General features: G+C 40.1%; 3 protein-coding genes across 3 annotated transcripts; all 3 read left to right on the top strand.

Moving 5' to 3' along the window:
- Positions 1-2,198: 2,198 nt before the first annotated feature.
- Positions 2,199-11,587, top strand: LOC121370237. Its single transcript, XM_041495360.1, has 4 exons — positions 2,199-2,205; positions 4,125-4,292; positions 10,829-11,022; positions 11,285-11,587. The coding sequence occupies exons 1-4, from the start codon at positions 2,199-2,201 to the stop codon at positions 11,585-11,587; spliced, it is 672 nt and encodes a 223-aa protein (XP_041351294.1).
- Positions 11,588-22,913: 11,326 nt separating this feature from the next.
- On the top strand, positions 22,914-59,294 carry LOC121370236 (papilin-like). Its single transcript, XM_041495359.1, has 6 exons — positions 22,914-23,045; positions 33,313-33,490; positions 44,770-44,795; positions 45,994-46,075; positions 58,381-58,548; positions 59,186-59,294. Exons 1-6 carry the CDS (start codon positions 22,914-22,916, stop codon positions 59,281-59,283), a joined length of 684 nt encoding a protein of 227 aa, XP_041351293.1. The 3' UTR covers positions 59,284-59,294.
- A 325-nt stretch (positions 59,295-59,619) lies between these two features.
- On the top strand, positions 59,620-71,103 carry LOC121370390 (WAP four-disulfide core domain protein 3-like). The gene is made up of 3 exons (XM_041495580.1): positions 59,620-59,724; positions 63,546-63,623; positions 70,633-71,103. Exons 2-3 carry the CDS (start codon positions 63,594-63,596, stop codon positions 70,930-70,932), a joined length of 330 nt encoding a protein of 109 aa, XP_041351514.1. The 5' UTR covers positions 59,620-59,724; positions 63,546-63,593; the 3' UTR covers positions 70,933-71,103.
- The last annotated feature ends 986 nt before the right edge of the window (positions 71,104-72,089 follow it).

The raw sequence follows: 72,089 nt of genomic DNA, 5'->3' as shown, positions 1-72,089 counted from the left end.
CCTGAACCCCCTAGACAGGGGGTCTGAAGATTGCCAAAATAGCAATAAATAGGCTTAAATTGACCATATTACCAAAATAGCCAAAAAGAAAAAGAAAAGAAAAGAAAGATCATATCTAACCATCTAGATATCACATTCAGTGCCTAAATATGAAGAAAACCCCATTAACTTTGTGAATGTAGGGTAGGTTAACCTCTAAAAAAGTGTCTGAAAATGGCCAAAATAGCAATCAACAGGCTTCCATATTACCAAAACCTCCAATTTTGTTTCATAGATCATACCTAAGCACCTAGATGTCACAATCACTGCCTAAATATGAAGAAAAAAGATTTACTTTGTAAATATGTGGTATGTTAACCCCTAAATGGGGGGGGGGGGGGGGGGGGGGGGGGGGGGGGGGGGGTGTGTCTGAAAATGGACAAAATAGCGATAACTGGGTTTAAATTTGTCATTTTACCTAAAACCTCCCTAATTGTTTTCAGATCATACCTAACCATCTAAATGTCACATGCACTATCTAAATATGAAGAAAAAACATTTGTTTTGTGAATTTGGGATAGGTTACCCCCTGAATAAAATTGTAAAATATTGGTAAAATACTGAAAAATGTCAAATTCCTAGGTAGTGCAAATGAAAAACACTCATATTAATAACCATTTGACAAACATGTTTTATTAAAGCAATTAAGCTGACAACAAATACCTGAAACCTCCTCCCTGACACACCCACCCCATCTGTAAATCATCCCATACTGACATTTGGATCATTATTGTTTATTTGGAACATACTGCTTATTCGTTATCCATCTGTGAAACCAAGTGTCCAGATCATGGATTGTTTTCCATGTGTCACCAACTACCTACATTGTATCCAAAACCACACTGAAATCTTTCATTGAGGCAACATTGTTGCATGAATACTTATTCATGTATGTTTTAAGATTTTTACCATACTCTGCCGAACTCAGTTTCTTTCCATCACGCCACAACCGGAATATCTCAGATTTATTTGGGAAGAGCAGAGATGTGTTCTTAGCATATCGTATCTCTATGTATAGTATCTCAACCTTCTGATCTTCTTTGTTCTGTTTCAGTTTCAAAACCTTTTCTACTTCTTTTGGACAAGTGAATGGCCACCCAGCTTTAAATCTGCCAGATCCTTGTTTTTTTGTCCGTTCTATGTTCAAATTCTCCGTCTGCTTTGTATTCAACCTTTCTTTTGAGAGATTCTTCTGCTTACTGTTCCACTGAAGCCGCATTGCAGTCATTTCCTTGGTCGCCTTCTTATATTTCTTGTACTCATCAGCTGGCAGTTTTTCAACTAAGTCCTAATCTTGAATGTTCCAGCTATATCAAGTCGTAATAATGCCATCATAATTTCAATAACTTTTTTTCCCATTGGCAGAAGACCTGGTGGGAATGAGAAGTCCATTATAGCCACATACTGTATTTTTCCTACAAGAAGAAGTTTGATTTATTTAACGATACCACTAGAGCACATTGATTAATTAATCATCGGCTGTTGGATGTCAAACATTTGGTAATTCTGACTCGTAGTCAACAGATGAAACCCGCTACATTTTCCTAATGCAGCAAGGGATCTTTTATATGCACTTTCCTACAGACAGGAAAGCACATACCACGGCCTTTGTCCAGTTGTGGTGCACTGGTTGGAACGAGACAAAACCCAATCAGTTGAACGGATTCACTGAGGTGGTTCGATCCTACGACGCAAGCACCTCAGGCGAGCTCTCTACCGACTGAGGTAAATCCTGCCCCATATTTGTCCTACAATGTGACTATACCTCACTTTCACCATGGTTTATACTACACTGACACATGTCAGGTGACTGAGGTAAATCCTGCCCCATATTTGTCCTACAATGTGACTATACCTCACTTTCACCATGGTTTATACTACACTGACACATGTCAGGTGACTGAGGTAAATCCCGCCCCATATTTGTCCTACAATGTGACTATACCTCACTTTCACCATGGTTTATACTACACTGACACATGTTAGGTGACTGAGGTAAATCCCGCCCCATATTTGTCCTACAATGTGACTATACCTCACTTTCACCATGGTTTATACTACACTGACACATGTCAGGTGACTGAGGTAAATCCCGCCCCATATTTGTCCTACAATGTGACTATACCTCACTTTCACCATGGTTTATACTACACTGACACATGTCAGGTGACTGAGGTAAATCCTGCCCCATATTTGTCCTACAATGTGACTATACCTCACTTTCACCATGGTTTATACTACACTGACACATGTTAGGTGACTGAGGTAAATCCCGCCCCATATTTGTCCTACAATGTGACTATACCTCACTTTCACCATGGTTTATACTACACTGACACATGTTAGGTGACTGAGGTAAATCCCGCCCCATATTTGTCCTACAATGTGACTATACCTCACTTTCACCATGGTTTATACTACACTGACACATGTCAGGTGACTGAGGTAAATCCCGCCCCATATTTGTCCTACAATGTGACTATACCTCACTTTCACCATGGTGACACATGTTAGGTGACTGAGGTAAATCCCGCCCCATATTTGTCCTACAATGTGACTATACCTCACTTTCACCATGGTTTATACTACACTGACACATGTCAGGTGACTGGTAAAATTTCAATCAGCCACTTCGGTATACATTTGTACATTTCGTCTGACACATTGTAATTGTACATTTTGATCTGAAATTTGCAGTGAGTGGATTAGGGGGATATTAAAAAGAAGTTCCAATTCACAAAATAAACATGTTTCTACAAGCAAGCAATGAATTTGACATCTAGTGGGAAAGACATTATCTTTGAACAATTTGGGATGTAGCAGTTGTTAATTTTAGACCATTTATTATTATTTGGCCTATTTTTAGACTCCCCTAATAAGGGGATAACATACTCCAAATTCATAAAGTAAATATTTTTTCTTCATATTTAGACAATGAATGTCACATCTTGATGGTTAGAGCTTTTTTAATTTGGGAGGTTTACGTAAAATAGTAAATTTAACCCATTTATCGCTATTTTGGCAATTTCCCGACCGCCTATTTAGGGGGTAACCTACCACATATTTACAAAGTAAATATTTTTTCTTCATATTTAGGCAGTGATTGTGACATCTAGATGGTTAGGCATGATCTACGAAAAGAAATTTGAGGTCTTGGTAAAATGGTCAATTTAAGCCTGTTTATCGCTATTTTGGCCATTTTCAGACACCTTTTAAGGGGTTCACTCAACCCACATTCACAAAGGTAATGTTTTTTCTTCATATTTAGGCACTGAATGTGATATCTAGATGGTTATATATGATCTTCTTTTTCGTTTTAGCTAGTTTGGTAATATGGTCAATTTAAGCCTATTTATTGCTATTTTGGCAATCTTCAGACTAGGGGGCTCAGAGGGGTTGAATTTCACTTTTATAATTTTGTCCTATGTTTTTGAGACCAAATACACAAATTGGGCCTGTACCCAGAAAGGTTTGGGAAAAAAGCAATTTACCACCCCCCTCATAGCACTACGGAATGAAAAAGTTGTAAGAGTTTATTGAATTATTCCCCAATACTAAAATCAAAGTGCCTCGTCTTGAGGACGTCTGTGTAATCCACGATGTATCTGCTAAATGTTTCTGTCGCTATTTATTTTCAGCGCCCTTGAATAATCCCACAGCGTACTGTCTGGTCGGAAGACGTCTGTGTAATCCACGATGTATCTGCTAAATGTTTCTGTCGCTATTTATTTTCAGCGCCCTTGAATAATCCCACAGCGTACTGTCTGGTCGGAAGACGTCTGTGTAATCCACGATGTATCTGCTAAATGTTTCTGTCGCTATTTATTTTCAGCGCCCTTGAATAATCCCACAGCGTACTGTCTGGTCGGAGGACGTCTGTGTAATCCACGATGTATCTGCTAAATGTTTCTGTCGCTATTTATTTTCAGCGCCCTTGAATAATCCCACAGCGTACTGTCTGGTCGGATGGACGTCTATTTATTTTCAGCGCCCTTGAATAATCCCACAGCGTACTGTCTGGTCGGAGGACGTCTGTGTAATCCACGATATATCTGCTAAATGTTTCTGTCGCTATTTATTTTCAGCGCCCTTGAATAATCCCACAGCGTACTGTCTGGTCGGAGAGCCACTCAGAGACCTAGACGGAAACGTGGTGTATTCTGGGAGAGGCAGCCCGCCCAACAGATGTCCTCCGGCAACCGAACCGTTCATCTCACCCACAGACAGGTTCGCGGTCTGCTGCTGGCGTAATGGTAAGAAACCTGTATCGCTTAATGGTAGTACCTGACCTGTATCACCTAGTAATATTGGTGGTAGTACCTACCCGGTAGTACCCAGTATTATTAATAGCAGAACCTACCCATTTTAACCTAGTACATACCCAGTGTTTTTAAGTATTACTAATGGTAGTACCTACCCGGTATTACCTAGTATTAGTAATGGTAGTACCTTCCCAGTATTACTAAGTACTACTCAAAAGAATTTAAGGGTCAGACGATATTTTCGACATTATTTTCTGAATGTCAATTATATTAGCTAGACCATAATGTCAGCATGGTATTGTTCCATTTTGACGAAAGTGGGTCTAAGCAACCCATAAATGAATTAAAATCCACTGTCATTGACACTGTCGACTAGTTCTAATGGCGAAAACGTGCTTACATTTGCACGTAAATTAGGCCGAAAGCGAAAGGTCTGCTAAGTGCCCATAACTTGCTTTTTAACAAAGCGCTTAATTTTCACGCTTTGCACGTGTATTCCATGTTCCCAATGCTGAATTTCCGTATAATTGGAGCTTGCGTTCGTGTACGGTGCACACTCCAAATTCGACAATGGTACGACTTCAACTGACTATCGAAGATCGAGGAAGGGCTATTGCTTGGATTCAGGATGGCAATACGCAAAGAAATGTTGCCTTGGTGTCAGTCAGAGTGTCGTTGGCCGACTGTGGCAACGGTACCAAGCAACGAATTCTGTTCGAAATCGTCCACGTTCGGGAAGACCCCGAAGCACTACAAATAGAGAGGACCGCTACATCACCAATATGGCTCTACGTCAACGCACAACCACTGCACGCCGATTACGTGACAATCTGCGGACTGCGACTGGAACTCGAGTGTCTGATCAAACCATACGCAATCATCTGAGAGCCAATAATCTACGCTGCCGTCGCCAGGCTGTTCGACCACCACTCCTACCATGTCACAGAACGGCCAGACGTCACTGGTGCACGCTTCATCTGCGGTGGCAACGTGTTCAGTGGGGTCGAGTGATGTTGACTGATGAGTCCAGGTTTAGTCTCCAGTTCAACGACGGTCGGGTTCGTATCTACAGACGTCCTGGGGAGCGCTTCGCTGACGTTAACGTTAGACAACGTCACCGGTTCGGTGGTGGCAGCGTCATGGTGTGGGGCGGCATCTCTATCCACCACAGGACCCCCCTCTATGTGGTGGATGGCAATCTGAATGGAATCCGCTATCTGAATGAGATTATCCGTCCGTTGGTTCTCCCAGGCCTTCAGCAGATTGGCGGCGGGGCAGTTCTGCAGGATGACAATGCCAGACCCCACCGCGCCAGGGTGGTAACGGGCTTTCTCAGACAACAAGGTATCGCCAGGATGGATTGGCCAGCATATTCGCCTGACTTGGCCCCAATAGAGAAAGCCCAGGGACGAATTAGGCAAGAGAGTTCGGGATAACCATGCCCCTCCGGCCAACCTTCATGATCTGGGTCAACTTCTTATGGCAGAGTGGCAGGCCATTCCCCAAGAGTTCTTCAGACGTCTGATCAACAGCATGAGGCAACAATGTGTCGAGTGTATTCGCACCAGGGGTGGATTCACACACTATTAAACGAATGTTCTAATGTGTAAAATCCATGTTTGACAACCTTCAACTTTGACAGCATGCCATGTGACTTTCTTGTATACAGTGACGTTTATTTGTGGTTTCTTGTAAATATGGAACAATAAATAAAAAAATTGGTGTAGTTTACATCATCAATCTAATACACTCTGAATTTATTTGGTTATAAATTTTTGACCCTTAAATTCTTTTGAGTAGTATATATTACTAATGGTAGTACCTACACGGTATGGTATTACTAAGTACTATTAATGGTAGTACATACCACGTTGATTATGCGTAGCATATCGTCATTCAAAGAAACATAACAGGTGATCTTGTGGTAATTATCGTTTGAATTCAAGTGTGCTGCCTTTGGTAGTACTGTGTCCTTAAATCAGAGGAACCCGATGAAACTGTCTGAAAACATATTGTATATACATTTTAATGTTTTGAACTTGTGGCAGCTCGGTGCGATCTGAGCCTAATATCTCTCTGTAGGCCAACGTCTGTTTCTGAAAAACACGAGCACGGTGTGAAGACTTGCAAATACCCGGTGATCAGTTAGTAAAACTCGGCACATTTAAGCTGATATTAGGATCAAAATATGAAATAAATGCACTAACATCCCCAAAATTGCAAAATAATATGTTTTATAGTGGCTCTTCAGTAGCATAACCTCTGAAGAAGAACATATCGAAAGTTGGATGAAATTGCTACTGAAAAACAACAAAAAATGTTTTCTACTACTTCTGTGTAGTATATTGATCCTACCATGAATCAGATGTGCTTCTAAATAGATCTCACAACGTGGTACTGTCTACAGCATGACGACGAGTGGGTATATCAGGACGACGAGTGGGTGTATCAGGACGACTAGTGGTACTGTCTATAACAGGACGACGAGTGGTACTGTCTATAGCAGGACGACGAGTGGGTGTATCAGGACGACTAGTGGTACTGTCTATAACAGGACGACGAGTGGTACTGTCTATAACAGAACGACGAGTGGCACTGTCTATAGCACGACGACGAGTGGGTATAGCAGGACGACTAGTGGTACTGTCTATAACAGGTCGACGAGTGGTACTGTCTATAGCACGGCGACGAGTGGGTATAGCAGGACGACTAGTGGTACTGTCTATAACAGGATGACTAGTGGTACTGTCTATAGCATGATGACGAGTGGGTATAGCAGGACGCCGAGTAGTACTGTCTATAGCATGACGACGAGTGGTACTGTCTATAGCATGACGACGAGTGGGTATATCAGGACGACGAGTGGGTGTATCAGGACTAGTGGTACTGTTTATAACAGGACAACGAGGTGGTACTGTCTATAGCAGGACTACGAGTGGTATTGTCTATAGAAGGACGAATGGTACTGTATATAGCATACCGACGAGTGGTACTGTTCATAGCATGACGGCTAGAGGTACTGTCTATAGCAGGACGACGAGTGGTACAGTCTATAGAAGGACGAATGATACTGTCTATAGCAGAACGACGAGTGGTACTGTCTATAGCAGGACGACGAGTGGTACTGTCTATAGCATGACGACAAGTGGTACTGGTTATGACTGGACGACGCGTGATACTCTCTTTAGCGTGACGACGAGTTGTACTGTCTATAGCATGACGACGAGTGGTACTGTCTATAGCATGACGACGAGTGGTATGTCTATAGCATGACGACGAGTGGTACTGTCTATAGCATGACGGCGAGCTGTACTGTCTATATCATGACGACGAGTGGTACTGTCTATATCATGACGAGTGGTACTGTCTTTAGTATGACGACGAGTGGTACTGGTTATGACTGGACGACGCGTGATACTCTCTTTAGCGTGACGACGAGTTGTACTGTCTATAGCATGACGACGAGTGGTACTGTCTATAGCATGACGATGAGTGGTATTGTCTATAGCATGACGACGAGTGGTATTGTCTATAGCATGATGACGAGTGGTACTGGCTATATCATAACGACGAGTGGTACTGTATAGCATAACGACGTGGTACTGTCTATAGCATAACCACATGTGGTACTGTCTATAGAAGGACGATTGATACTGTCTATAGCATGACGACGAGTGGTACTGTCTATAGCATGACGTCGAGTGGTACTGTCTATAGCATGACGACGAGTGGGTGTATCAGGACGACTAGTGGTACTGTTTATAACAGGAAAACGAGTGGTACAGTCTATAGAAGGACGAATGATATTGTCTATAGCAGGACGACGAGTGGTTGTATCAGGACAACGAATGGTACTGTCTATAGCATGACGACGAGTCTGTATAGCAGGACGACTAGTGGTACAGTCTATAACAGGACGACGAATGGTACTGTCTATAGCATGACGACGAGTGGGTATAGCAGGACGACTAGTGGTACTGTCTATAACAGGACGACGAATGGTACTGTCTATAGCATGACGACGAGTGGGTATAGCAGGACGACTAGTGGTACTGTCTATAACAGGATGACAAGTTGTACTGTCTATAGGATGACGACGACTAGTGGTACTGTCAATAACAGGACGACTAGTGGTACTGTCAATAACAGGACGACGAGTGGTACTGTCTATAGCATGACGACGAGTGGGTATAGCAGGACGACGAGTAGTACTGTCTATAGCATGACGACGAGTGGCACTGTCTATATCATGACGACGAGTGGCACTGTCTATATCATGACGAGTGGTACTGTCTATAGCATGACGACGCGTAGTACTGTCTATAGAATGAAGACGAGTGGTACTATCTATATCATGACGAGTGGTACTGTCTTTAGTATGACGACGAGTGGTACTGGTTATGACTGGACGACGCGTGATACTCTCTTTAGCGTGACGACAAGTTGTACTGTCTATAGCATGACGACGAGTGGTACTGTCTATAGCATGACGACGAGTGGTACTGTCTATAGCATGACGACGAGTGGTACTGTCTATAGCATGACGACGAGTGGTACTGTCTATAGCATGACGACGAGTGGCACTGTCTATATCATGACGACGAGTGGCACTGTCTATATCATGACGAGTGGTACTGTCTATAGCATGACGACGCGTAGTACTGTCTATAGAATGAAGACGAGTGGTACTATCTATATCATGACGAGTGGTACTGTCTTTAGTATGACGACGAGTGGTACTGGTTATGACTGGACGACGCGTGATACTCTCTTTAGCGTGACGACAAGTTGTACTGTCTATAGCAGGACGACGAGTGGTATTGTCTATAGCATGACGATGAGTGGTATTGTCTATAGCCGGACGACGAGTGGTACTGTCTATAGCATGATGACGAGTGGTACTGTCTATAGCATGATGACGAGTGGTATTGTCTTTAGCATGATGACGAGTGGTACTGGCAATAGCATAACGACGAGTGGTACTGTCTATATCATAACGACGTGGTACTGTCTATAGCATGACGGCGAGTGGTACTGTCTATAGCATGACGTCGAGTGGTACTGTCTAAAGCATGACGACAAGTAGCACTGTCTAAAGCATGACGACAAGTAGCACTGTCTATAGCATGACGACGAGTGGGTGTATCAAGACGACTAGTGGTACTGTTTATAACAAGACAACGAGTGGTACAGTCTATAGAAGGACGAATGATACTGTCTATAGCAGGACGACGAGTGGTACTGTCTATAACAGGACGACGAGTTGTAGTCTATAGGATGACGACGACTAGTGGTACTGTCAATAACAGGACGACGAGTGGTACTGTCTATAGCATGACGACGAGTGGGTATAGCAGGACGACGAGTAGTACTGTCTATAGCATGACGACGAGTGGGTATAGCAGGACGCCGAGGGGTACTGTCTATAGCAGGACTACGAGTGCTATTGTCTATAGAAGGACGAGTGGTACTGTATATAGCATACCGACGAGTGGTACTGTTAATAGCATGACGGCTAGAGGTACTGACTATAGCAGGACGACGAGTGGTAATGTCTATAGCAGGACGACGAGTGGCACTGTCTATATCATGACCACGAGTTGTACTGTCTTTAGTATGACGACGAGTGGTACTGGTTATGACTGGACGACGCGTGATACTCTCTTTAGCGTGACGATGAGTTGTACTGTCTATAGCATGACGACGAGTGGTACTGTCTATAGCATGACGGCGAGTGGTACAATCTATAGCATGACGGCGAGTGGTACTGTCTATAGCATGACGACGAGTGGTACGGTCTATAGCATGACGACGAGTGGTACTGTATATAGCATGACAACGAGTGGCACCGTCTATATCATGACGAGTGGTACTGTCTATAGCATGACGACGAGTGGTCTGTCTATAGCATGACGACGAGTGGTACTGTCTATAGCATGACGACGAGTGGTACTGTCTATAGCATGACGGCGAACTGTACTGTCTATAGCATGACGACGAGTGGTACTGTCTATAGCATGACGACGAGTGATACTGGCTATAGCATAACGACGAGTGGTACTGTCTATAGCATAACGACATGTGGTACTGTCTATAGCAGAAAGACATGTGGTACTGTCTATAGAAGGACGATTGATACTGTCTATAGCATGACGACGAGTGGTACTGTCTATAGCATGACGTCGAGTGGTACTGTCTATAGCATGACGACGAGTGGCACTGTCTATATCATGACGAGTGGTACTGTCTTTAGTATGACGACGAGTGGTACTGTCTTTAGTATAACGACGAGTGGTACTGTCTATAGAAGGACGACGAGTGGTACTGACTATGTCATGAAGAGTGGTACTGTCTTTTGTATGACGACGAGTGGTACTGGTTATGACTGGACGACGCGTGATACTCTCTTTAGCGTGACGACGAATTGTACTGTCTATAGCATGACGACGATTGGTACTGTCTATAGCATGACGACGAGTGGTAGTGTCTATAACAGGACGACGACTGTTGATTGTCTGTGTTTGTAGCTTCTCAAGAAAACATCACTGGGCTGGAGACTACGAAGCCAGGAATCTGTCCCAAGCCGCGCGGACCTGGGCAGTGCCGAGACTCGTGTCGCAATGACAGCACGTGTCCCGGGGACCTCAAGTGCTGCCAGAACGGGTGTGGAGTGTCGTGCATGCGCCCAGCCGCCAACCTCACTGACCCTTGTCTAACACAGGTGAGTTATTACAACCTAACCGAACCCTGTGTAACACAGGTGAGTCGTTACAATTTCACTGATATCTGTCTAACATAGGTGAGTTGTTACAACCTCACTGATATCTCCTAACACAGGTGAATCATTACAACCTCACTGACCCTTGTCTAACACAGGTGAGTCATTACAACCTCACTGATATCTAACAGGTGAGTCCTTACAACCTCACCAACCCCTAACACATGTGAGTTGATACAACCTCACCGACCCCTGTCTAACACAGGTGAGTCCTTACAACCTCACCGACCCCTGTCTAACACAGGTGAGTCCTTACAACCTCACCGACCCCTGTCTAACACAGGTGAGTCCTTACAACCTCACCGACCCCTGTCTAACACAGGTGAGTCCTTACAACCTCACCAACCCTTGTCTGACACAGGTGAGTCGTTACAACTTCACCAACCCTTGTATAACACAGGTGATTCGTTACAACCTCACATACCCCTGTCTAACACAGGTGAGTCGTTACAACCTCACCGACCCTTGTCTAACACAGGTGAGTCATTACAACCTCACCGGCCTCTAACACAGGTGAGTCGTTACAACCTCACTGGCCTCTGTCTAACACAGGTGAGTCGTTACAACCTCACCGGCCCCTGTCTAACACAGGTGAGTCGTTACAACCTCACCGGCCCCTAACACAGGTGAGTCGTTACAACCTCACCGGCCCCTGTCTAACACAGGTGAGTCGTTACAACCTCACCGGCCCCTGTCTAACACAGGTGAGTCGTTACAACCTCACCGACCCCTAACACAGGTGAGTCGTTACAACCTCACCGGCCCCTGTCTAACACAGGTGAGTCGTTACAACCTCACCGACCCCTAACACAGGTGAGTCGTTACAACCTCACCGACCCCTAACACAGGTGAGTCGTTACAACCTCACCGACCCCTGTCTAACACAGGTGAGTCGTTACAACCTCACCGACCCCTAACACAGGTGAGTCGTTACAACCTCACCGGCCCCTAACACAGGTGAGTCGTTACAACCTCACCGGCCCCCAACACAGGTGAGTCGTTACAACCTCACTGGCCTCTGTCTAACACAGGCGAGTCGTTACAACCTGATCTGCCCCTGTATAACACAGGTGAGTTGTTACAACCTCACCGAACCCTGTCTAACACAGGTGAGTTGTTACAACCTCACCGACCCTTGTATAACACAGGTGAGTCGTTACAACCTCACCGACCCTTGTATAACACAGGTGAGTCGTTACATAGATGGAATTCAAAGGAGAGAAAGGAAAGGGGGCAGTGGGATAAAAAAAAACAAGAAAAAGAAAAAGAAAAAAAAGAAGAAAAAAAAGCAGTACTAGATGATAGTATTGTGTTTCCCCGACTCTGCTGACAGGGTTCCTGTCTGTGGGATGGTGCATATAAACGATCCCTTGCTGCTAATCGAAAAGAGTAGCCTATGATGTGGCGACAGCGGGTTTCCTCTCTATATATATATGTGTGGTCATTAACCATATGTCTGACGCCATATAATCTTAAATATAATGTGTTGAGTGTGTCGTTAAATAAAACATGTCCTTCCTTCCTTCCTTCCTTCCTTCCTTCCTGTTAACAGGGTGTACAGTGCCGGCCGGGCTATGTCTGTCGTCTTCACAGCGTCACGTGCTTCAGGGCTCCCTGTCCACCGCAACCTCGATGTATCTGTAAGTGAATCATATCTCCATCTCAACCTCGCTTTATCTGTAAGTGAATCATATCTCAACCTCAACCTCACTTTATTTGTAAGAGAATCATAGCTCAACTTCAACCTCTGTATCTGTAAGTGAATCATACCTCAACCTCAACCTCACTGTATCTAAGTGAATCATACCTCAAACTCAACCATGCTTTATCTGTAAGTGAATCATACATCAACCTCAACCTCGCTCTATCTGTAAGTGAATCATATCTCAACCTCAACCTCGCTGTATATGTAAGTGAATCATATCTCAACCTCAACCTCTGTATCTGTACGTCAATCATATCTCAACCTCATCCTCGCTTTATCTCTAAGAGAATCATATCTCAACCTCAACCTCGCTTTATCTGTAAGAGAATCATATCTCAAATTCAACCTCTCTATCTGTATGTGAATCATATCTCAACCTCAACCTCACTTTATCTGTAAACGAATCATATCTCAACCTCCCTGTTTCTGTAAGTGAATTATATCTCAACCTCAACCTCGCTGTTTCTGTAAGTGAATCTTATGTCAACCTCGCTGTATTTGTAAGTGAACCATATCACAACCTCAACCTCACTGTATCTAAGTGAATCATAGCTCAACCTCAACCTCGCTGTATCTGTAAGTGAATCATATCTCAACTTCAACATCTGTATCTGTAAGTGAATTACATTTCAACCTCAACCTCGCTGTATCTGTAAGTGAATCATATCGCAACCTCAACCTCGCTGTTTCTGTAAGTGAATCATATCTCAACCTCGCTGTATTTATAAGTGAATCATATCGCAACCTCAACCTCACTGTTTCTGTAAGTAAACAATATCTCAACCTCAACCTCGCTGTATCTGTAGTGAATCATATCTCAACCTCAACCTCGCTGTATCTGTAAGTGAATCATATCTCAACCTCAACCTCGCTGTATCTGTAAGTGAATCATATCTCAACCTCAACCTCGCTGTATCTGTAAGTGCATCATATCGCAACCTCAACCTCGCTGTATCTGTAAGTGAATCATATCGCAACCTCAACCTTGCTGTATCTGTAAGTGAAGCATATCGCAACCTCAACCTCACTGAATCTGTAAGTGAATCATATCGCAACCTCAACCTCACTGTATCTGTAAGTGAATCATATCTCAACCTCGCTGTATCTGTAAGTGAATCATATGTCTGCCTCAACCTCGATATGGTTGTATTCCATGTAAAAATGTGTAGCGATTCGTATGTAACCCTATATATCTGCTTGGCAGTAATGCTAATATAAATAAATGTTATCCTGATCCAGGCCTTTTCATTCAGTTCTGGCTAAAATCAGCCTGCTCTCCTTACAAACATGGGAGCCCGTACACTTATGCCAGTGACATGAAATATAGCTAAACATATTACTTTAGAACAATTCAGTCACCAGTGACATGAAATATAGCTAAATATATTACTTTACAACCATTCAGTGACAGTGGCAGGAAATATAGCTAAACATATTGTTATAACCATTCAGTCACTAGTGGCATGAAATATAGCTAAACATATTGTTATAACCATTCAGTGACCAGTGACATGAAATATAGCTAAACATATTGTTATAACCATTCAGTGACCAGTGACATGAAATATAGATAAACATATTGTTATAACCATTCAGTGACAGTGACATGAAATATAGCTAAACATATTGTTATAACCATTCAGTCACCAGTGACATGAAATATAGCTAAACATATTGTTATATCCATTCAGTCACCAGTGACATGAAATATAGCTAAACATATTGTTATAACCATTCAGTGACCAGTGACATGAAATATAGCTAGACATATTGTTATAACCATTCAGTCACCAGTGACATGAAATATAGCTAAACATATTGTTATAACCATTCAGTCACCAGTGACATGAAATATAGCTAAACATATTGTTATATCCATTCAGTGACCAGTGACATGGAATATAGCTAAACATATTGTTATAACCATTCAGTGACCAGTGACATGAAATATAGCTAGACATATTGTTATAACCATTCAGTGACAGTGACATGAAATATAGCTAAACATATTGTTATAACCATTCAGTGACCAGTGACATGAAATATAGCTAAACATATTGTTATAACCATTCAGTGACAGTGACATGAAATATAGCTAGACATATTGTTATAACCATTCAGTGACCAGTGACATGAAATATAGCTAAACATATTGTTATAACCATTCAGTGACAGTGACATGAAATATAGCTAAACATATTGTTATAACCATTCAGTCACCAGTGACATGAAATATAGCTAAACATATTGTTATATCCATTCAGTCACCAGTGGCATGAAATATAGCTAAACATATTGTTATAACCATTCAGTGACCGGTGACATGAAATATAGCTAGACATATTGTTATAACCATTCAGTCACCAGTGACATGAAATATAGCTAAACATATTGTTATAACCATTCAGTCACCAGTGACATGAAATATAGCTAAACATATTGTTATAACCATTCAGTCACCAGTGACATGAAATATAGCTAAACATATTGTTATAACCATTCAGTGACCAGTGACATGAAATATAGCTAGACATATTGTTATAACCATTCAGTCACCAGTGGCATGGAATATAGCTAAACATATTGTTATAACCATTCAGTGACCAGTGGCATGAAATATAGCTAAACATATTGTTATAACCTTTCAGTGACCAGTGGCATGAAATATAGCTAAACATATTGTTATAACCATTCAGTCACAGTGAAATGAAATATAGCTAAACATATTGTTATAACCATTCAGTCACCAGTGCCAGGAAATATAGCTAAACATATTGTTATAACCATTCAGTCACCAGTGGCATGAAATATAGCTAAACATATTGTTATAACCATTCAGTGACAGTGACATGAAATATAGCTAAACATATTGTTATAACCATTCAGTGACCAGTGACATGAAATATAGCTAAACATATTGTTATGACCATTCAGTGACCAATGACATGAAATATAGCTAAACATATTGTTATATCCATTCAGTCACCAGTGACATGAAATATAGCTAAACATATTGTTATAACCATTCAGTGACTAGTGGCATGAAATATAGCTAAACATATTGTTATAGCCATTCAGTCACCAGTGACATGGAATATAGCTAAACATATTGTTATAACCATTCAGTGACCAGTGACATGAAATATAGCTAAACATATTGTTATAACCATTCAGTGACAGTGACATGAAATATAGCTAAACATATTGTTATAACCATTCAGTCACCAGTGACATGAAATATAGCTAAACATATTGTTATAACCATTCAGTGACTAGTGACATGAAATATAGCTAAACATATTGTTATAACCATTCAGTGACAGTGACATGAAATATAGCTAAACATATTGTTATAACCATTCAGTGACAGTGACATGAAATATAGCTAAACATATTGTTATAACCATTCAGTGACAGTGACATGAAATATAGCTAAACATATTGTTATAACCATTCAGTTACTAGTGGCAGGAAATGTAGCTAAACATATTGTTATAACCATTCAGTCACCAGTGACATGAAATATAGCTAAACATATTGTTATAACCATTCAGTGACAGTGACATGAAATATAGCTAAACATATTGTTATAACCATTCAGTGACAGTGACATGAAATATAGCTAAACATATTGCTATAACCATTCAGTGACTAGTGACATGAAATATAGCTAAACATATTGTTATAACCATTCAGTTACTAGTCGCAGTAAATGTAGCAATGTATATTCCTTCACACCGAGTCGCTAGGGGCATCATACTACGTCCAGCGAATCCTATCAAAATACTTGAAGCGAAGGCATTACTATTCGGTCAACACGTCTTGTCCTCAATATCTTGCTTGTCTTTTTCTTACATTCAGTGGCATCCAAGGCTATCACGCATGCGCATTGCCCCGTGGGAAACCCTGTCCGAGACATGGATGGACGTGAACTCGACTGTGGTTTTGTGATGAACCCTGACCGTTGCCCTGACAACACTTCCTGCAGTAGCTCTCCAATCGACGCGTACGGCGCTTGCTGTTGGATAAACAGTAAATAGTTTGAACTTTGTCGTGTTCATCAGAATACTGATACTAATTCAATACTAATTCAAAATATCTTGACTTTAGGCAGTCACAAAAACAAGCCCAATATCCGATAAAGGAAACTTATTTTAAATGAATAAAATTGTGAATAATCGTAGTGCTTGTACTAAAGTATAAGAACCCATGTTCTTGTGCCATCTGCACCAACCATTGCCACTATGCAGAGTGAAATCAGTCTTAATACCTGAAAACATATAGCATCCCCATAGATATGTCTTCAAGTGAAATCAAAGTATTTCTCTTGGAACATATCATCTCTATAGATATATCAGAGAAACCTCTCTCGGATCGTCTCAATAATACGTCAATGAAATCAAAGTATTTCTCTTGGAACATATCATCTCTATACATCACAGCAATAGTGACAATATCATTTCCACACTGAGAACAAGAGCTCTCAGTGTTTATGCTGAGGATTATATAACAAGAAGCTGGACAGAAACACCAATACAGAATACCAGCTTACAGTAGACCCAAGCTTTAAAGTTTAGAACAAAGGACAGACGCAGCGCAAGAATGCGAGTGCTATTGTTAGGTGCTTGTGCAAGATTCATGCTTGTGTTTTTAATCAACATATCACGAGTTAACAAGCTGACTGAAATAGAGCACCTGGAATAAAGAAGCTCTATTAAAAGTAAATGATTAAATTAAAGGAGCACTATCCTTTTCAGAATTACCTGAAAGAGACATTGGATTAATTAGGTATAGTAAACATTAAAAACATAACATACAATGATTACCTGTAAATAACAACAATTTAATTAGTTACAGGAAACATTACAAATATTATAAAATACCATTATATACAGATAAAACTCGATATTGCCACATACTTCCCCTCCTGGAGAAATGACGTCCTCGTCACTTACCTGCACCATCGAGGATAGAAAGAATTGCCAACTGTTCAATGAGTAGATCTGTCAATAAAATCGGGGTTAACATTATGGGACATGACAAAGTTACCAGACTCCATCCACTGCGGTTTCCTATGCGATCTCGCAGAACGACATGGGGAGGTCGCGGTGGAGGCCGTGGTGGAAGTCTGACTGGATATACTGGAGGAGATTCTTCTTCAGAAGAGTCTACCTCTGGATCAATAACATCAGGTTCTTTTTCTGTACATTCAACGTCTTCCAAGTTATTAGGCACATGGTCGTTACCAGAAACATCACCCTCTGCCTCCTCAGACTGCTGATCGTCACCAGCATCTGGCAAGACAGATACATCCCCATCTACAGCGTCTTCAACGATGACTGTGGTATCAGCCGCAGCTGTAGACAACACTACGTCCAGAACATCCTGTCCAGACTCACTCTCCTCAATGTTAACTACTTCTCGTGATTTTCTGTTCCTAGGCTTCGGTGTTGGTCGACTCTTCACATCTGATAAGCAAGAGTTGGTTCCTATGAAGAGTTCTCTTCCTTCCTACCCCATCTTCTCTTTGCACTACAAACACAGGAATCTCCTTGTTTGGCTGCAAACGAACAATGTAAGGAAACTCTTCCCAATGATCCGCCAACTTGTGTTTACCATCGAAAGCCAGAACCTTTACCAATACATGGTCCCCTTCTTGAAGAGTAGCACCTCTGACCTTCAAGTCATACCCAGACTTCTGCCGCTGTTGATTCACCTTGGAAGTCTTTGATACAAGTTCATATGACTGTTGTGTCTTTTCCTTTAAGGACTTGGTATACGACAGCAGAGACTCGTGTTGTCTGTTCGTCTCAATCCCAAAAGCTAAGTCTATGGGTAACCTGGGTTCTCGACCAAACATAAGAAAGAAAGGAGACTGGTTAGTTGTCTCATGTCTTATACAATTATAAGCATGAACAAGCGGTGCAACAAACCTTTTCCAATCTTTCTTCTGTTCAGGCTGAAGAGTACCCAGCATGTCAAGCAATGTGCGGTTAAAACGCTCGCACATGCCGTTTCCCATAAGATGGTAGGACGTCGTCCGGCTCTTCTCTACTCCAAGGATATTACAGAATTCCTTCATTAGACGGCTCTCAAAATTGGCGCCCTGGTCACTATGGATTATTTTAGGAATACCATAGTGCACCACAAAAGTATTGAAGAACACTTCTGCTGTCGTCCTAGCGGTCATGTTTTTAGTTGGTATAGTCTGCGCGTATCGAGTGAAGTGATCTGTAACAACAAGAATATGTTGAAATCCGCCCTTTGATGTATCAAGCGTCAAAAAGTCCAAACATACCAACTCCAATGGTTGAGAGCTAGAAATACTCACAAGCGGTGCTCTGGCGTTGGTAGGAGACTTACGTCGGAGACATCTATCACATCCTCTAATCCAATCGTCTACATCCTGACTCATACCTGGCCAGTAAAAACGGTCTCGCAGAAGGGATAAGGTCCTCCCTTTTCCTGGATGTCCAATGTCAGTATGCAGACCTTTCAAAGCATCACCTACATAGGCTGCTGGAAGCACCAGTTGATACCGGTCATGACTAGCACCTTTCACCTTCCTGTGTAGAACTCCTCGCAGAAGTACCAAGTTGTCAAAACTCTTATGCAAAGAAGAATTGGCCGGTGAATGGGGATAATCCTGATGACTGGATTTCTTCTTAAGTCGAACCCTTTCTATCCAAGGCCTCAAGACATAATCTGAATGCTGAGCCATCCTCCAATCTCGATCCTTCATACCCTGGAGATCCTGTTCTTGAAGGTTATCAACCACGGTATCTGCTGAAAGACAAAGAGATTGGACAAATGGTTGAGTGTACAAAACATTGCAAATGGCTCTAACAGACTCTGAACCAATCTTGGTGCACTGGCTTGTATTCCAGGCAGTCTGGACAACCCATCAGCATCTGCATTGTTGAGACCTGACCTGTTAACAATGTCAAAGTTATATGCAGCAAGAGCTGCTAACCAGCGGTGTCCTGTGGCATCAAGTTTAGCAGAAGTAAAGATATAAGTCAAAGGATTATTATCAGTATAAACAGTAAACGTATTACCATACAGATAATTGTGAAATTTTTCAGTCACTGCCCATTTCAACGCAAGAAACTCCAGGCGATGAGCTGAATAATTTCCGTCTAACTTACTTAATCCTCTGCTAGCATAGCTGACGACCCTTTCGGTCCATTCTGCTCCTGACATAAAACAGCTCCCAAACTATGGATACTGGCATCTGTGTGTAACTCAAAGGGTTTACTATAATCAGCATATCCAAGAACAGGTGGTGAAGATAAAAGATCTTTCAATTTATTAAAAGATTCTTCCTGGCGAGGTCCCCATTCCCAAGGTCTATCGGATGTTTTGCTATTTCGCTTGAATTTGGTTGAAGGTATTAATGCGTTTAAAGGTTTAGATTAACGAACTTACGATAATACCCCACAAATGCAAAGAACTGTCTAACCCTCATTCGGATTCTTTGGAGTGGGCCAGTCTTGGATCTTCTGAATCTTCTCACCATCTGCTTCTATACCATGTTCTGAAACAACGTGACCTAAGAATTTGATTCTTGTCCTGAAGAACGAACACTTCTTCGGGGTCAGCTTCATTCATGTTTCTCTGATCCTCTGAAACACCTGTTCAAGTCTTTCGAGATGTTCTTCATATGTATCTGAAAACACAATTATATCATCAAGATATATTACACAAACTTTCAGGTGAAGACCTTCGAAACACTCGTTCATCAACCTTTGATAAGTAGCAGGACTGTTGCACAGACCAAAAGGCATACGACTGTACTCGTAACATTCCAGTGGACCTACGGAAAATGCTGTTCTTTCCTTGTGCAACTCTTCAATTTCAACTTGGTGGTACCCACTCTTCATATCGAGGGTGCTATAGTACTTTAAACCTGAAAGCACATCAAACATTTCTTCAGTACTTGGGATAGAATACGAGTCCTTACTTGTCAGTTGATTGAGCTGCCTGTAGTCTACACACATGCGAAGCTTACCATCCTTCTTCCGCACCAGAACAATATTGGATGACCAGGGTGAAAAAGACCTACGAATTGCTCCACTTGCCAATAATTGCTGGAGATGATCTCTTACCTCTTGGTACATTGCTGGTGGAATCCTCCTGTGTCGTTGTTTGAATGGTTGTTCATCGCTGAGCTCAATCCTGTTTGTGACGGCTGTTGTATGTCCTATGTCATCATCACCAGTTGAAAATATATCCTGGAACTGGGAAATAATATCCTTACCTCTCTCAGGTTCTTCCTGTGTCACGGCTTCCTCATCGAACTCGATCTTACCAAGAAGAGCTTCAGACTGATCAGAAACTGACACCTTATCTGGAATTTCCTCCACTGTTACTGCCTGAAGTTCACATAAGAGAGCTCGAGGTGGAATACTTATGGTACGAGTGGTAATATTAGATATATGAACATCAACATACATCTTACCGTGACAGCTGTAATTGACAATTGTAGGAACAATGTCAATGTCCTCTGGTATAACAGAACCTTTGGTAGGTTGAATCAAGGCACATGTAGACTTATAAATAACTGGCTTGTCTACATACCCTTGAACAACTACCTCACTGTTAGCAGGAATCAACAGGCGTTTTGATGTCGCACTTCTTACCTTTACTAAAGAAAAATGTTGTTTGGATAATTCCTTATTCTGCAACAGCATGCAACGGAAAGCCAGATACCAGGGTGTATGGATATCTGCTTCCTGAAGAAAACGACTGCCATGTTTGATTGTAAATCTTATTTAAATACTGTTGTCTTAAATCTCTATACATTGGGCAAACTAACACAAAGTGATATTCATCTTCTATAAACTTTCATATTGCATAATGTACAAAATCTCTGATCATCAGGTATATTATGATATCGACCCGTTTCGCATAGTAGACTATGAGAGGATAATCGTAGTCTGGTTAGTGAACGTTTTAAGTGTGGTGATGAAATAAAAGATAAATATTTTTCACACTCAAAACTTTGTTTGAACTTATTATAATGTTTTAATTTAGATATAACATTGATCGTTCCATTCTTTTAAGTATTGATCCATTATCCGTTGTTTAATATATGGTAAGTAAGGCAAAACTTGATCTTGACTCCACCAGACATCTGACAGACCAAGACTATCCAACAGACATTTAATACCATACGCCCAGTTCAATCCGTTATATGAAATATTATTATTTGCGTCTACTCTTAAAATATTGTAAACATCATATAAAATGGAGTTTCTATTCGAAACTATCTTTAACCAATATTTAATAATTCTTTCATATCTGCTAATAAACATTGGCATAGGGCCCAGTTCACTATATACAGAAATATTTGGTGTTGTCTTTTTAACTGATAAGACATATTTACAATATTTCAGATGCACACGCTCTATATCAGGGACTTTGTGGAATCCCCACACTTCAGAGCCATATGAAAGTATTGAACCGACATAACAATCAAATAAAACATTCTTCTGAACAATATTATCGTTAATGTTTTCCAAAATGTTAAACAGCTTAAACATAGATCATAAACCACGTTCAGATATTTTCTTTTGCATTAGATTACATCTGCCATTAGAATGAAAATCAACACCAAGGTAGCAGAATGAATTAACAATGTCGGTCTTTTACACCATTATACAAAAAGTTACGCATCCAGCCAGTGCTCCACAATTGGTATAACAAAGGCTGTAGTATGTGTCATTTTATCCGTGGGGTAGTGTATATACAGGATTCATTGCTTCTAATCGAAACACGTAGCCCATGGAGTGGTGGCAGCGGGTTTTTTCTCTAATTATATATGTGGTCCTTAACCACATTATGTACGACGTTGTAATAGTTTATTAATCTCTGTGTACATAATAGTTTACAATATACAAGAACATAATACCAGTAAATAGAAAATAAAAATGCAACGTGAATTAAAATGTGTTGAATGCATCGTTAAATAAAAATTTCTTCTTCTTCTTCTTCTTCTTCTTCTTCTTCTTCTTCTTCTTCTTCTTTTTCTGTTAAACAAACCAATAACAATGTTTCTTGTATCACGTATCTAGACACTAAACCCGTGCGTCCTCCCACGCCCGTCAAACTGGGAAACTGTCCAAATATGAAAGGGTTCGCAGGAGCGTGTGTGTCAATGTGCCGCAATGACACCAGCTGTCCCGACAACATGAAGTGCTGTAGTAATGGGTGTGGCCACGTCTGTATGAAACCCGTAGACACGTACAACCCGTGCAAGGTGTGTGTTATTCTATCACTGCAATATCCCATAAATGTTGTAGTGTTGGTATAAAATCAATCTGATTAAAATTAGCTCTACTGGGTCTAGCCAGTAGATCTAACAACATTGCGTGGACTCCCATGTCCAGGTGACATTTCATCTATTAATAACAATTTAAATATCGACCAATTACACTTCGCTTTTTATAGCGTTATTCAGGAGCATACAAATTCTAAAAAAATATCGGTCGAGACTATTTATGCAATAGGCGAACTTGTTGGTCTATTTCAACATTGAAAAAACAGGGAGAAAAGTGCAGTAATAAACTTTGGATTGTATACTAGTATAAACAGATTTTATGGCTATACCATCACGGTTTATTTTTTCGTCTTGAAACGAATTTTATATAAAATTTTATATTACAATTAGTTTCCGGCATACTTCGTAATTCACCCGAATTATTTCTTATACCCTCGGCATAATCCCGAATGTTTTCAAATTATTTTCAAATCACTGGCATGATTTTCCAAGTAAGGTTTTGATTGGTCGAATGAAAGGTCAACTGGACATGAGCTCCAACGGGCTGCTGTTAGATCCACATGTAATAGTGGAGCTAATTTTAATTAGATTGCTATTACTAATCACTGGTCAGTGATATAAATACATATACTCCTAGCTGATGGCAATTACCTATGTACCTATTACTAATCACTGGTCAGTGATATAAATACATATAATGATAGATGGTGAGAATTACCTATTTACCTATTACTAATCAATGAACAATGATTTAAATACATATAATAAGTTGTACAGCGTACGTTTTATTTAATCATCTGTACATTCAATAATCTTTTTTTGTGTGTTTTTCATTTTTGTCTAAGAATGCAAGTTGTCCACCAGGAACTGTATGTAGACCACGACAAATACAATGTGTCACCACGCCGTGCAATCCTATAGCTGAATGTGTCGGTGAGTCATTAACAAACTAATCTATAGCTGAATGTATCGGTAAGTCATTAACAGACTAATCTATAGCTGAATGTGTCGGTGAGTCATTAACAGACTAATCTATAGCTGAATGTGTCGGTGAGTCATTAACAATAACATAGCTGAACTGAATAACAGACTAATCTATAGTTGAATGTGTCGGTGAGTCATTAACAGACTGCAATCCTATAGCTGAATGTGTCGATAAGTCATTAACATACTGCAATCCTATAGCTGAATGTGTCGATAAGTCATTAACATACTGCAATCATATAGCTGAATGTGTCAGCGAGTCATTAACAGACTGCAGTCCTATAGCTGAATGTGTCGATAAGTCATTAACATACTGCAATCCTATAGCTGAATGTGTCGGGGAGTCAATAAGATATTGCAATCCTAAAGCTGAATGTGTCGATAAGTCATTAACATACTGCAGTCCTATAGCTGAATGTGTCGGTGAGTCATTAACATACTGCAATCCTATAGCTGAATGTGTCGGTGAGTCATTAAGATATTGCAATCCTATAGCTGAATATGTTGGTGCGTCATAAAAGTCTAATCCTATAGCTGAATGTATTGGTGCAGTCCTGTAATGATATAGCTGAATGTGTTGGTGAGTCATTACCAGACAACATATACTGCAATCCTATAGCTGAATGTGTCGGTGAGTCATTAAGATATTGCAATCCTATAGCTGAATGTGTCAGCGAGTCATTAACATACTGTAATATTATAGCTGAATGTGTCGGTGAGTCATTAGCAGACTAATCTCTAGCTGAATGTGTCGGTGAGTCATTAGCAGACTAATCTTTAGCTGAATGTGTCGGTGAGTCATTAACAGACTAATCTATAGCTGAATGTGTCGGTGAGTCATGGCAGACTAATAGCTGAATGTGTCGGTGAGTCATTACCTACCTGAACGGTGAGTCATTTCAGACTATAGCTGAATGTGTCGGTGAGTCATTAGCAGACTAATCTATAGCTGAATATGTCGGTGAATCATTAGCAGAGTAATCTCTAGCTGAATGTGTCCGTGAGTCATTAGCAGACTAATCCCTAGCTGAATGTGTCGGTGAGTCATTAGCAGACTAATCTCTAGCTGAATGTGTCGGTGAGTCATTAGCAGACTAATCTTTAGCTGAATGTGTCGGTGAGTCATTAACAGACTAATCTATAGCTGAATGTGTCGGTGAGTCATTGGCAGACTAATCTCTAGCTGAATGTGTCGGTGAGTCATTAGCAGACTAATCTCTACCTGAATGTGTCGGTGAGTCATTAACAGACTAATCTCTAGCTGAATGTGTCGGTGAGTCATTAGCAGACTAATCTATAGCTGAATATGTCGGTGAATCATTAGCAGAGTAATCTCTAGCTGAATGTGTCCGTGAGTCATTAGCAGACTAATCCCTAGCTGAATGTGTCGGTGAGTCATTAGCAGACTAATCTCTAGCTGAATGTGTCGGTGAGTCGTTGGCAGACTAATCTCTAGCTGAATGTGTCGGTGAGTCGTTGGCAGACTAATCTCTAGCTGAATGTGTCGGTGAGTCGTTGGCAGACTAATCTCTAGCTGAATGTGTTGGTGAGTCATTAACAGACTAATCTATAGCTGAATGTGTCAGTGAGTCATTAACAGACTAATCTATAGCTAAATGTGTCGGTGAGTCATTAGCAGACAATTCACATAGCTGAATGTGTCAGCGAGTCATTAACATATTGTAATCATATAGCTGAATGTGTCGGTGAGTCATTAGCAGACTAATCTCTAGCTGAATGTGTCGGTGAGTCATTAACAGACTAATCTATAGCTGAATGTGTCGATAAGTCATTAACATACTGCAATCCTAAAGCTGAATGTGTCGATAAGTCATTAACATACTGCAGTCCTATAGCTGAATGTGTCGATAAGTCATTAACATACTGCACTCATATAGTTGAATGTGTCGATAAGTCATTAATATACTGCAGTCCTATAGCTGAATCTGTCGATAAGTCAATAACATACTGCAATCCTATAGCTGAATGTGTCGATAAGTCATTAACATACTGCAATCCTATAGCTGAATGTGTCGATAAGTCATTAACATACTGCAGTCCTATAGCTGAATGTGTTGGTGAGTCATTAACATACTGCAATCCTATAGCTGAATGTGTCGGGGAGTCATTAAGATATTGCAATCCTATAGCTGAATGTGTCGATAAGTCATTAACATACTGCAGTCCTATAGTTGAATGTGTCGGCGAATCATTAAGATATTGCAATCCTATAGCTGAATGTGTTGGTGAGTCATAAACATGCTGTAATCCTATAGCTGAATGTGTCGGTGAGTCATTAACATACTGTAATTATATAGCTGAATGTGTCAGTGAGTCATTAACAGACTAATCTATAGCTGAATGTGTCGGTGAGTCATTAGCAGACAATTCATATAGCTAAATGTGTCAGCGAGTCATTAACATACTGTAATCATATAGCTGAATTTGTCGGTGAGTCATTAGCAGACTAATCTCTAGCTGAATGTGTCGGTGAGTCATTAGCAGACTAATCTTTAGCTGAATGTGTCGGTGAGTCATTAACAGACTAATCTATAGCTGAATGTGTCGGTGAGTCATTGGCAGACTAATCTCTAGCTGAATGTGTCGGTGAGTCATTAACAGACTAATCTATAGCTGAATGTGTCGGTGAGTCATTGGCAGACTAATCTCTAGCTGAATGTGTCGGTGAGTCATTAACAGACTAATCTCTAGCTGAATGTGTCGGTGAGTCATTAGCAGACTAATCTCTAGCTGAATGTGTCGGTGAGTCATTGGCAGACTAATCTCTAGCTGAATGTGTCGGTGAGTCATTAGCAGACTAATCTCTAGCTGAATGTGTCGGTGAGTCATTGGCAGACTAATCTCTAGCTGAATGTGTCGGTGAGTCATTAACAGACTAATCTCTAGCTGAATGTGTCGGTGAGTCATTAGCAGACTAATCTCTAGCTGAATGTGTCGGTGAGTCATTGGCAGACTAATCTCTAGCTGAATGTGTCGGTGAGTCATTAGCAGAGTAATCTCTAGCTGAATGTGTCCGTGAGTCATTAGCAGACTAATCCCTAGCTGAATGTGTCGGTGAGTCATTAGCAGACTAATCTCTAGCTGAATGTGTCGGTGAGTCATTGGCAGACTCATCTCTAGCTGAATGTGTTGGTGAGTCATTAACAGACTAATCTATAGCTAAATGTGTCGGTGAGTCATTAGCAGACAATTCATATAGCTGAATGTGTCAGCGAGTCATTAACATACTGTAATCATATAGCTGAATGTGTCGGTGAGTCATTAGCAGACTAATCTCTAGCTGAATGTGTCGGTGAGTCATTAACAGACTAATCTATAGCTGAATGTGTCGGTGAGTCATTAACAGACTAATCTCTAGCTGAATGTGTCGGTGAGTCATTGGCAGACTAATCTCTAGCTGAATGTGTCGGTGAGTCATTAGCAGACTAATCTCTAGCTGAATGTGTCAGTGAGTCATTAACAGACTATTTCTATAGCTAAACGTGTCGGTGGGTCATTCACAGACTGTAATTATATAGCTGAATGTGTCAGTGAGTCATTCACAGACTGTAATTATATACCTGAATGTGTCAGTGAGTCATTAACAGACTATTTCTATAGCTAAACGTGTCGGTGAGTCATTCACAGACTGTAATTATATAGCTGAATGTGTCAGTGAGTCATTCACAGACTAATTATATACCTGAATGTGTCAGTGAGTCATTAACAGACTATTTCTATAGCTAAACGTGTCGGTGAGTCATTCACAGACTGTAATTATATAGCTGAATGTGTCAGTGAGTCATTCACAGACTGTAATTATATACCTGAATGTGTCAGTGAGTCATTAACAGACTGTAATTATATACCTGAATGTGTCAGTGAGTCATTAACAGACTATTTCTATAGCTAAACGTGTCGATGAGTCATTCACAGACTGTAATTATATAGCTGAATGTGTCAGTGAGTCATTCACAGACTGCAATTATATACCTGAATGTGTCAGTGAGTCATTAACATACTATTTCTATAGCTAAAAGTGTCGATGAGTCATTCACAGACTGTAATTATATAGCTGAATGTGTCGGTGAGTCATTAATAATTAATTAGCTCACACTGCTGGTGGATCATTAACAAATGCGGTGTTGGTTCAAGTCCTAGTGTATTAGATGTTCTTACTCATCTTACCACGATACCAATACTCCTTGTTCATAAAACGGTAGCACGCGCTACGTCGTCTGTGATCATTATCTAGGTTCAACTAGCAAGATCAAGAACTGCTAGGTCTGTCCAGGATGTGGTGTTTGTGGGGAGGGGGAGGGGGGAGTCTTTTCTATTTGTTAAATATGCACTTAAACACAGGATAAAACATTCCACTGCTATTAATATTCTAGTTGTTAGTGATTATTAATACACTAGTTGTTAGTGTCTGGTTAATACACTAGTTGTTAGTGACTGGTTACTACACTAGTTGTTAGTGTCTGGTTACTACACTAGTTGTTAGTGTCTGGTTAATACACTAGTTGTTAGAGTCTGGTTAATACACTAGTTGTTAGTGTCTGGTTACTACACTAGTTGTTAGTGTCTGGTTAATACACTAGTTGTTAGTGTCTGGTTACTACACTAGTTGTTAGTGTCGGGTTACTATACTAGTTGTCAGTGTCTGGTTAATACACTAGTTGTTAGTGTCTGGTTAATACACTAGTTGTTAGTGACTGGTTACTACACTAGTTGTTAGTGACTGGTTAATACACTAGTTGTTAGTGTCTGGTTACTACACTAGTTGTTAGTGTCTGGTTAATACACTAGTTGTCAGTGACTGGTTACTACACTAGTTGTTAGTGTCTGGTTAATACACTAGTTGTTAGTGTCTGGTTACTACACTAGTTGTTAGTGTCTGGTTACTACACTAGTTGTTAGTGTCGGGTTACTACACTAGATGTTAGTGTCGGGTTACTACACTAGTTGTTAGTGACTGGTTACTACACTAGTTGTTAGTGTCTGGTTACTACACTAGTTGTTAGTGTCTGGTTACTATACTAGTTGTCAGTGTCTGGTTAATACACTAGTTGTTAGTGACTGGTTACTACACTAGTTGTTAGTGACTGGTTAATACACTAGTTGTTAGTGTCTGGTTACTACACTAGGTGTTAGTGTCTGGTTAATACACTAGTTGTTAGTGACTGGTTACTACACTAGTTGTTAGTGTCTGGTTAATACACTAGTTGTCAGTGACTGGTTACTACACTAGTTGTTAGTGTCTGGTTAATACACTAGTTGTTAGTGTCGGGTTACTACACTAGTTGTTAGTGACTGGTTACTACACTAGTTGTTAGTGTCTGGTTACTACACTAGTTGTTAGTGTCTGGTTACTATACTAGTTGTCAGTGTCTGGTTAATACACTAGTTGTTAGTGACTGGTTACTACACTAGTTGTTAGTGACTGGTTACTACCTTAGTTGTTTGTGACTGGTTACTACACTAGTTGTTAGTGTCTGGTTACTACACTAGTTGTTAGTGACTGGTTACTACACTAGTTGTTAGTGACTGGTTAACACACTAGTGTGACTGGTTACTACACTAGTTGTTAGTGTCTGGTTACTACACTAATTGTAGTGTCAGGTTACCACCCTAGTCCTAGGTTAGTCACTGGTTACACTAGTTGTTAGTGTCTGGTTACTACACTAGTTGTTAGTGTCGGGTTACTCCACTAGATGTTAGTGTCGGGTTACTACAATAGTTGTTAGTGACTGGTTACTACACTAGTTGTTAGTGTCTGGTTACTACACTAGTTGTTAGTGTCTGGTTACTATACTAGTTGTCAGTGTCTGGTTAATACACTAGTTGTCAGTGACTGGTTACTACACTAGTTGTTAGTGACTGGTTACTACCTAGTTGTTTGTGACTGGTTACTACACTAGTTGTTAGTGTCTGGTTACTACACTAGTTGTTAGTGTCTGGTTACTACACTAGTTGTTAGTGACTGGTTAACACACTAGTTATTAGTGACTGGTTAACACACTAGTTATTAGTGACTGGTTAAGACACTACTTGTTAGTGACTGGTTAAGACACTAATTGTTAGTGTCAGGTTACCACCCTAGTCCTAGTTGTTAGTCACTGGTTAATACCCTAGTTGTTAGTGTCTGGTTACTACTCTAGTTATTAGTGACTGGTTACTACACTAGTTGTTAGTGTCTGGTTACTACACTAGTTGTTAGAGTTTGGTTACTACACTAGTTGTTAGTGACTGGTTACTACACTAGTTGTTAGTGTCTGGTACACTAGTTGTTAGTGACTGGTTACTACACTAGTTGTTAGTGACTGGTTACTACACTAGTTGTTAGTGTCTGGTTACTACACTAGTTGTTAGTGACTGGTTACTACACTAGTTGTTAGTGTCTGGTTACTACCCTAGTTGTTAGTGACTGGTTACTACACTAGTTATTAGTGCCTAGTTACTACACTAGTTGTTAGTGTCTGGTTACTACACTAGTTGTTAGTGTCTGGTTACTACACTAGTTGTTAGTGTCTGGTTACTACCCTAGTTGTTAGTGACTGGTTACTACACTAGTTATTAGTGTCTAGTTACTACACTAGTTGTTAGTGACTGGTTACTACACTAGTTGTTAGTGTCTGGTTACTACACTAGTTGTTAGTGACTGGTTACTACACTAGTTGTTAGTGTCTGGTTACTACACTAGTTGTTAGTGTCTGGTTACTACACTAGTTGTTAGTGTCTGGTTAATACACTAGTTGTTAGTGTCTGGTTACTACACTAGTTGTTAGTGTCGGGTTACTATACTAGTTGTCAGTGTCTGGTTAATACACTAGTTGTTAGTGTCGGGTTACTATACTAGTTGTCAGTGTCTGGTTAATACACTAGTTGTTAGTGTCTGGTTAATACACTAGTTGTCAGTGTCTGGTTAATACACTAGTTGTTAGTGTCTGGTTAATACACTAGTTGTTAGTGTCTGGTTACTACACTAGTTGTTAGTGTCTGGTTAATACACTAGTTGTTAGTGTCTGGTTAATACACTAGTTGTTAGTGTCTGGTTACTACACTAGTTGTCAGTGTCTGGTTAATACACTAGTTGTTAGTGTCTGGTTAATACACTAGTTGTTAGTGTCTGGTTACTACACTAGTTGTTAGTGTCTGGTTAATACACTAGTTGTTAGTGACTGGTTACTACACTAGTTGTTAGTGTCTAGTTACTACACTAGTTGTTAGTGTCGGGTTACTACACTAGATGTTAGTGTCTAGTTACTACACTAGTTGTTAGTGTCGGGTTACTACACTAGATGTTAGTGTCGGGTTACTACACTAGTTGTTAGTGACTGGTTACTACACTAGTTGTTAGTGTCTGGTTACTACACTAGTTGTTAGTGTCTGGTTACTATACTAGTTGTCAGTGTCTGGTTAATACACTAGTTGTTAGTGACTGGTTACTACACTAGTTGTTAGTGACTGGTTACTACCTTAGTTGTTTGTGACTGGTTACTACACTAGTTGTTAGTGTCTGGTTACTACACTAGTTGTTAGTGTCTGGTTACTACACTAGTTGTTAGTGACTGGTTAACACACTAGTTATTAGTGACTGGTTAAGACACTACTTGTTAGTGACTGGTTAAGACACTAATTGTTAGTGTCAGGTTACCACCCTAGTCCTAGTTGTTAGTCACTGGTTAATACCCTAGTTGTTAGTGTCTGGTTACTACACTAGTTGTTAGTGTCGGGTTACTACACTAGATGTTAGTGTCGGGTTACTACACTAGTTGTTAGTGACTGGTTACTACACTAGTTGTTAGTGTCTGGTTACTACACTAGTTGTTAGTGTCTGGTTACTATACTAGTTGTCAGTGTCTGGTTAATACACTAGTTGTCAGTGACTGGTTACTACACTAGTTGTTAGTGACTGGTTACTACCTTAGTTGTTTGTGACTGGTTACTACACTAGTTGTTAGTGTCTGGTTACTACACTAGTTGTTAGTGTCTGGTTACTACACTAGTTGTTAGTGACTGGTTAACACACTAGTTATTAGTGACTGGTTAACACACTAGTTATTAGTGACTGGTTAAGACACTACTTGTTAGTGACTGGTTAAGACACTAATTGTTAGTGTCAGGTTACCACCCTAGTCCTAGTTGTTAGTCACTGGTTAATACCCTAGTTGTTAGTGTCTGGTTACTACTCTAGTTATTAGTGACTGGTTACTACACTAGTTGTTAGTGTCTGGTTACTACACTAGTTGTTAGAGTTTGGTTACTACACTAGTTGTTAGTGACTGGTTACTACACTAGTTGTTAGTGTCTGGTTACTACACTAGTTGTTAGTGTCTGGTTACTACACTAGTTGTTAGTGACTGGTTACTACACTAGTTGTTAGTGACTGGTTACTACACTAGTTGTTAGTGTCTGGTTACTACACTAGTTGTTAGTGACTGGTTACTACACTAGTTGTTAGTGTCTGGTTACTACCCTAGTTGTTAGTGACTGGTTACTACACTAGTTGTTAGTGCCTGGTTACTACACTAGTTGTTAGTGACTGGTTACTACACTAGTTGTTAGTGTCTGGTTACTACACTAGTTGTTAGTGTCTGGTTACTACCCTAGTTGTTAGTGACTGGTTACTACACTAGTTATTAGTGTCTAGTTACTACACTAGTTGTTAGTGTCTGGTTACTACACTAGTTGTTAGTGACTGGTTACTACACTAGTTGTTAGTGTCTGGTTACTACACTAGTTGTTAGTGTCTGGTTACTACACTAGTTGTTAGTGACTGGTTAAAACACTAGTTATTAGTGACTGGTTAAGACACTAGTTGTTAGTGTCTGGTTAACACACTAATTATTAGTGACTGGTTACTACACTAATTGTTAGTGACTGGTTACTACACTAGTTGTTAGTGTCTGGTTACTACACTAGTTGTTAGTGTCTGGTTACTACACTAGTTGTTAGTGACTGGTTAAGACACTAGTTATTAGTGACTGGTTAAGATACTAGTTGTTAGTGTCTGGTTAACACACTAATTATTAGTGACTGGTTACTACACTAATTGTTAGTGACTGGTTAATACACTAGTTGTTAGTGTCTGGTTAATACACTAATTATTAGTGTCTGGTTAATACACTAGTTGTTAGCGTCTGGTTAATACACCTACCAACTCTACACAGGTGTGTTGGAAACCCTAGTGGTATATGAGCACGTTATACTAGTCACCTACCTACCTATCAACTCTACAGTGTGTCGTCCTCTCTTACAGGAACAACGACGACCCCGACAAAGTGCCGCTTACCGCCAGTCAGAGGACGCTGCAAAGGAAGCTTCAGATCCTGGTTTTACAACACACGAACCAACCGGTGTGAACGCTTTGTGTACGGTGGATGCCGAGGAAACGCAAACAGGTTCAACACAGCGGCCAGATGTTACAAAGAATGTACGTACACTGTCCTTATACTCTAATAACACTACGCCGTCCTAATACTCTAATAACACACCTACTGCGGTAATGAATGTGTGTACACCGTCCTAATACTCTGATAACACACCTACTGCGGTAATGAATGTGTGTACACTGTCCTAATGTTCTAATAACACATCTACTGCGGTAATGAATGTACGTACACCGTCCTAATACTCTAATAACACATATACTGCGGTAATGAATGTACGTACACCGTCCTAATACTCTAATAACACAGCTACTGCGGTATGTACACCGCCATAGTACTCTCATAACGCACCTACTGCGGTAATGAATGTACGTACACCATCATAATACTCTGATAATACACCTACTGCTGTAATGAATGTACGTACACTGTTCTAATACTATAAAACACCTACTGCGGTAATGAATGTATGTACACCATCATAATACTCTGATAACACACCTACTGCGGTAATGAATGTACATACACCGTCATAATACTCTGATAACACACCTACTGCGGTAATGAATGTACGTACACCGTCCTAATACTCTGACAACACACCTACTGCGGTAATGAATGTACGTACACCATCATAATACTCTGACAACACACCTACTGCGGTAATGAATGTACGTACACCGTCCTAATACTCTGATAACACACCTACTGCGGTAATGAATGTACGTACACCGTCATAATACTCTGATAACACACCTACTGCGGTAATGAATGTACGTACACCGTCCTAATACTATAAAACACCTACTGCGGTAATGAATGTACGTACACCGTCATAATACTCTGATAACACACCTACTGCGGTAATGAATGTACGTACACCGTCATAATACTCTGATAACACACCTACTGCGGTAATGAATGTACGTACACCGTCCTAATACTCTGATAACACACCTACTGCGATAATGAATGTACGTACACCGTCATAATACTCTGATAACACACCTACTGCGGTAATGAATGTACGTACACCGTCCTAATACTATAAAACACCTACTGCGGTAATGAATGTACGTACACCGTCATAATACTCTGATAACACATCTACTGCGGTAATGACTGTACGTACACCGTCCTAATACTCTGATAACACACCTACTGCGGTAATGACTGTACGTACACCGTCCTAATACTCTGATAACACACCTACTGCGGTAATGAATGTACGTACACCGTCCTAATACTCTGATAACACACCTACTGCGGTAATGAATGTACGTACACCGTCCTAATACTCTGATAACACACCTACTGCGGTAATGAATGTACGTACACCGTCCTAATACTCTGATAACACACCTACTGCTGTAATGACTGTACGTACACCGTCCTAATACTCTAATAACACATCTACTGCGGTAATGAATGTACGTACACCGTCCTAATACTCTGATAACACACCTACTGCGGTAATGAATGTACGTACACCGTCCTAATACTCTGATAACACATCTACTGCGGTAATGAATGTACGTACACCGTCCTAATACTCTGATAACACACCTACTGCGGTAATGAATGTACGTACACCGTCCTAATACTCTGATAACACACCTACTGCGGTAATGAATGTACGTACACCGTCCTAATACTCTGATAACACACCTACTGCGGTAATGAATGTACGTACACCGTCATAATACTCTGATAACACACCTACTGCGGTAATGAATGTACGTACACCGTCCTAATACTCTGATAACACACCTACTGCGGTAATGAATGTACGTACACCGTCCTAATACTCTGATAACACACCTACTGCGGTAATGAATGTACGTACACCGTCATAATACTCTGATAACACATCTACTGCGGTAATGAATGTACGTACACTGTTCTAATACTCTGATAACACATCTACTGCGGTAATGAATGTACGTACACCGTCATAATACTCTGATAACACACCTACTGCGGTAATGAATGTACGTACATCGTCATAATACTCTGATAACACACCTACTGCGGTAATGAATGTACGTACACCGTCATAATACTCTGATAACACACCTACTGCGGTAATGAATGTACGTACACCGTCCTAATACTCTGACAACACACCTACTGCGCTAATGAATGTCCGTACACCGTCCTAATACTCTGACAACACACCTACTGCGCTAATGAATGTCCGTACACCGTCCTAATACTCTGATAACACACCTACTGCGGTAATGAATGTACGTACACCGTCCTAATACTCTGATAACACACCTACTGCGGTAATGAATGTACGTACACCGTCCTAATACTATAAAACACCTACTGCGGTAATGAATGTACGTACACCGTCCTAATACTCTGATAACACACCTACTGCGGTAATGAATGTACGTACACCGTCATAATACTCTGATAACACACCTACTGTGGTAATGAATGTACGTACACCGTCCTAATACTCTGATAACACACCTACTGCGGTAATGAATGCACGTACACCGTCATAATACTATAAAACACCTACTGCGGTAATGAATGTAGGTACACTGTCATAATACTCTGATAACACACCTACTGTGGTAATGAATGTATGTACACCATCATAATACTCTAATAACACATCTACTGTGGTAATGAATGTACGTACACCGTCTTAATTCTCTGATAACACACCTACTGCGGTAATGAATGTACGTACAACGTCTTAATACTCTGATAACACACCTACTGCGGTAATGAATATAGATGCATCGCACACTATGATAATATACTATTATCCTGTTCAATTATTTAGACCCAAAGTTTTTTGCAAATGTTACGTTTATTTCCTATTCGATATTTGTTTTCTTTGCATTTACATGAAAACAAACCCAAACCCCGACAGGTGTTCTATACAAATCATCATATAAAATGCTAAGTTGACTTAATTCCACTTTTTAAAAATCTCTGTGTCGTTTGAATGCACGTTATTTCTCCTATAAATAACTAAGGTCATTTGCATATCAAAAGCATCATTCTATAGTGCGTTTCAAACTAATGTTCGGTTCTATCGTTCTATCCGCACAAATCGTAGTATGACCTATATTTAAGAAAATATCTGTAAACATGAAGCAGGCGCGGATTCAGGTGGGGAGTTCAATTGACAAAACCTCAGTTTGAAAAAAAAAATGTATCAAATATACTCTTCAAAAAAAGAAACGCAAAAGGGTACAAATGGGTTATAACTCCGATTTTATGTTTCCTACCGGTTCATGCTTTGTGAATATAAGGTCATTGCATGTCCCAAACACATTCCCACGGTTACATTCGATAAAACGCAGCTACTGTACAATAAAGTTCCAAAATGTGAATATTCGCAAAAACCCCGCCACGTGCAAACCATGTCACCACTGCACGTGCGTTGTCTGCACGTGCAACATGAACACCGACAGTATAAAAGTGCAGGGTGTTCGCTTGCCTGGCCTCTGTATCTGGCCGACAGTTGACAATCCAGGACATGCCACGTCTCAGTGAACCGCAGAGAAACAATGCCATCGGCCGACTAGACGCAGGCGAATCCAGAACGGCCGTTGCCAGGGCATTCCATGTGTTCCCAAGCACCATCTCCAGACTGTGGGACCGTTACCAGCAACATGGATCAACACGTGACCTCCCTAGATCCGGTCGACCACGGGTCACTACCCCCGGGCAGGACCGCTACATCCGGGTACGCCACCTTCGGAAACGATTGACTACTGCCACCTCCACAGCCGCAGCAATACCAGGTTTGCGCAGGATATCCGACCAGACCGTACGGAACCGCCTACGTGAGGTAGGAATTCGTGCCAGACGTCCAGTTCGAGGTGTCATCTTAACACCACAACACCGTCGACTCCGACTGCAGTGGTGCCAGATTCATCGACAATGGCCTCAACTGCGATGGAGACAGGTGTGGTTCAGTGACGAGTCCCGATTTCTGCTCCGACGTCATGATGGAAGATGTCGCGTGTATAGGCGTCGTGGTGAACGTTATGCGGCAAACTGCGTGCAGGAAGTGGACAGATTCGGCGGGGGTAGTGTCATGGTGTGGGCAGCCATCTCACACACTGGCAGAACTGACCTGGTCCACGTGCAGGGCAACCTGAATGCACAGGGCTACATTGACCAGATCCTCCGGCCACACATCGTTCCAGTTATGGCCAACGCCAACGCAGTGTTCCAACATGACAACGCCAGGCCTCACACAGCACGTCTCACAACGGCTTTCCTACAGAACAACAACATTAATGTCCTTCCTTGGCCATCGATATCACCGGATTTGAACCCAATTGAGCATCTATGGGACGAGTTGGACCGACGCCTCCGACAGCGACAACCACAGCCCCAGACCCTGCCCGAGCTGGCAGCAGCCTTGCAGGCCGAGTGGGCCACCATCCCCCGGGACGTCATCCGTACTCTGGTTGCTTCAATGGGCAGGCGGTGCCAGGCAGTTGTCAACACACGCGGAGGCCACACCCGGTATTGACTCCAGATGACCTTGACCTTGGTGGTGTGTCCTATCACTTACTCACAATGGACTAGAGTGAATTGTGAACAATCCTGCAACATTTGGTAATTATCGGACTCACCATTCAATAATTAAATCAATTCTCCAAATGTTACGACAATGTGGTTTTGCGTTTCTTCTTTTGAAGAGTATATTATAATTATATTGTGGAATACACAAGCGCGCGCGCTGAAGGGAGAGAGAGAGAGAGAGAGAGAGAGAGAGAGAGAGAGAGAGAGAGAGAGAGAGAGAGAGAGAGAGAGAGAGAGAGAGAGAGACGTCATTTATGTAACGACGCACTCAACATATTTTAATCTATGGTTATATGGTTATAGGGAGAGAGAGAGAAGAATATTGTATGCATGCGATTGGTGGAGGTGTGACCCTCTGCACAACCCCAACCCCACTTAAGGCTTCTTTTGTATATGGAGCGGGACGTAGCTCAGAGGTAAAGCGTTCGCTCATGGTAGGTCGACTGATCGATCCCACATGGTGGACCCATTGGGTTGTGTCTAGTTCCAGCCTGTGCACCACAACAGATGTATAAAGGCTGTGGTATGTGCTATCCTGTCTATGGGATGGTGCATATAAAACGTCCCTTATTGCTTATCAAAATTTCTTATCGGAAACAGTGGCCCATGTGGCGGTAGCGAGTTACTTTCTCACTGTCATAATGCTCCTTAACCGTTTTGTCTGACGCCACATAAACGTATATCAAATGCGTTGAGTGTGTCGTTAAATAAACATTTCTCTCGTATGTATCTGTAGTCTATATGCATTTCTAGTCGATTAGTTTATAGGTTGTTAGGTTGTTTGATAGTGAATGATATGGAAATAAATTGTTTTTGGTGTTAAAGAGTTCATGCATACATTAAAGTAATACTCCTGATGGGTATGGAGAAATAACTTAATCAGTCGACGAACTCATTTCTTCATCACTATCTTCGTTAAGGGGGATTATCACAGGGGGTATTTTATTTCTTATAAAACTATTTTGTTTTCTAAAATCTTCTTCGATCTTTATTACATGTTTAACTGCGTCAGAGAAGTGTGTAGGTGTGACAGAGTTCAATACATGTGCAAGTTCTCTCCGCACCATGGTCATTTTACCATCATTATGACGAGCTATGTGCCCTTTGACTTGACTCCAGATCAGTTCTATCGGATTGAGTTCAGAATGTCTTGGCGGCAGTCTTAGACACAAGTGCCCATGGCATTCAGCAATACCATCAGTAACAAATTGCTTTGCACATTTGTTACTTTTCACAAGTTCATAAAGAACTGGCTTTGTCATGTTACTCTCAAAAGGTATATTTTTGTTTCGTAGCCACGACTGAATTTCTTCCTTTTTAGCGTTTAGTGCAGGACATCGTGTAATCTCAGTTAATTTGTTGTGGTAGCTTGCGTTATCCATGACGATAACAGAAGGTTCTGGTAGAGAAGGCATAAGTTGTTCTTCAAACCATTTGATGAAATTGTCATGATTCATCTCACCATGATAGTCTCCGTCTGTTTTTTTAGCCTCAAAGATCAATTCACAGCCATCTATCAATCCATATTTATCACAGCCAGCATGACAAATAATAAGTCTTTTTCCCTTCCCAGTCACCGAACAGAGTTTAGGAACTCGATCAGCAGCGTCTGATTTCGGCAGGTGATTGGCGGTACTTGTGCCCGGGTGGATATCTGTCCAGTGGTGGGATGTTGTGGGGTTGACATAAACCCAGGTCTCATCTTGATACACTATTAAATACCCCTGTTCTCGTAAACTGGATATTTCATGGAGATAGGACAGTCTCCTGTCTGATATATTGGCGTCCTCAAAAATCACTTTTCCGGTTGTAGACATATGTTGGTATTTAAAATGGAGTATTCTTCGTAAAGTTGATATGGATATGTTGATTCCACATTCCTCCCTTAAAGCCACGTTAATCTTATGTAATGTAGGTAATTCGCCCTCTCTATAAAATCTGTATACTCGTCGTCTAATAACATCTTTATCAAATAAATCGATGAGTTTTCGGTCGCGTTTTTTAATAGTGATTTCTGTGCTTGGATTCGTAGAGCTTAGAATTTTCACAGTTCTTTTTACTGTTGAAACCGAAACTTTAAGTGCAGCGGCAACTCGATCGACAATTCGATAAGAAGCATACCTAGGTCTACCGCGCTGATATTCATCTTCAAAATAATCGAAAACGTTCTTAATACACAATTTTACATCAACTGAAGTGTTTTTCGATTTACCCATATTTTTTCTCAAATAACAATAACAAGAATGTCGACTACTACATTTTCAATGAATTTATATACCCTACCTAACTTGTATTTTACGTGGTTTACACATTGCTACAATAGCACGTGCAGTCATAGATCGAAATAATGATGTTATTGACCAAGCAATGCTATCGTATTTTGAACATTCAGGGCTGTGTCTGCGGGATGAAAAAGTGGTTGAACCCATACGAGTCCGAACAATAGCCCTTTGGTTTTTCGCATTACAAATGTAACACCCCACCCCCAAACCCTAGCCCCTAGCACCACCCTAAATACTATATATATATATATATATATATATATATATATATATATATATATATATATATATATATATATATATATATATATATATATATATATATATACGTATGAGTTCCCAATTTAGAGGCAAATTAAATAACATTTTTATTATTATTTGATGTTGGTGGCCTTTGACATTTTATCCCCCCCTCCCCCCGGTCTTCTGGATCCGGCCCTGCATTAAATTTATTTATAAATTTGGAAAGCACATTCCTGCGGTGTGTGAGGTGATTTGTGTTTATTACTGTGCTACACCTCAGTTGTGTTTACATTAGCTAAATTTATTAAATATAATGCACCTACGAGAAAGGGTTACATGTTTGTTTGTTTACATCTATGTTTAACGGAAAGATTAGACAATGCTGTTACACACTGCAAAACAATAATAACCTTGATTTAGTGAAACAAGCTATAATGGCCTTCACGTAGTCTCAGATCCCAATGTTTTGATATGCAAATGACCTTAGTTATTTATAGGAGAAATAACGTGCATTCAAACGACACAGAGATTTTTAAAAAGTGGAATTAAGTCAACTTCGTGCATTTTATATGATGATTTGTATATAAAACCTGTCGGAGTTTGGGTTTGTTTTCATGTAAATGCAAAGAAAACAAATATCGAATAGGAAATAAACGTAACATTTGCGAAAAACTTTGGGTCTAAATAATTGAACAGGATAATAGTAACACACCTAGTACGGTAACGAATGAACGCACACCATGATAACTTACTAGTAACATCTAGTACGGTAACGAATGAACGCACATCATGATAACATACTAGTAACATACCTAGTACGGTAACGAATGAACGCACACCATGATAACAAATTAGTAACACACCTAGTACGGTAACGAATGAACGCACACCATGATAACAAACTAGTAACACACCTAGTACGGTAACGAATGAACGCACACCATGATAACATACTAGTAACACACCTAGTACGGTAACGAATGAACGCACACCATGATAATATACTAGTAACACACCTAGTACGGTAACGAATGAACGCACACCATGATAACATACTAGTAACACCTAGTACGGTAACGAAAATGAACGCACATCATGATAACATACTAGTAACATACCTAGTACGGTAACGAATGAACGCACACCATGATAACATACTAGTAACACCTAGTACGGTAACGAATGAACGCACAGCATGATAACATACTAGTAACACACCTAGTACGGTAACGAATGAACGCACACCATGATAACATACTAGTAACACCTAGTACGGTAACGAATGAACGCACAGCATGATAACATACTAGTAACACACCTAGTACGGTAACGAATGAACGCACACCATGATAACATACTAGTAACACACCTAGTACAATACCGAATGAACGCACACCATGATAACATACTAGTAACACACCTAATACGGTAACGAATGAACGCACACCATGATAATATACTAGTAACACCTAGTACAATAACGAATGAACGCACACCATGATAACATACTAGTAACACCTAGTACAATAACGAATGAACGCACACCGTGATGACGTACTAGTAACACCTAGTACAATAACGAATGAACGCACACCGTGATGACGTACTAGTAACACACCTAGTACGGTAACGAATGAACGCACACCGTGATGACGTACTAGTAGCACACCTAGTACAATAACGAATGAACGCACACCATGATAACATACTAGTAACACTTAGTACTACGAATGAACGCACACCTACGTAGTAACACCTAGTATAACGAATGAACGCACACCGTGATGACGTACTAGTAACACACCTAGTACGGTAACGAATGAACGCACACCGTGATGACGTACTAGTAGCACACCTAGTACAATAACGAATGAACGCACACCATGATAACATACTAGTAACACCTAGTACAATAACGAATGAACGCACACCGTGATAACGTACTAGTAACACCTAGTACAATAACGAATGAACGCACACCTGACGTACGCACCTAGTACAATAACGAATGAACGCACACCGTGATGACGTACTAGTAGCACACCTAGTACAATAACGAATGAACGCACACCGTGATGACGTACTAGTAGCACACCTAGTACGGTAACGAATGAACGCACACCGTGATGACGTACTAGTAGCACACCTAGTACAATAACGAATGAACGCACACCGTGATGACGTACTAGTAGCACACCTAGTACGGTAACGAATGAACGCACACCGTGATGACGTACTAGTAGCACACCTAGTACAATAACGAATGAACGCACACCATGATGACGTACTAGTAGCACATACCGGCCTCGGTGGCGTCGTGGCAGGCCATCGGTCTACAGGCTGGTAGGTAGTGGGTTCGGATCCCAGTCGAGGCATGGGATTTTTAATCCAGATACCGACTCCAAACCCTGAGTGAGTGCTCCGCAAGGCTCAATGGGTAGGTGTAAACCACTTGCACCGACCAGTGATCCATAACTGGTTCAACAAAGGCCATGGTTTGTGCTATCCTGCCTGTGGGAAGCGCAGATAAAAGATTAAATAAACACTGTGAAAAAGGACGACTTATGTGATTATTGGATTAGTTAGTGAGAACGGTTAATCATGAGTTTACATATTAAAATGTGATTTTTGGAAGTCTACGACCGAAAGGGGTAGCCGAACCCAGCAAGGCATTTTTAGAACTGTATTTAATTCGATTCTAGCACCGGTCTATAAGTGGACACGTGCTGAGAAAGCGAAATCGTTACAGTACGGTAACATATGTACATACACTGTGATGGCACACTAGTGACAATCCTAGTACGGTATGCACGGGCATTGGAATACTCGGTCACGGGCCGTTCCTAGCAAGACTCGAGTCCGTTCAAGGATAAACTCATTTCATATATTTGTTAAAAATTAAACGTCATTTTGCCATATGTGTGTCGGCTGATACATTATAGGGCTGTGAGACATGTGTTTTACTTTATTACCATTTTGATAAATTTCATGCGTTTTGATTGGTCAATAGCCAATGCATAACACAAGTACACCGTGTCATTTGCCGAAAAATACAGGATTTGCCGGGGTGTAGGAAATGTCACGTGACTTGCTCGACTGATAGGTACGAAAATACAAACTGCGGATGAGACCGACGAAATGCTTTCAACACGCCTCACTGATTAAATTTGTTAAAAGTCTTGAATTCATTATGAATGGGAATACCACAATTCGGTAAATTTTATTTTTGCTGTTTATTTGAAGATTTCTTGAGCACGTTTGGCCAAAAAATTTGCTAGATTGTACTTTTTCGCTTATTAAAAGCTAATGCTAGAATATAGCATTGCGTAATCATTTAGCGTGTTAGAACTTTGGCTAATTATCACAAACATATTTTAAATAATAACTTGACATGCTTTTTTACACGTTCTACAAGTTAGTACAACACGACAAATATGTTTGTTCGGTTGCGGGTGTTCAATTTTGTTTTCTCGATACGATTACAACATAATCATAAACGGTTAAAACACGCAAGATAATGAGGCGCTAAGACGACTGTCTCCCTTTGCCCAACACAGGTCTCGAGATGGTTTCAGGGTAATACCACCCGGAATCCTTGTTGACACTCTTAATACCCAAACAGATAACAAAAAAGCAGTAATACCTTGCATAGTTATTTGTTAACCAAAACAAATCCAATAAATTTTGAGGAATTTGATGTTATGTTATGTTATGTTATGTTATGTTATGTTATGTTATTAAACTCAAACTCAAAATGTGTGTGTACTCTATTTAAAAGTTTGACTGTTAGTGTAATTTTAGTTTAATTATAAAACAAAAATCTAAACGGTAGCACATTCGTTACGCGGTTTTTTGACAGGCTGTACGTCAGCTGTTGTCAAGTAATTATTAACATGTATGCACAGTGTAAACTAACGCAGTGATTTAAGACAAGGTGCTTCGTTTTGGCCAGCCTGGCTTGAAAAACAACATAAATGCCCTGATAATATAATAAACTATTTAACTAAACATATTTAATACGCATTAACAACACGAAATGATTATTACAGTATTTTCCCCTTGGCAAAAGTCCAAAGGAAACCTACTAGCTAAGCCTATTGACCAATCCAATTGTAATGTCTTGTTGAATAAATATTGTTTAAACCAGCGAGGAAACCACTAGCTAGTGTAATAATTATCATAGCACCTGTTTATATAAACAATGTGATTCACTTTGAAAAGTCTCTTCTGTTGCAGGTAACCCAGCTGCTAACCCGTGTCAGGTAGGTAACGACGTCTGGTCGTGTCTGGAACACATATTTTACATTCAGTTTTAATAACAGTACGCATAGTGTTGGCATAACAAGAACAGTTAAAACCAATGTGGCTAGGGTAATAAGACTGTACAAACATAACCCCAACCCTAACTTAAAAATAAACATTTCTTTAAATTTGAGACATTCACTGTCACATCTGTTTGCTGTAGACATTCCGAGAATCATGACCTATACATGTGTTACATCTCTTTGTTGTAGACATTCCGAGAATCATGACCTATACATGTGTGTCACATCTGTTTGTTGTAGACATTCCGAGAATCATGACCTATACATGTGTGTCACATCTTTGTTGTAGACATTCCGAGAATCATGACCTATACATGTGTGTCACATCTCTTTGTTGTATACATTCCGAGAACCATGACCTATACATGTGTGTCACATCTGTTTGTTGTAGACATTCCGAGAATCATAACCTATACATGTGTGTCATCTCTTTGTTGTAGACATTTCGAGAATCATGACCTATACATGTGTGTCACATCTGTTTGTTGTAGACATTCCGAGAATCATAACCTATACATGTGTGTCATCTCTTTGTTGTAGACATTCCGAGAATCATGACTTATACATGTGTGTCATCTCTTTGTTGTAGACATTTCGAGAATCATGACCTATACATGTGTGTCACATCTGTTTGTTGTAGACATTCCGAGAATCATAACCTATACATGTGTGTCATCTCTTTGTTGTAGACATTCCGAGAATCATGACTTATACATGTGTGTCGCATCTGTTTGTTGTAGACATTCCGAGAATCATAACCTATACATGTGTGTCATCTGTTGTAGACATTCCGAGAGTCATAACCTATACATGTGTGTCACATCTGTTTGTTGTAGACATTCCGAGAATCATAACCTATACATGTGTGTCATCTGTTTGTTGTAGACATTCCGAGAATCATGACTTATACATGTGTGTCGCATCTGTTTGTTGTAGACATTCCGAGAATCATGACTTATACATGTGTGTCGCATCTGTTTGTTGCAGACATTCCGAGAATCATGACTTATACATGTGTGTCGCATCTGTTTGTTGCAGACATTCCGAGAATCATGACTTATACATGTGTGTCGCATCTGTTTGTTGCCATTCCGAGAATCATGACTTATACATGTGTGTCATCTCTTTGTTGTAGAGGACGCCATGTAGTGGGAGATGTGCTATAAAAACTGACAAATTCTGTGACTATGGCCATTGTAATCAGAAAGCTGTGTGTGGTAAGTAGTTTATATTTTTAATCAGAATTCTGTGTGTGGTAAGTAGTTTATAGTTTTAATCAGAAAGCTGTGTGTGGTATGTAGTTTATAGTTTTAATCAGAAAGCTGTGTGTGGTAAGTAGTTTATATTTGTAATCAGAAAGCTGTGTGTGGTAAGTAGTTTATAGTTTTAATCAGAAAGCTGTGTGTGGTAAGTAATTTATATTTGTAATCAGAAAGCTGTGTGTGGTAAGTAGTTTATTTGTAATCAGAAAGCTGTGCGTTGTAAGTAGTTTATAGTTTTAATCAGAAAGCTGTGTGTGGTAAGTAATTTATATTTTTAATCAGAAAGCTGTGTGTGGTAAGTAATTTATTTGTAATCAGAAAGCTGTGCGTTGTCAGTAGTTTATAGTTCTAATCAGAAAACTGTGTGTGGTAAGTAGTTTATTTGTAATCAGAAAGCTGTGTGTTGTAAGTAGTTTATAGTTTTAATCAGAAAGCTGTGTGTGGTAAGTAGTTTACATTTGTAATAAGAAAGCTGGGTGTGGTAGGTAGTTTATATTGTTTTATCAGAAAGCTGTGTGTGGTAAGTAGTTTACATTTGTAATAAGAAAGCTGGGTGTGGTAGGTAGTTTATATTGTTTTATCAGAAAGCTGTGTGTGGTAAGTAGTTTACATTTGTAATAAGAAAGCTGGGTGTGGTAGGTAGTTTATATTGTTTTATCATCAGAAAGCTGTGTGTGGTAAGTAGTTTACATTTGTAATAAGAAAGCTGGGTGTGGTAGGTAGTTTATATTGTTTTATCAGAAAGCTGGGTGTGGTAGGTAGTTTACATTTGTAATAAGAAAGCTGGGTGTGGTAGGTAGTTTATATTGTTTTATCAGAAAGCTCTCAATTGTAAGTACAAATATCTTTCGCGAACACCTGACATCATCATTGTTTTGACAGTGATTCATGAGTGCATGTCATCACAGCTGTATTTATTTCAATAAGTTCTGTCCTTTGCTAGTTTTGATTTAGTAAACTAGTCTGAGAGTGGCAGTCCTCTTTGAGGCGGTCAAATTGGTGTATTGCCTCGGGAGTGGCAGTCCTCTTTGAGGCGGTCAAATTGGTGTACTGCCTCGGGAGTGGCTGTCTTCCTATAGACGAGACACTAGAAAGAGATTGCTGGAACTAACCATTAGTTTGCCATGTGTTCATTTGACTCAGCATTGTGCACAGATACGGCCCTGGTCATGGATAATGGCTTTGTCGTTCAGGGCCTCGCTTTACGAGGTGATCGTAGTGCTAAGATCTCCTTACGTACATAAGGTAGTAATGCACTTAAGGTGATTTTAGCTCTAATGCCGCTTTGTAAAACGGGGCCCAGACAGATATTGTGTTTTAAATCGTTTTGTGATATTTGTGTAACCTCGGCTAGTGAAAACAACAAGACTGCCTTCCACATAGGTTCATTTATTCAGTGATGATTCTATGAAAAACCTGCAATAAAAATAATACATTTGTTATAGTCGCGTTTAACTACTACTGTTAATAATAATAGACATGTTAATTCATTCATTCAATTATTCATTCATTACAAACATCTGTATATGTATATAAAAAACATATTTCATCCATTAACCTTATATGAATTAAAATGTAACACAGTCTGGTATTCAATATTCAGTTAAAATATGTTATTATTACACAATCATTTACCAGACATCCTGTTCTAGTTTGCACTAAAACTTTTGTGAAAATATATATCTTTATCTTTGACTTTGCAGTCTTGGATTGAAATATCTTGTCCAGGTAAACCGAGAACACAGAATGAGATCGGGTTTGGTTAATGTGGTGGGAACAGGTGGCAAAATACCCAGCGTGCAGTGCTACTGTCCTATGCGTCAGTCAACCATCACCTGTCACTAATTACACGTGCCACCAAAACATAACAAATCAATATCCAATCTAAACAAACCAACCGATAACATTATCCTCACTATTAATACATAAACTGTAATAAGGTAAGTGGCTAACTACAAACGATTAATACTCTAAATATCTAATTAATAATATATTTAATAACAAACCTACACTTGGGGTTGCATATTCCCCCACTTGTGAGAAATGTGTTACGGCACGATACAATTTAGTCCAAATTTCATCCTCATGTTGTCTTAAATACAAATTTAGACATATTAATTAAAATTCTGGATACAATATTGCAAATATATATACAACTCAAAATATTTCCTCGTGGAACAACTACAATCAGGCAGTAACCTCGTTAGAAACCTCATCGAGCTCCTGTTGATAACAAACCCAATCTTCTTATCTGTCAGGAGTTTTAGAGTCCGCTGTGATCTTCAGTTTTGTAGTTCCGGACTTTCCAAAGATACTTCTGCTTCAACAGGCAACTCATCCTGGTGAGAAACACTAACACTCGTGCTGTACACAGAATTCAACTCTTGGTTGATAGTATGTTCACTATGTAGTGATATATCTGGAGTCCTGTCAATAGGCTGTGACTGAGATGACCTCTCTACGTCTCTGGGGAATGGCATATTTCAATCGTGTCTATGAATCATCACTGAACTAATTAGAAGATGTGGCACTGGATAAAGATTCTGTTCTAGGTTGAATCCTAACCAGTTACTTGGTCTTAAACTAGCGGTTAACTTCCTCAGGTGGAATGGCATAGTCTTATTCAACTTACTGTGCTAGCACAACAAATATGCTATTCAACCTGAGTCATACCTACACACTGCAGAATTCTCTCCCTTGCCGGATATGCGCAATGCTATCCTTGCACGGGCTACCTGTAACTTCATTTCTCAATTCTGCAGTCCACCTGTTAACACCTGTTAAGCTTTGGCAAAAAGATTTCTTTACTTGTAATTTTGTGTTTGTTTTTTTGGTTGAACTTGACATACGGTTGGTAGTTGGGAATTCTGTGTTGAATTTACCATGTCCGACGCGAGTTCGTTGACAGCTAGCGCACGGAAAGTTTGTGCGCGAGATGGTTGTCCATTTCCTTTACGACGTAAAGACACACACGTGTTGTGTCCGGACTGTCGGTCTTGTTCTCAAGACCGTCAGTGTGAGATCTGCGCCACATGGTCTCCTGACCAGTGGGTTCGGTTCGGTTCGCAGACTCAGGTTTCGGGTACCAGCAAAATCTTGTCGTCTGCTTCGGCAGTAGTCTGCAAGTCGGACTTAGTGGGTAGGTCCCATAAGTCTGTAGACACTTCGAAAAGTGTCCGGAAAGGGGGGAAACACAAGGGTGTTTCTTCTTCGATCCGTGTTACGAGTACAGTTACAGATACTTCGGGAGCGCCCCCCCCCGGGCTCCTATTGTGACCGTGGTACGTGAGCCGTCTTCGTTAGTGACGGCGCCTTCTTCTGTTTGTGTGGCTTCGTCGCGGGCGTCGCCATCGTCGTTACGGTTACCTTTACAAACAGAAGGAGGGCAGGGTGGAGTTGTCGCGGCACCGGTTTTGACGACTTCATCGGTTACCGAGCACATGCACTCCGTTGTGCATAGGTCCACTGCTTCGTCCGCAGAGCAGGTGGCCCCGACTTTGCCTTTGATTGCTGACAGTCGCTTCGGCACCTCAGCATTCTCAAGGCCCGAGGAGAGTTCTGCCAGTTTGCTTCGAACTGAGCCAGTTGTTCCGATGCCGGGATCCGTCTCTGATGGCATCCCAACCGATGTTTACCGTTGGGTGGAGGACTCATCCCGTTTGGGTCCTCCGTTTGCATATGTTTACCCCAAGGGTCCGGTGACTTCAGTAGCAACGGACATCTCCTCACAGTTTGCACCGTCTTTGGTCCCTACCTCTTCGACTTTACTCGATAGAGGACGAGGTTCGCGCAGATACCCCTCGGCTGGGGGTACTCTGTGGCCGCAAACTCCGACCGTTCCGCACTTGGCGCAGGAACGACCGTTAGGCTTTTAGGAAACGTTGTTTCGGAGTTTTGTGGAATTTTTGAACGCTTCGCCTCAGTTGGGATCATTGCTTTCGCAGACGGGACCGTCGGGTGCGGCTCCCATTCCCCCCCCCCCCCTGGTTTTCCGCCAAAACAAGCAGAAACTGCGTCTCGACAGCAGTTTGACGATGCAGTTAGGGATTGTCGTTCGGTTCCTATTGTTTCCGTCTCGGGAGACGCTGCCCCAGGGGCGTCTCGATTAGGGGGAGGAGTCCATATCGATCTTCGGGATCCAGTGGACAGTGACCTGGCTTCAGAGGAAGCGTCGGTTGGACCGGATTCTGTCGCTGACCCAGCTCTCTCTCACTTCGGTTCGGAGGTAGAGGAGGAGTGCGATTATCCGGCGGTTCTGGCTTTTGTCAGGGACCAGGTCCGACAGGTATGCGGGGACGCTATACCTCAGGTTGAGGCCCAGCCTCCATTCAAGGGTGTCTCCTTCGGGAACCGTTCTTAGAATTTGGTCACTCCTCGTGAGGAGTCGGGTTTACCACTTGCACAGGAGGCGCACAGTTCACTTTGTGACATTGATGTGTTGATCACTGATAGTGATCGTATCCTGGGAGTGGGTGTTGATGAGTACCCAACGGCACTGCCTACGGGGAAAATCTTAACGGGAGCGCGCATTTTTCGTGCCGACTCCTATGAGACGTTGGTGGCGGATTTTCTCGAGCATCTGGCGGTCGTTCCCGCTAGTGTCCGAGCCGCTTGTTCCCCATCGCCGCATGTGTCATTGCCAATCGCGGATCTGGAATCATTCGAACGGCTGGCTAAGTCGATGTTCCAGGTTAATAACCATTTAGGTACGTTCCTATTTGGCTTGGATAAGGCTGTCGAGAGCCTTCCCGCGATGGCGAAAGGCTGTTTGGAGGCTGCGTCAAAAGCCTCTAAGCATATCGCTCAGTTATCTGGCCTATTGTTTGCGAACAGTCTTTTGTTACGGCGTGACCATTACCTGGCGGGTTTGAGTGCGTCAAACGTTGCGAAGACGTTTTTTCGTACACGTTCGGTACGGGAAAATTTACTTTTCGGTCCCGATTTTAATATTGTCCTAGACAAGGATTTGTCGCGACCAGTCCCGAACACTTGATCCTCAACCTCTGGTAAACGTCGGTCCACGTTTTCGGGGTTCAAGCCTCCTCCTGTAAAAAAGGCTGCTTTTTTACAGTCGGCTCAGATCCCTAGGGTTCCTGACACTAGGAGGCAACCAGGTAACAACCCGTCTTCCGCTAAGCGAGGACGCAAACGTCGTACTGCGTTCCGTTCTCAGTCCACCAAAGGCGTTGCGCCTACGGGTGGTAAGCGGTTGGGGTGAGGGTACGTGAACGATCGGCAGTTGCTTTCGGAGGTACCGTTAGCAACCATACCCGTGGGGGGCAGGCTCCGCCATTTCCTTCGAAATTGGTGCAAGCTGCCTGGTCTCGACCCCTGGGTTCTGTCGGTCGTTCGACAGGGTTACAAAATACCCTTTTCTTTGAGCCTCCCTCTTACTTCCACTCCGAGAATGCCGCCGTTACCGTCCTCGGATCGGCGCATTTTAGTGGAGAGTATGATTGCCGAGTTTCTCGACAAAGGGGCCATCCAGAGAGTCAGTCTGGACACTCCGGGATTTTATTCTCATCTTTTCTTCGCCCGGAAGAAAAATGGGGAATGGAGACCAATCCTAAATTTGAAACCACTGAACGTCTACGTCGATGTTGCTTCCATAAAAATGGAAACGGTTCATTCGGTCCGGAACCTGCTTCAAATTGGGGAGTGGGCTGCGTCGATCGATCTGAAAGACGCATACCTCCATGTCCCGGTGCACAAGGCGTTTTGGAAGTTTCTGCGCTTCCTGTTCGACGGGAAAGCGTACGAGTTTCGTGTGCTCCCGTTCGGTTTGGCGACGAGTCCCCATGCTTTTACACGTGTGGTAAAAGCGGTGGTAGGTCATGTTCATTTGTTAGGGGTTCGAATGCATACCTATCTGGACGATTGGTTGATCCCAGCTTCGTCGCAACAGGAGTGTCAGACCAATGTCGGGTTGGTTTTGGACACGATCCTCCAATTGGGTTTTATTCCCAATTGGGTGAAATCGGAGTTAACGCCGGCTCAGATTTTCACATATCTCGGAGTGGTCTTCGATCTTGTGGTAGCGTCGGTTCATCCCACCGATGCGCGTATCCACAATTTCCAAACGTCGGCGCGACGTTTGATGGGGGAGCAAAGTACTACGGTACGATCTCTCCACGTGGTGTTGGGCCACCTCGAATCTCTGGCCTCGTTGATCGTGCGGTTCAGACTATTCAAACGACCACTCCAGTGGCATTTGTCCCCATGGTGGGACGGTCACAATTGGGACACGACAGTGCCTCTGGGCCCATGGTTCACTCATCCGATACAGGAGTGCCTGTCGGACAAGTGCATGTCCCTATCGGTTCCGTTGCCCCCCCTGCTCCGGATCTGATCCTGTTCACGGATGCGTCGCTGGACGGGTACGGGGCGCATCTGTTGGATCAACACATTTCAGGGGTATGGAATCTCTCTGAGAGGAAGTTTCATATCAACTGTTTGGAGATGGAGGCAGTGCATCGTGCCTGTCTTCATTTCCGGTGTGTTCTTCGACACCGTCGAATTCTGTTGAGATGCGACAATACGTCGGTAGTGGCATATCTCAATCGTTGGGGTGGAACCAAATCGGAGACTTTGTGTCACAAAGCTCTTGCGATTTTGGAATTCTGCGACCAACTAGGGACCACTCTGTGGGCGAAACACATTCCTTCATCAGTGAATGTGTTAGCAGATGCCCTCAGTCGACATACCCCTGTTCAGACGGAGTGGATGTTGAACAAAGGGGTGGTCGCAGCGGTTCTTCGGGTGTGGGGCAGTCCACAGGTGGACATGTTTGCCACACGGTTGAACAACCAATTGCCGGTGTTCGTGTCCCCGGTACCGGACACATTGGCGTTGGAGTACGACGCGTTAAGTATGGATTGGACGGGACTGGATTTTTATGCCTTCCCTCCTCCTGTCTTACTCGGCAAGGTGTTGACCAAAGTGGTCCAGGAACCTTGTCACGTGACGTTGATATCTCCTCTGTGGGTGGCGCAGCCCTGGTTTCCACAGCTCCTGTCACTGTTAGTGGCAGTCCCGTTCCGATTACCAGTGTTGTCCGATCTACTCAGCCAGCGACTGAGTCAGACGGTGTGGCATCCGAAGCCGGAGGTCTTCCGGTTTCACGCGTGGAGGTTATCAGGGCTTCCTTGCGACGCAGCGGTTTTTCGACAAGAATTGCACAACTCGTCTCTTCAGCAAAGCGCAAATCTACCGAGTCGGTTTATCAGTGTCACTGGCGTATGTGGGTTCGTTGGGCGAACGCACGGGATTTCGATCCCTTATCGCCTACTGTCAACGATTTAGCGGAGTACTTTCTGGCGTTGGTCCAAGAAAGGAAACTTAAAGTCACGACAGTGAAAAGTCACAGAGCTGTGATTTTCACTACTCTTAAACAGTGTGGATGTCGTGACTTTTCTACCAACTTGGTGTTGCATGATTTACTTAAATCAATACAATCCACGGTTGAACGACCTTCCATTATTCCGAAATGGAATGTCTTTCTGGTGTTACATGCTCTTAAGGGTGCGCCTTATGAGCCGTTGAGGTTTGCTAGTCTTCGTGCCTTGACGTGGAAGACTCTGTTTCTGGTTTCACTGGCAGCTTGTCGTCGGATCAGTGAGATACATGCTTTTTTGCATGACTTGGTTGATTACAATTCGGACGGGTCTGTCACTTTACGTACCGACCCTATCTTTGTTGCTAAAAACCAGTCTCCAGGGGAAGAGTTTCCACCTACTGTCATTCACAGTTTATCTCGTACACTGTCATCTGATAACTCGGATAGACTTCTTTGCCCGGTGAGAGCATTGAAGTATTATTTGCAGCGTACGAAAAACCGGCGGCAGGGTAAAAAGAGATTGTTTATTTCTTATACCATTAGGCCGGGTGATGTCACAAAAAATGCTTTGTCTCGATGGATAGCAGGTACCATCAAGCTAGCATATGAGATGGCGGGTGATCATGTGTTACGGAATTTCTCTGTTAAACCACATGAGATCCGAGCCATTTCTGCTTCCCTGAATTTTCATGACTCTTTAGATATTATAAAGGTCATGAATGCAGGGGTTTGGAAAGGACGGCACACTTTTGACTGTTTCTATTTCCGGGATATGGCGGTTGGTCCTGACGGTACGCGTAGGATCCAGACAGTCATTGCGGCTCAACACGTCGTGTCTGTGCGCAGGGCAACGGAAAGGGGTCGACCTCTTTTCCGTCCGACTGCCATCGATTCACGCTTTGGACATGTTTAACACTCCACTCTTTTCTGAGGGATGGGGTTTTTTTGTAGTGTTGTCTACCGTTTCCTCTCCCTGGTGAGATGTTTTTCCTCCCTTTCATGGGGATGAGTTTTTCTTTTGGGAAGCCCCTTTTTATTCCCAAAAGTTTTTTGACTCCTTGTTACCGTATGTCGTGGTTCGTCCTATCTCCATGTCATTACTTCAAAGGAGCTTTTTGGGTACGGGTAAGTCCTCTATTTTCTTACCTCCTCCCATTAATGTTGAATTCATGTGCTCTAACGGTGTCATTGCACGTCCGTTATAGCATATTTGTTGTGCTAGCACAGTAAGTTGAATAAGACTATTAGAAAATTTGTTTCTAATTTTCATTATTATTCATACTTACCTAGTGCTAGCACAACAAACTATACCTCCCACCCACCCCTATGAGGCTTTCCCTCGGTGGGTGGACTTTGAACCGAGAATGAAGTTACAGGTAGCCCGTGCAAGGATAGCATTGCGCATATCTGGCAAGGGAGAGAATTCTGCAGTGTGTAGGTATGACTCAGGTTGAATAGCATATTTGTTGTGCTAGCACTAGGTAAGTATGAATAATAATGAAAATTAGAAACAAATTTTCTAATTGAAGAGTAATAACATCTTCCGGTGAAGCATATTGGAATGTGAGTTACCAAATAGGGTTCCTGCTCCCATCTATCAGCCAGTTTCTGTTTTCCCTTGAATCCAACCTTTCTTACAAACACTCTGTCACCAACCACCAACTTTGACTTTTACACTCTTCTGTCATACCTCTCATTATTCTGGTCTGAATACCTGTTAGCTTGGTCTGCAGCTGCTCTGTAGGCATACTCCATCCTACCCTTCAACTGCTGTACATAGGAGCTGTGATCTTGGAGCACCTTCAGTCTGCCACTCTGTACCCAGGAAAACATCTACAGAAAGTCTAGGATTCCACCCAAACATCAAAAAATGTGGTGAGTATCCTGTGGCATTGCTTTTTGTAGAATTGTATGCATGAACCAACGGAGCAACGTATGATTTCCGGTCTACCTTCTTTTCTTCATCCAATGTGGTAAGCATCTTGAGTAATGTCTGATTAAATCTCTCATCTGAGCCATTTGCCATCGAATGGTAGGGTGTAGTTCTGGTCTTTTGTACATTAGCAAGTTTACAGAGTTCCTTGATGACCTTACTCTCAAAATTTCTACCTTGGTCACTATGAAGCTGTTCTGGAAAACTGTAAAACAAGATGAAATGTTCATACAAAGCTTTGGCTGTGGTATGTGCTGTCTGGTTCCGACATGGTATCGCCTGGGCGTAACGAGTAAAATTATCAGTAATCACTAGAATGTTCTCCAATTGTCTTCCGTCTAATACACTGACCACAGTGCTGCACCTTTCTGTCTATGTCCTTCTCAAGTCATGGCCAATAGAATATCTGCTTGGCTAACAATAGCGTCTTCTCTTCACCTTGATGACAATCGTCATCTTCAATAATTATTCCTTTCATTGCTGACTGTCTACGTAATTCTGGCAACACCAACTGTTTCACCTTCTGGCCATCCAAAACAACATTCCTGTATAAAATACAATCTACCAACTCAAGATGTTTCCACTGTCTAAGGTATTTCTGTACTGCTGGCATCTCTCTACGTATACCTTCTCCCCTGTGCAAGAAACTATGGCGGACCATCTGTATGACTCTGGCAATGGCTTGGTTTTTACTCTGCCCAGCAATCCAGTCCACACAGTTAAATGTATCACCAAGACATACATTCTCACCAGCCGAATGAGTTATACTCTGGCTTGATACACTGTCAACTAGTGGAACTGCTGCTACTGCTGCCTGACAAACTGCTTTGACTACATATGCAAAAGTCTGTCTGCTAAGGACATCCGCATCTGCATTCTGTAATCAGAAAGCTGGTATTGTAAGTAGTTTTGTGATAATGATATTTGTCATCAGCTTAATATTGTAAGTAGATTTGGACTAAATGTTGAGTCAAAAATCTGTTCGATGCGCCTACAGCATTCGTTAAAATCACACAGTCAAAATGGTAAGGTCGTCTGATGAAATCACAGTTTGAGTATCGCGTATACCCTCCATGTATACCCACAACTGCAAGGCAACGCCTCCTCATTGACTGCCTGATGCGTGTAAAGACTGCATTAGGGATACGGCGCCAGTGTTCCACTAATGAGGCACTGTGGAGGGTTCCTGAGAATGCGCAGGCGTCTTCCCAGCACTTCCCAGACGTGCTCGATGTCGGGTGACCTTGAAGGTCAATCCATGACATTGATGCCCGCGTTCATGAAGAGCACAAGTTCCTGGGCCAGCACCTGGTCACGGTATGCAGCAGCGTTGAGGTTGCCACGGATGACAAGAAGTCGAGAACGTCCATTTCCACAGAAAGCACCCTAAACCATTATACTTCCGCCTCCAAATCTGTCAACTTCACTGGCACAACACTGAGCATGACATTCACCACGTCGTCTCCAAACCCTCTGCCTACCATCGGCAAATCGCAGTGTGAATCTTGATTCATCGCTAAACACGACTCTATTCCATTCCCTCCGAGTCCATCGCAAGTGGCGTGGTGCCCACATTTGACGTTGACGTCGATGAAATTGGGTCAAAATGGGTCCAACATATGGGCGCCGTGCGTGGAGGTGAGCGGTTCGCAGCCGATTTCGGATCGTTTGCGTGAACACCCGACGTCTGAAAAGTTCATTACTGGTTGCTGTAGCTGTCATGAAACGGTTTCGGAGGTGACGTAACACAATATGACGGTCATCTGCCTGTGACGTCATACGTGGTCTACCCGATCGGGGATGATTAGCTGTGGTGCCCGTTTGTTGTACTCGTGTCCGCAGATCATAAATTGCCCGTCGACTGCAAACCAATGCTTTTGCAATGTCAACTACTGACGTTCTCGCGTGCAACATGCCGATGGCACGTTCACACGACATATTTTTGAGGCGTGGCATCGAAACAAATATCGTTTTAATGTGGTTTTTGGAGTTGTCAGACTACAGTGAGCAAGTAACGATTAAAACACGTGTGCTATTATATTCACGCGACCAGCGGCACGTGCAAAACTACTTTTACCTCAGTGGTGCTGTGCACGTGCAATGGATCGAGTCACGTGGGCTGTGATGGGCTTCAAATGGAGTGTAGACATTGCCATTACAATATTTATTCCTGAAAAATACCTGCTTTCAACACTCATTGACTTTATTCAAATTTTAGATTGTGAAGTTTTTAATTTGACTCGGTATAGTTTTATGATAATGATATTTGTAATCAGCTTAATATTGTAAGTAGTTTTGTGATAATGATATTTGTTATCAGGTTAATATTGTAAGTAGTTTTGTGATAATGATATCTGTAAACAGCTTAATATTGTAAGTTTTGTGATAATGATATTTGTTATCAGCTTAATATTGTAAGTAGTTTTGTGATAATGATATCTGTTATCAGCTTAATATTGTAAGTAGTTTTGTGATAATGATATCTGTAATCAGCTTAATATTGTAAGTAGTTTTGTGATAATGATATTTATAAGCTTAATATTGTAAGTAGTTTTGTGATAATGATATTTGTAAACAGCTTAATATTGTAAGTAGTTTTGTGATAATGATATTTGTAATCAGCTTAATATTGTAAGTACTTTTGTGATAATGATATTTGTCATCAGCTTAATATTGTAAGTAGTTTTGTGATAATGATATTTGTCATCAGCTTAATATTGTAAGTATTTTTTTGATAATGATGTTTGTAATCAGCTTAATATTGTAAGTAGTTTTGTGATAATGACATTTGTAATCAGCTTAATATTGTAAGTAGTTTTGTGATAATGACATTTGTAATCAGCTTAATATTGTAAGTAGTTTTGTGATAATGATATTTGTTATCAGCTTAATATTGTAAGTAGTTTTGTGACTGCCGTGTGTAATGGAACTTATTCATGTCTTGTATAGTTCTGTTGCTATGACAACTGTACTGATGCTTTGTTTGCACAGACTCGAGCAGCGCGAAGTGCCAGGCGGCGCCAGCACCAGGCCCGTGTGAGGCGTTCTTCCCGTCCTGGTTCTACAACGCCACCTCCAGACGGTGCGAGAAGTTCGTGTTTGGGGGTTGCCTTGGAAACGATAACCGGTTTCCAACGGCCACACGCTGCTACAATCAGTGTCAGTACCAGTCTATTATCCATTCCTGTAATTAGTGAACTGAATTTTGATATTCAATAGATTATCCATTCCAGTAATCAGTCAACTGAATCTAAGCATTCAGTAATTATCCATTTCAGTAATCGGTCAACAGAATCTAAGCATTCAATAATTATCCATTTCAGTAATCGGTCAACAGAATCTAAGCATTCAGTAATTATCCATTTCAGTAATAGGTCAACAGAATCTAAGCATTCAGTAATTATCCATTTCAGTAATCGGTCAACTGAATCTAAGCATTCAGTAAGTATCCATTCCAGTAATCAGCCAACTGAATCTAAGCATTCAGTAAGTATCCATTCCAGTAATCAGCCAACTGAATCTAAGCATTCAGTAAGTATCCATTCCAGTAATCAGCCAACTGAATCTAAACATTCATAAGTATCCATTCCAGTAATCAGCCAACTGAATCTAAGCATTCAGTAATTATCCATTCCAGTAATCCGCCAACTGAATCTAAGCATTCAGTAGATTGTTCTCTCTGATATACAATTTGTTGTAGTGTACATAACGTGAAAAGGTTTTAATACTTTATTATAATGTGTAGTCGTGTGAATGGTAAAATGTGCTACACGTTTATTGTATTTATCGTTTTCAGGTAATAAAACAGCAAGTCCGTGCACTGTAAGTATGACGTGGGTCAAATCAGATGACGGGGCGAGACGGTTGTGTGCACGATATTGGGCGTCTGACTAGTTTGTTTGGAGACGGTACACCACTTTAGATGTTACTTCAACATGAACTCAGTATCTGACTGATGGGAGCAGTTGATTTATCAAAACATCCCTTGTGTAGACATACCTTTTCAGTGTGATAATATTTTGTTTTGTCCAAACTTTATGTCTTATATTTAAGATGACATGGGTTTTCTTGATGGACGACAACATTCAACTTTTCCATTATTGTTAAAACACACATGTAATAAAACACAGTGTGTTCTGTCGGGATTCGAACCTACTTAAATAATGAATATTTAAAGTTGACCATTATATGTTAATTATATGTTAATGATATGTTAACTGTATGTTAACTGCGATTGTTTAACACAGTGGGCCAGATGTGGATCACGTCAGAAGTGTCTGGTTGTAGCAGACGAGAGGTGTTCGAGAGGAAATTGCAGACAGAGGGCCACGTGCGGTAGGTACTCCCATTTGTATATCTGTATGTCTGTATGTCTGTCTGTCTATCGATCTATCTATATATCTGTCTGTCTATTGATCTATCTATATATCTGTCTGTCTGTATGTCTGTCTGTCTATCTATATATCTATGTATCTGTCTGTCTGTCTATTGATATATATATATATATATATATATATATATATATATATATATATATATATATATATATATATATATATATGTCTGTTTGTCTGTCTGTCTGTCGATCTATCTATCTGTCTATATGTCTGTATGTCTGTCTGTCTGTCTGTCTATCGATCGATCTACATAAGAAGAAGTTTGCTCACTGAGCGCTGACCTAATTAAATTCAATGGTTAAGTAACGTTTTAACACTGGCTTTTTCACTGTCAACACCATTTTTTATTTTAATAAAACGGCGATCGCGAGCCAGTTCGCTCAGAATATGGAACTTTAACCATTTTTCTACCAGAAAATAGTTTTGTTATATTTTTCTGATTGATTTTTCCACCGTCATTTTTCATGTTTTTAAATCGTTTAAATTTCATTCCTAATGGAAAAGCTTGAGGATTCCCTGCTAAAATCGGGGACTCGAAGGGATTCCCCGTGTCAAGCATTTTGACAGGAGGCGGTTTCATCCCAGTTCGCTAGCCAATTAATGCCTGAGATACTTGCCGAGCTATCAGTGTAAATATTTTTTTGATTGGTGCAGATTATAATCCGTCATTTTTTAATTGAAAAAAGTGAAGTTTACGAACTTTCTTACTCTAAGCGCATGCGCACTCCATATATCTGCTGTTGCGACCTTAGTGAAAACGTCAAAGTTTGTAAACAAATGTATCAATTTCTCAATTTTATGGGCTCTTATGACTTTGGCCTTGATTGTAGATTATGCTAAATGTGTAATATTTGTAATTTTTGTCTTATAAACGACACGAAGGTGTTTTTTGTGTGTCTTTTGTCCGGTAAACATCTGACATGCGTGGGCTGTACCATTGCTGCTGATGCAAGGGGTGGATGAGTTGTGTGTTCTATGCATTTTGTGGGCCTATACCACTAGCAGTCTTGAGTAGGGTTTTTTCCTTTATTATTTTAGTTTGGATCGACGTTTTGGAAATAACAAAAACAATTTAAATAAAATTATTTCAAAAATTTAAAAAATAGCGAAAGAAAATTTTTTTTTTTTAGACAATTTTCGATTTTTGACCAATTTTCCACGGTCATTTTCATAACCATTGCAACCACAAACTTCAATTAAAATTACTATGTTGTAGACATATCTTACAATTTAAGGCGGTTGTGTTTTGAAGATTTTGACGAAAACGCGATATTTGACATTTTGTGTGAAATTCATGAAACTCAACCCTCCTAAATTGACAAATTTTAATACGTTGTAATGAATTCTTTATTTATTGCAAAGGAGTAAAGATATACTATTATACCATAAATTTCGTTAAAAACAAATCCGTGTTGTTGTTTTTTCTTGATTATTTTAGTTTGGGACGACATATAGTCAAAAAAGGAAAAAGGTTTTGGAAATTTTAAAAAAGAACTATTGTTTCTTTTAATTTAAATTAAATTATTTCAAAAATTAAAAAAATAGGAGCGATTTTTTTTTTTTTTAGAAGTAAAGTTATTGCGAAAACGTAGGTGCTGATTGCCGTGACGCGAACGATAGTGAAGTGTGTGCAAGAGTCGGGTGAACTATAATTATTTCAGTTTGCATGTCAGTCTGAAAGAAAGAACAAACTAATTGTAAACTGAAATAAACAAAATAAAACATTATGTACAGATTAAAACGTCCCTGTTACACAAACAATCAACTCCGAGTGTCAACGTGCAGCAGTATTGTCCTGTAGTGCACAGGTAAATATTGTATGATTACACCCCTTCTCTGTAATGGTCTAGTCCGGCTCGGTCACAGACAGTCGGATAACCAGCCTATATTTAGACGGATGCGCGTCACAAATGATTTTTTAATCAAAAAATAGACCGCCACGTCAGCAAACTTCTTCTAATGTATATCTCTTTGTCTGTCTGTCTGTTATACAGATATTTCTGTGAAATATGCTAACCTGGGACCTTTTTACTATGTATTTCCATCATTCTACTCTCAAAATTAGTAAAATGCGTAGTAATTCGTTTGTAAGACTATATAGCTGTTCGGTAGAATGCTAATATGAATAAATGTTGTTATTCATATTCGGACATTTTCGTTTAATTCGGGCAAAAGACAGCTTGTCACCACCTCCCCCCCCCCCCCCTTCAAAAACAAAATGGGAACCCATACACCTTTGTCTACAAGTGTAAATTGTGTATCGTGTTTTCTCTGTCCTGTACAGTGTAAATTCTGTATCATGTTTGCTTTTCAGTATGTCCTGTCTACAAGTGTAAATTATGTAACATGTTTGCTTTTCAGTATGTCCTGTCTACAAGTATAAATTATGTATCATGTTTGCTTTTCAGTATGCCCTGTCTACAAGTGTAAATTTTTTATCATGTTTTCAGTGTGTCCTGTCTACAAGTGTAAATTCTGTATCATGTTTCCAGTGTGTCCTGTCTACAAGTGTAAATTCTATATCATGTTTTCAGTATGTCCTGTCTACAAGTTTTCAGTGTGTCCTGTCTACAAGTGTAAACTCTAAATCATGTTTTCAGTATGTCCTGTCTACAAATGTAAATTATGTATCATGTTTGCTTTTCAGTGTGTCTTGTCTACAAGTGTAAACTCTATATCATGTTTTCAGTATGTCCTGTCTACAAGTTTTCAGTGTGTCCTGTCTACAAGTGTAAACTCTGAATCATGTTTTCAGTATGTCCTGTCTACAAATGTAAATTATGTATCATGTTTGCTTTTCAGTGTGTCTTGTCTACAAGTGTAAACTCTATATCATGTTTTCAGTATGTCCTGTCTACAAGTTTTCAGTGTGTCCTGTCTACAAGTGTAAACTCTGAATCATGTTTTCAGTATGTCCTGTCTACAAATGTAAATTATGTATCATGTTTGCTTTTCAGTATGTCATGTCTACACGTGTAAATTCTTTATCATATTTCCAGTGTGTCCTGTCTAAAAGTGTAAATTATGTATCATGTTTGCTTTTCAGTGTGTCCTGTCTACAAGTGTAAATTCTGTATCATATTTCCAGTGTATCCTGTCTACAAGTGTAAATTCTATACCATGTTTTCAGTGTGTCCTGTCTACAAGTTTTCAGTATGTCCTGTCTACAAGTGTAAATTCTGTATTGTGTTTTCAGTATGTCCTGTCTACAAGTGTAAACTGTATCATGTTTTCAGTATATACTGTCTACAAGTGTAAATTCTGTATCATGTTTTAGTATGTCCTGTCTACAAGTGTAAATTATGTATCATGTTTGCTTTTCAGTATGTCCTGTCTAAAAGTGTAAATTCTGTATCATGTCTTCAGTATGTCCTGTCTACAAGTGTAAATTCTATACCATGTTTTCAGTATGTCCTGTCTACAAGTTTTCAGTGTGTCCTGTCTACAAGTGTAAACTCTGCATCATGTTTTCAGTATGTCCTGTCTACAAATGTAAATTATGTATCATGTTTGCTTTTCAGTATGTCCTGTCTACAAGTGTAAATTCTGTATCATGTTTTCAGTGTGTCCTGTCTACAAGTGTAAATTCTATATCATGTTTTCAGTATGTCCTGTCTACAAGTTTTCAGTGTGTCCTGTCTACAAGTGTAAACTCTGTTTCATGTTTTCAGTATGTCCTGTCTACACGTGTAAATTCTGTTTCATGTTTTCAGTACATCCTGTCTACAAGTGTAAATTCTGATTCCTGTTTGTTTTCAGTATGTCCTGTCTACAAGTGTAGGTTCTGTATGTCCGGGTATGTGATAGATGAATCTGGGTGCCAAACCTGTCAGTGTCGTAAGTAGGAAATCTGTGTCAGATCCCACAATAGACCTATTTCACATTTCAACTGCACATGCGCACGAAGAGTAACGTCCCTTCCTGAATTAGACTATATCCAAGCTATTTGTTAGGTTGGGGGCATACTTGACAGTTGTCAAAAGTATCATGAGTAGATTCGTAGGAGATTGAAACTCTGGCGACTAACGTACATATTTCGTATCAGATAATAGTATGGCTGCGATAAACGGTCTACAAACGTTTACATCGGAATGGTTTAAGACCAAAAGTAATAAAACAACTTAGACGAAGTCTTTTCAGTCGCCTGCCGAGGGCTTTAAAACTCAAAATTAAAAGATTCATACAATAAAATAAACTGAATTGGAATGTGGAATGTGTATCATAATATACTTATAGCAGTTAGAATTATAGTTAAATATTCACGCTGATTTCCAGTGATGTTTAATTCTCCACCTGTATCGTTATGTCAAATTTAATAAAATATGCCTCCCCTTCCCTCTAAAAAATACCTTACAAAAACCAACACAAAAAACTCACATAGACCTTTATCGCAGCTACTATTTTTTACTCCACCCCTGACTGGCATTACATTTATTGCGGGACTTAAAACATTTTTCATTTTGCTAAAACCAATGAAATCCAGTGGACATGTAATTTATGTATAAGTTAATGTTGAAATAAATATATATATATATATATATATATATATATATATATATATATATATATATATATATATATATATATATATATATATATATATACACTCTTCAAAAAAAGTAGGGGAACTCTAATAAGAATTTACAATTGCCACAATTGTAAGGTATATTAGCTGTGGGGCATGGTTATATGATAATAGTGAATTAATTGGGCAAACATTACAACCGGTAGTTCAGTATCACAGTAGGTTTTATGACCACCAAAGATCTTGAAGGACGATTGGGGTCAAAAGTGAAATTTAAAAGTTGACGGGGTTTTTATCAGTTAATCGGAAATTCAAACGATAAAAATGACGGAAAACAAAACAATAACTACTGTATGATCAACAGAATGAAAAAGATTGAAAGAAATAATGTTCCACAGTGATTAATCGACCTTCCTGGAAATTGTCAAAATCGAGAATGACACCCCACACATGTGTACGGGGCAACTGCGTGATGCACGTGCAAACTATGGAATGTGTTTCGGTGTGTTGATAAACAGACCTGAACGTTCTTTACTAGGATGTCTCTGGTCAAAACGTATGTTCGGACTAATAGTTGATATCAACATTAATATTTCAGGTTCCCCTACTTTTTGAAGAGTATATATACTGCTCACAAAAGGGAAGGGGGGTGGGGCGGGCATATTATATATATATATATAAACATTGAATTGAAGAATAATATAGGATAATTATGACACTGCTAATTAGTTCAGGGCCAGTTGTAATTCCATGGGAATTTAATGAAGAAAGTTGGCAATATATATCATTTTAAAGCTTATTACAGTAGCATTCTGAAAAGCTTTGGTGCCATTTTTGTCCAAATAGTTTCAAGGTCATATCTCAAGGTCACGGTCATAGCACCAAAAATTCTGTATTTTGCATACCGGTATATTTTCATATATTTACACTGTTTTACTGTATTTTGAGGAATTGTGGTTGTAACTGATGTGTATATTGTATTTTAATTAATAAGACTTTAACCATAATATTACAAATTACAAAGGTGGCATTTAATTTTATCCAGTTTCAAGGTCATGTTAAAGTCATTTCCTAAAATACGCTATATTTTACATGTTTGGTTATATGTGCACATCTAGGTTTGATAGTTAATGATCATAAGAGCAACATATCCAAATATTAATAATTTCATTACAGAAATAGGCTGTAGTATTATATTTGTGATGACTAGAATCCTGAATTCAAACAGTGTAACTTTGATTTTAGGAATATCACATCACAACAATACTTAATAATTAAAGTGTACATGTCTAAACACAGTAACTGTTTTTTTAAAGCACACAAGACATAACCTGTATTAATTTATAAAATTCTAACAATTTACTCTACCTTAATTTTTCCATAACGTAAATGCAGGTAACAGACCTGAGAGAAACTTTAAGGACAGCGCATGTATGTTCACTCAGCTCAATGTTTTAAACTCTTCAAAGATAATCTTACCCCTAGCCCTGAAGTAATATCGGAATGTGATGGTAATAATACTAATTCGATGTGAGGGTCCTGTGGACTGACCCCACTTTATGTAGTACTGATAATGGTATCTTTTTTCAGTTATATCTAATTTGTCAGAGAAAGACATCAGAAGAATTTATTTCACAAAGTTATGTTACAGAAAAAGCTAGTTATTATGAGGATACATATGTGGTAATGCAAAACTGTATGCAGTCAAAACGTATCAAATGGGAAACAAATATAGAGTAATGCACAGCAGGGTCAGAAAGAAAGTTTGTTGGGGAGCAAAACTTAGGCATTCTTACCACACAAACACATTACAAGCACCTGTAGATATTAAGTACAGTATTTGAAGAAATTTGGGTTGGGTGTCTTTAGTCAAAATGATTATCTTAATAGTCTTCATTGTCTTTCAAGTTATTATGCTGCCTCAAACTTAAACGAAGGAAGGAAGAAATGTTTTATTTAACGATGCACTCAACACATTTTATGTTCGGTCATGTGGCGTCGCACATATGATTAAAGACCACACAAAGAATAAGAAAGGAAATATTCTGCCGCCACACAGTGGACTACTTCTTTCAATTAGCAGCAAGGGATCGTTTATATGCACCATCCCACAAACAAGACGGCTCATACTACAGCCTTTGTTAGACAAATTGTGGAGCACTGGCTGGCATTTAATGAAAATGAAGCATTTTACGGTGTGAGGGTTGTGCTAAAGTTAAGATAGTCTTCATCACAATCTACAGCTACTGGAAAGACACACTGAAACTGAAATGAACACTTCAGATGAATAGGCAAACATTTTAGGTATGAGGATTGTGCTACGGTTAAGAGAGAGTTCATCACAGTCTACAGCTACTGGAAAGACACACTGAAACTGAAATTAACACTTCAGATGAATAGGCAAACATTTTAGGTATGAGGATTGTGCTACGGTTAAGAGAGAGTTCATCACAATCTACAGCTACTGGAAAGACACACTGAAACTGAAATTAACACTTCAGATGAATAGGCAAATATTTTAGGTATGAGGATTGTGCTACGGTTAAGAGAGAGTTCATCACAATCTACAGCTACTGGAAAGACACACTGAAACTGAAATTAACACTTCAGATGAATAGGCAAACATTTTAGGTATGAGGATTGTACTACGGTTAAGAGAGAGTTCATCACAATCTACAGCTACTGGAAAGACACACTGAAACTGAAATTAACACTTCAGATGAATAGGCAAACATTTTAGGTATGAGGATTGTGCTACGGTTAAGAGAGAGTTCATCACAATCTACAGCTACTGGAAAGACACACTGAAACTGAAATTAACACTTCAGATGAATAGGCAAACATTTTAGGTATGAGGATTGTGCTACGGTTAAGAGAGAGTTCATCACAATCTACAGCTACTGGAAAGACACACTGAAACTGAAATTAACACTTCAGATGAATAGGCAAACACATTTTAGGTATGAGGATTGTACTACGGTTAAGAGAGAGTTCATCACAATCTACAGCTACTGGAAAGACACACTGAAACTGAAATTAACACTTCAGATGAATAGGCAAACATTTTAGGTATGAGGATTGTGCTACGGTTAAGAGAGAGTTCATCACAATCTACAGCTACTGGAAAGACACACTGAAACTGAAATTAACACTTCAGATGAATAGGCAAACATTTTAGGTATGAGGATTGTGCTACGGTTAAGAGAGAGTTCATCACAATCTACAGCTACTGGAAAGACACACTGAAACTGAAATTAACACTTCAGATGAATAGGCAAACATTTTAGGTATGAGGATTGTGCTACGGTTAAGAGAGAGTTCATCACAATCTACAGCTACTGGAAAGACACACTGAAACTGAAATTAACACTTCAGATGAATAGGCAAACATTTTAGGTATGAGGATTGTGCTACGGTTAAGAGAGAGTTCATCACAATCTACAGCTACTGGAAAGACACGCTGAAACTGAAATTAATAATTCAGATGAATAGGCAAACATTTTAGGTATGAGGATTGTGCTACGGTTAAGAGAGAGTTCATCACAACCTACAGCTACTGGAAAGACACACTGAAACTGAAATTAACACTTCAGATGAATAGGCAAACATTTTAGGTATGAGGATTGTGCTACGGTTAAGAGAGAGTTCATCACAATCTACAGCTACTGGAAAGACACACTGAAACTGAAATTAACACTTCAGTTGAATAGGCAAACATTTTAGGTATGAGGATTGTGCTACGGTTAAGAGAGAGTTCATCACAATCTACAGCTACTGGAAAGACACACTGAAACTGAAATTAACACTTCAGATGAATAGGCAAACATTTTAGGTATGAGGATTGTGCTACGGTTAAGAGAGAGTTCATCACAATCTACAGCTACTGGAAAGACACACTGAAACTGAAATTAACACTTCAGATGAATAGGCAAACATTTTAGGTATGAGGATTGTGCTACGGTTAAGAGAGAGTTCATCACAATCTACAGCTACTGGAAAGACACACTGAAACTGAAATTAACACTTCAGATGAATAGGCAAACATTTTAGGTATGAGGATTGTGCTACGGTTAAGAGAGAGTTCATCACAATCTACAGCTACTGGAAAGACACACTGAAACTGAAATTAACACTTCAGATGAATAGGCAAACATTTTAGGTATGAGGATTGTCCTACGGTTAAGAGAGAGTTCATCACAATCTACAGCTACTGGAAAGACACACTGAAACTGAAATTAACAATTTAGACACATATGCAAACATTTTAGGACTTGAAACCCCCATTTCTAATACATATTTAATCTATATTTATTTCATCAAGCTTGTGACATCAACCTAATCTGTCTTTTCACCAAAAAAATTCACAGAGGATATTATTCAAGAAAAAACAAAAACAAGACGTTCTGTCAAAGAAATGAAGTTTACAATTTAAAATGTGAGGGAACTTTCGAAAGGTGTGTAAACCATTTGATCCAGATCTGTGCTAAACAAGTTTATAGTTACAACCACTAACAACATAAGGAAAGAAAAAGTGTTACACAAAGCTCAGTAATGCTCTGTGTAATGTTTTTTCCTTCTGAAAATCATTATTGGGGGGGGGGGGGGGGGGGGGGGGGGGAGTAAATAAAATTAAGATTTCCCTAAAATATAAATTGTCAACTTAAGGATATGCTAAAATCATGGTATTTATATAATTTTAGAATGCTTTCAGTCTTATATCTTAATTGAATTGTGTTAATGATGATTCAAAACACTAACCTAATTAGAGCATATGCTATTTTAATATAAAATAAATTAATGTTAATATGAAAATTTCCAGGTTGCCAACGTTTATCATCCTAATTTTTAAAGATCTTTTATCTGTAACAAGGTAATCGCCATGCTTAATGATAATATTCATTTAAGAATTGACCACAATTACTATTTGAATTGTATGACTCCGCTTAGGGATGGGAAAGGCATGGACCATCGTATAATTGTTTTTTGTTCATCAATATAAACACAATATTAAGCTCCTTTAAACTAAACAGATTGCCGCAAAGGCATAGAATGGAAATTTAATTACCCATATATCAATTTAATTAAATACAGGCCAAACACGTATTTTTATCAGTACTATTATTAAAACCCAATGCTCATCCGTGCACAGGTGTGAATGCTAAGGTCAAGGTCGCTGTGAACTGGAACAGCTGGGTGACCTACATTTGTAAGTCAGCAGTTAGTATAGTTTAACTACATTGAATGGCACAAAACAACAATTCTTGCAAATATATGTGCTATATATCTGGGTGTAAGCCACGAAATCAAATGTAACATAATTTCTACAAACCACTTGTATCACTGTAAATATGTTAGAACACAAGTGAATACTTTATGAATGATTAAGTGCACTCAATATGTAAAAAAAAATTGGATTGATTCCGTTATCAAACCTCTAAAGCTGTATTTAACATTTTTGACCTTGAAATATGACCTTGAAGTTGTCAGGAAAAAATTGATATATGTACATATGTTAGGATAGAAGTAAATACATTATGTATTATTAAGTCAGGATTAGCAGTGGGTGAACAGAAAACTTCACCAAACAATGAAAAAATAGAAGAAACCCAGTTTGTTTTTTAACTCAATATCAATTATTACACTTAATTATTTCGCCAAATGAAAATAAAATTTGCCAAATTATGTTCACATTTGCAATTGATGAATTTGGTGAGTGCCACAGTTAGCTCTGTAAGTTCAGACAGTATGTACATGTTTTCCTTGGATTGGTTCCATTACCAAATCTTTGAAGCTGTATTTAACTTTTCTTGACATTTGACCCAGACATGTGCCACTGAAGTTGTCAGGAATAATGGATATATGTAAATATTTTAGTATAAACATAAATACATTATGTATTGTTAATTTTACTGAATATGTACACGTTTTTCTTGAATTGATTCCGTTATCAAACCCCTGAAGCTGTATTTAACAATTCTAACCTTTGACCTTGACATGTGACCTTGAAGTTCTCAGGAAAAAAATGAATATATGTAAATATCTTAAGGTAGACATAAATACATTATGTATTTTTAATTTCACTGAATATGTACATGTTTTTCTTGGATTGATTATTTATCAAACCTCTGAAGCTGAATTTAACAATTCTTGATCTTTGACCTCGACATGTGACCTTGAAATGGTACCAAAGTTTTGTTTTTTTAAGTTGCAAGGCTTAAGTTTCAAAATGGTTTATGTTGCCTGCTTTCTTCATTAAATTCCCACGGGAGATTATATGTTGAGGACTGGCCCTGGACTGAATGTATGTACACGTCATTGCAGGTGCGACTACCACGAAGCCGGGCGTTGTCAAGTCTGGGTCAATGTCCGCCATTGAAGGGCAAACGGTCATGTGACGTCACGTGTCACGGTGATGGCGACTGCTCCGGGTCCCAGAAGTGTTGTTCCAGGGGGTGTGGCCGTGCATGTTTGGAGCCTGTCGCTCCACCGCCGACGTCGTTACCCCCGCCGTCGTTACCCTCGCCCCAAGAGTGTCCGCGCGGTGTCCCCGCCTTCATGTGCAAGTGGTTTCACAAACTCGTCAAGGTTTTCATGAACATGTTCAGTAAAATGGGCAAATAAACCTGCCTCCATGTTAGCGTCAAACATGTAACCGCTCGGTGTGTTCCTTCAAGTTATACCAGTACTAGGAAATAAGACACGTTTAAACGTTTAAAGAAAAAAAAATTAACTTTTTTTCCTCATAGTTTTCTTTTTATAAATAGTTTCAATGGTTGACATATCATTTGCGTAATAAAGAAAAATGCAGCTCTGTTGTCTATTCTTTGTTTTATTACTATAGTCAACAAATTATATAAAAAAATTGGGGAAACTGTCAATTTGGAGTGAGTAAAACGTATTTCGGCAGAGAGAGAGAGAGAGAGAGAGAGAGAGAGAGAGAGAGAGAGAGAGAGAGAGAGAGAGAGAGTGAGTGAGTGAGTGAGTGAGTGAGAGTGAGAGTGAGTGAGTTTATACATTCACATATCCAGATACAAGTATCAAGGAGGTTGAGGATATCTCACTATTACATACCTATTCAATCTTACTATAGTGATAAAGACATTTTCAAACCGTGTGATAAATTTATTTTGTATCGCACATATGTGCGATCTGGACCGGAACTTTTAAATGTGGAATTCCCTTTTACTTTTCACTGCAGTTAGAGCCTTTTAGTTACTGATGTCATATATGATTTACAAATTACGTCACATCGTATTTGAAACATTACACAAATCCATGAAAGGATTATTAATCATAAATTTAAGAAAGAGTTGTGATGAAGTTAAATCAAAAACCGCTTTTGTAAAACATAAACGAAGGTATGTAATAAATACAGAGCTTCACATACGTTGTTTTCGCTTCATATTTATTGCAATCGTTTATTTTGCACAAGAACATACCACTCGACCGCTACGCGGTCTCGTGGTATATATTCTTGCGCAAAATAAACTCGTGCAATAAATAGGAAGCGAAAACAACGTATGTAAAGTTCTGGATATTTATCTCTAAATGAAAGAAAAGCTAGAGGTCCTGATCTAATAAATAATAAAATTATTAAGTAAAATTGAAAAATGTTTAGCCAAACCGTTGACGAACTTATTTAATTTTTCTCTGTTTTATTCTACATATCCCAGTATTTGGAAACAGTCGCTGGTCGTTCCCATCCATCAGAAAGGAAGGATTCATTTGTGTAGTAATTATAGTGGACCTAACAGACTATTTATCTAAAGTATTTGAAA

Source organism: Gigantopelta aegis, chromosome 4 (genome assembly GCF_016097555.1).
Source record: "Gigantopelta aegis isolate Gae_Host chromosome 4, Gae_host_genome, whole genome shotgun sequence".
Classification (NCBI taxonomy): Eukaryota; Metazoa; Mollusca; class Gastropoda; order Neomphalida; family Peltospiridae; genus Gigantopelta; species Gigantopelta aegis.
The sequence above is the reverse complement of the archived record's forward strand: the minus strand, read 5'-3'. Positions and strand labels throughout refer to the sequence as shown.

Bases quoted from the DNA above. Each gene is read 5' to 3' on its own strand.
- LOC121370236 (XM_041495359.1), top strand. From the start codon at position 22,914: ATGAAAGGGTTCGCAGGAGCGTGTGTGTCAATGTGCCGCAATGACACC. The intron at 33,491-44,769 runs GTACACTGTCCT...CTTCTGTTGCAG, and splicing joins AGATGTTACAAAGAATGTAC to GTAACCCAGCTGCTAACCCG. The intron at 44,796-45,993 runs GTAGGTAACGAC...TCTTTGTTGTAG, and splicing joins CAGCTGCTAACCCGTGTCAG to AGGACGCCATGTAGTGGGAG.
- LOC121370237 (XM_041495360.1), top strand. The intron at 4,293-10,828 runs GTAAGAAACCTG...CTGTGTTTGTAG, and splicing joins GGTCTGCTGCTGGCGTAATG to CTTCTCAAGAAAACATCACT. The intron at 11,023-11,284 runs GTGAGTTATTAC...TGTCTAACACAG, and splicing joins CTGACCCTTGTCTAACACAG to GTGAGTCCTTACAACCTCAC.
- LOC121370390 (XM_041495580.1), top strand. From the start codon at position 63,594: ATGAATCTGGGTGCCAAACCTGTCAGTGTC. The intron at 63,624-70,632 runs GTAAGTAGGAAA...ACGTCATTGCAG, and splicing joins GTGCCAAACCTGTCAGTGTC to GTGCGACTACCACGAAGCCG.